This window comes from Typopeltis vanoorti, chromosome 17, assembly GCF_054136105.1.
Source record: "Typopeltis vanoorti isolate ZY-2024b chromosome 17, IOZ_Tvanoo_1.0, whole genome shotgun sequence".
NCBI classification, from domain to species: Eukaryota; Metazoa; Arthropoda; class Arachnida; order Uropygi; family Thelyphonidae; genus Typopeltis; species Typopeltis vanoorti.
This window is the reverse complement of record NC_143565.1, coordinates 110,221,763-110,293,851: the sequence shown is the minus strand read 5'-3', so window position 1 is coordinate 110,293,851 and position 72,089 is coordinate 110,221,763. Positions and strand designations below refer to the sequence as shown.

The window sequence follows — 72,089 nt, the reverse complement described above, 5'->3', positions numbered from 1 at the left end:
ATAAACTGAGTATAACAAAAACAAAATTATTTGAATTATTCAATTCAATTGAAATTGGGATATATTATTTCCAAATTTGTTTACAGTTAATAAAATATAACTAAATGCTGGTTCTTTTTAATTCGACTAGTATCTCCATGTAAACATTACAATATTGCAATTTTCAGGGATTTTTATTCTTTATTTAAGGTGAAAGAAGTGGTATATTATAATGACAATTGGGTTGTGATGGATTATGCTCTTTGTCGCGGCATACAAACTTGGCTGTAATTGCATTTTTAAGCTAAATTAGAGCTGCTGTTATGCAGTAGAAATGTATTTTAATTCTTAAACAATATTAAATCCTAGATGTATATGAAAAATCGCAGCCTTCAAATGCTAATTTCTCTACGACTATAATCTCTCATGCACATATAATAAAGAGTGATGAGGAATTGATTTTTATTTACTCTCTTTTTTGTAAAATCAGTAAAGTTTTGATTAACACAATAGTACACAATAGTTTACATAAACATTTAGAAAATAAATCATATATACACAGATTGGTTTAAATTAAAGTATCCCTATTCAGACAATCAGTAGAGAGAAACAGTAAACGAAATATCTTCAAATTTGAGTGGGAATCTTGACCAAATTATGAGGAAGAGATTTTTACAATGCAAATTAGTAAGACATGACCAAAGAGGAAATATGGCGCTGTGAGCGATTACAGATAATGAATAAAGGCGATATAAAAATGTGCGAGACTGAAGTACAGCCATTCGATTTGAGGGATCGGTTTAACTTTACATGAATGTGCCTTGCTTGTGGAGGATTTCTATAGGAATAAGGAAAAATGCTGCAGCTGCAGAAGCAGCACTTCGCAAGTACAGAGGCCAAAGACTTTGCGAAAAGGCTCAATGATATCAAATGCAGTGCTACGCATGATTCGTCAATTTTAAGAGATAGGCAATTTAATTATCCAACCAGGAAGAAGATGCAGATCTGAAATTTCACAAGTTGTTGAGCAGTCAAATGAGGATGCTTTTGGTCCTTGCTCTTCACGGACCAACAGCAGTAGGTTTGCTACACAAGCGAAGAGTTGCAAACGGGAGATGCCAGCGTCCAAGAAACTTTTGTGGTGACATTTCTTTCACGCATGGAGGTGGACGAGGATTGGCCCTGGAACATCCTATGGAGTGATGAAGTGCATTTTTGTTTGTGGAAAAACAAAACGCAAAGCTGGGTTACAGAGAATCCCTGTGCATTTCAATAAGCTCTCTTACATTCGCTAAATGTGACAATATGGAGAGGAGTTACTGTCAAGTCCGTTATCGGGCATTTTTGATTAGAAGAAATCCATCCAGCGGGATATGTGACTTGCGAGATCATGGCTACGCGTTATTGGGACGTGCCGAGAACGTTTGCAATCCTGCAATTGCAGCGAAGGGGATACCTGAACAAAGCATTCCATGTAAGATGGAGCACCTCCCTATATAGGACTTGAAGTTCAACGATTATTGCGTCGATATTTCACACAGTCATCGAAATTCTTGTGAATTTTGGCTTTGAGGGTTACGTCAAAAGCATCGTGTATCAAGATAATGCTTCTCCAGGCAGATTTCGAAGACCAAATCGCACATCATGCGTAAACCTTTCGACAGATTAGTTGCCTTCCCCTGTAGACTGTGACTGCATGTCATTCACAGAGCGCCATATTTCCCCTATTGGTGATTTTTGAACTATTTATTTATTGTCAAAATATCTTCCTCATGATCTGGGTTAGAGTACCCACCAAGTTTGAGGGTAATTCCTCTAAGTTTCTTTCTCTCTCTACGGATTGCTATGAATAGGAACACTTTAATTTTGAAACACCCTGCATATACTCACATATGAAATGAATACATTAGAAAAGCAACGCGAGTTGGTGTCTAAAGCAGAGAACTCAGATTGCCTAAATCCTTAGCTTGTTAATAGTAATAATGTACTATATGTTTACTACTATTAACTAGTGGAACTTCCATAAAAAATATATCTTCACATTTATTTAAAATGATCTAACTTTTTGAGAAATGAAAGGCTGAAAAGGTGGTCATCTTATAGGGCATGAACAAAAACCATTGCGGTTTGAATTTAATATTTGACAATTTTTCTATGTAAAGAAATCCTGCTATCCTGCTGTCCTGCTATCCTGCCCCAAATCTGCCTGTCTCACAAGGCTCACATTACAGACCATATACGAGAAATTGGTTAATCAACCTATAGTACATTAGTAGCGTGTAATGGGTAGTGGGATGGGAAATGAGAAATTTGTTTACATATGGTTTAAAAGCCTGTGTTTTCTATTCTTTGGGAAGCGCACATAAGGTGGAATACTGTCCCACAATACAGCAGTAGGAGAACGAAAAGAATCTTCCGTGGGTTTCAAGGTGCACTGTGAAAGGATGTTAGGTGACAGCTGTACGTTTTATTATTGATGCTATTAAACATGGGGAATTATTGATGCTATTTCAGATGAACATTTGCCATGGAAATATTTATAGAATACACAAGTTGCAGAAACCAAACGCCTGTGCAAAAGTGGGAGAATTGAGTTGGTAAGAGATGGGTCATTTATCAATCTGATGCTCTGAATTGATTCAAGCATTTTGAGGGAGCTTTTGAAGAGCCCCACTCCAAATGTGAGGTGTATGAAACGAAAGGGAGGAGTGCAATTTGTTGTCCTCTGCAAAAACATATATTGGTGGCTGGTAATCCAACTGCAGAAGTCCTGAGACGAACCGAACGATGGAAGTTCTCTCTTTCCTTACACTTTAGATAGGAATGAGGTGTGTGAGATAGGGCTTTTTTTGTGGCAGGGATTTGTCATTGTTGTTTCAAACATAATTAAGTGAACGCCATTATAATATCCGAAGTTACGTTTTTCTTAGTAGAAACAAAAACAGCAACTAATGGCAAATGACAACATTCAATTGAATTGGTTGGCACAATAATAAATCACAGCCACTGACTTCTGAGTGCTACTGTCCCAGCACACACCATGCCTGTCCTTCTGGGTAGTTTGAAACCAATGGAAAGTTAAGAGTTTGACCCGCTGCGTCATCATCTGTCCGTCTATTCAAAGGGCTCAAAGGTGTCCGCCCACCCGGGCTATTAACGCGAATGTGATACAATGTTTACGAGTCAAAAACAGTGCCCTCTTCGTGAAGCATTGGTATTTGCATTTAATTTTAGAAATCACGCGAAACCAGAAAACAATTAGAGGAGTCTTTAACAGGAATAAATTCAAAAATATAATATCGGTGGTATTGCTATTCCGTAGGTGTGCACCGCACATCTTGAATATACGGCCATGATCATGGCCCTGCTCAGTATAGTAGGAATCAGTAATTCAATTGCTTTTAACACCATCCCGACATGCTTCTTGATCGCACTGTCCTCCAAATAAAGAGATCAAAATGATTTTCCTAAACTTTGATTGTTTTTGCCCTTTTTTAACATCAAAGGATACCCATATTGCTTTTCGGTAGTCGTTTCAAGTTAGACTGTTTTCAGTCTTAAACCTTTTCTATCTAATTAAATCCAAAAACCTGAGATTCCCTCTCCCCATTCAAGAAATATGTTTCGGCACTTGTTGGTGCCTCATCAGGAGATGGCTAGGGAGGAGGAAACATTCTTAAAGAAATTCTTGTCTACTCTCGTGTTATTTAAAGTTTATCCTTTTACTCAATGGAAGTGTTTTCATTCTGAGTAATAAACGGTAAATTATGTAAATTATTTTCTATAATTGACAAATAAAGACGAGACATTTTCATTGACAAAACAAAATGTAAAATTTCAGGAGGATGAAAGATATATGTTTTAAATTATCTTCATTATGGTTTTTTCTTCCAATAAGGGTATTCGGAACTTGGTAGAGAGTATTTCAAACGATGACAAGCGATTTTTTTTCTCCAAGTGAATTGCAATCTACGGTCCTGCTCTGTTTTTTAGTAATTAACACTACTAAAATGTGCGGCCTACGACATCACTCTTGTGCTGCTGTTATCCCAAGCCGTTTCCACTTCCAATAACATATATATATATATATATATATATATATATATATATATATATATATATAAGATGTCCCACTTCCACAGAAGAAGACCTTCAAACAGAGCTTAACTTCCTGAAAAACACCTTCTTAAATAATGGATATTCGTCTCGTAACAACACTAAACGTTTGAGATCACGCCAACCTCCTCGACGAGAAGATGATTCCAACCCTATCACTCATATACAGCTACCATTTATCAGCTCTCCTACCCCCAAACTAGCTAAGATTTTGAAGAAATTCAACATAAAGACCGACTATACTACGCTGCCAAAACTTCGTTCTTTTCTGAGTCGACCAAAACCAAAACACAAACAAATGCATTTTCCTGGTGTTTATAAAGTTTTGTGCGGCTGTGGCCGACCTTATTTTGGCCAGACAGATAAATCTGTTTCACTTCATCTTGAGGAACATAGACGCGACATCTCTTACAGTAGAACACGAGCGAGCGCCCTTTCCAGTCATGTCCTCTTCTCGGCAAACTCTAACCTTGAAGAACAGCCACATCAAGTTGACTGGGAACGCACTACTAATTTATATATATGCAAGGATGAATTCGAAAGAAGAATTATCGAATCAAAAGAAATAGTTCTGGACCCTTCACATTTGAACAACAATCTAAGCTACAATTTGTCTGATTCCCATAGCGCAGTGATCCAGTACTGGCGCTCTAAAATTAGCTGTCGCACACATTCAACTCATGCCAACGGTAGCACGCCACCTTTTCAAATATAACTGTTACTATTCTGCTTTTTATTAAGCTGGAAAGTCCATGTTTTTTACCTTGTTATTTTTATATCTTATATATATATATATATATATATATATATATATATATACCTATAAAATCATTCACAATATAGGATGATGCACAATATATAAGACAAATGTTTACAATATGGAATGATATGTACTATAACAAAAACAATCATGATATGGGATGAAGAAGATGATGCAACCATTTACGATATGGAATGATATAGCATATCATAAAAACACATTTATTAAACGTGTTGGCATATTAAACACATTAAATACATTTAACATAGATTATTGGATACATAATTATTTGATACGTGTTTTTTTAATATGCAATTAATATATATTCTTATGCCATGTATGCAATATATGTAAATGTTTAAGTAAATTAATTATTTATTCACCTTTCAGAAGGAAAATTCATCATATGGAATGACAAACAATATAAGAAAAACATTCAGAACATGGATTGATATAAAATATGAGACACATTTTTACAATGCGGGATGACAAACACTCACAGCTTGTGATCAATACAATGTAAGAAAAACGTTCAAAATATTAACCTTATGAAGCAAACTTTTACAGTGTTGGAGTGATATATAACATAAGACAGACATTTACAATTTTGTATGATACACAATATAAAACAAAAATTCACTATATGGGATGATATACTACATTAGAAAACCATTTACAATAAGGGATGATGTTGCATTTAATACAAATATTTTGAATATGACTTGACAAACAATATAATATAATACAAGGATTCACAATATGGGATAATATATCACATAAGATAAACATTAATAATATGGGATGATGTATAATAAATATTAATAATATGACAAAATACGCAATATTGGAAATACTAATATGAGAAGCATTCACAATATGGATTAATATATCACAATGTATAAATATTAATGATACAACAAACATTCAAACATGTATGCATATCAGCATACATACAAGTACTTGGACATAAGTTATACGCTCTACATTGTAATCTTAGGAACAATGAAACTTTACAATTTAATAAATTTACAATTCTGTACTAAACATCTGAACAATTCGGTACAACAATTTTGTATCACTTTACTTTCACTTCTTATTAATTCCCAGAGAAGTGGCATATATATTTTATAATATTTAGGCAATAGTACTATAAGGTCTAACATTACGCTTTTCACTGTTAATATCTTTATAATTTGCAAAACGTGGAATTTATATAACAGAATAACAACAATCACAATAATCATTTGCAAATATAGTTCACAGTTACATAAAGTAGATGATATGATTATATTTGCATTTTACATTTTATTATATATATTTTCCTTTTTTTGAAGTTTGACACCGTGTTATCATTATGATGAGTCTATTTACATTTAGACTAATCATAATAATGATAACACGGTGTCAAACTTCAAAAAATTTTCTACAGAGAAGAAAATTCTGTACACAGTTTCCAGAGTACCTTATTTTTTTTACATTTTTTCTTTGAATATAAATACACACAATTTTTTATATCAGTATCATCATTTGTTATTATACACCGTGCTGACATATATATTACAATAATTTGCGGTCTAAGATTATGAGGATTAGTTGAATGAGGCGGACTAATCCCACCTCGAAGCAAGGGTTAGCTTTTATGAAGAGAATGGGATTAGCCTTCACTGTTTGTGCTGTTTGGTACTCTTTATGGATGGAATGTAGGCGTTGGATGCTGGTGATTTGTAATGTTTATATAAGTGTTAAGGCTATGATAATTGTGTTGGTATAGTTTCCAGAGTTCGTGTTTTAATGTTCTGCAGTTGTCTATGTGTTTTAAATTTTTTTGGTAGGTTGTTGAGTAGTGCGGGTATCGGATGTGATCTCACTTCCTTAGTAGCTTATGTAGTGTTTCAGATTTTTAATGCTCAGGATTCTGTGTATCACCATAAGCGGTTCGGATATGGCTAAGGTCTCCAAATCACTGTTGACAGAATTTTCCTATGCAATGTTCCTAATTTTGTTAGGTGGCTATTTGATGTGTTTGCGTAGACTGTTATACTGAGTAGAGATGCGCAAATTCCGTGATATAGGAGTTTTTTTTTATGTTACATTGAATAATGTCTTTTACTTGGAAGAGTTTTGTTTCGATGATACGGAGTTTGGTATGTAGGCATTTTATATGTTTTGTCCATTTAAGGTGGCAATCTATGTAGAGACCAAAGGTATTTTGCATGTGTTACGGGTTTGATTTCGGGACGTTGGCAGGTATTTTTGTTGTTAATGCAGCGGTATGTGTGACAGTGTAGTGTTAGTGGTGTTGACGCATGATTCTCGGATTATGTATTATTAACATCTGTGTCTTGGTCTCGTTGATTGCAATTGATGCTAGTAGCACGGTGTCATCTGCGTACTAAAATATTTGACTTCGTGTGGCCAAGTTATGAACATCGTTGATGTATATGTTGAATAGAGTAGGTGATAATATGGCGCCATGTTCGCGGCTGTAATATATGCCTATTTTTGTTACTCGTGTTTTATTTGAGAGATACTTCCTGAACTAGGTATGCAGTGTTCCTCATATTCCGATTGAGTACAGTACAGGTTGGTCAGTAGTATGTCATGTTCAAGTGTATCAAAAGCTTTGGTTAAGTCAAGCAGCATAAGGACAGCGAACTTGTTTTTATCGAGGGCTTTGTTTATGACGTCGGCGATGTCTTCTAATAAAGTGATGGTGCTTTTTGTTTTCTGAAAGCCGTATTGGTTTTGTGAGATGATGTTGTACTTCTGTAAATAGACCTGTAGTCTGGTGTGCGTTATTTTTTCTAGAATTTTTGAGATGACTGGTAGGTTAGCTATTGGTCTGCAGTTCTGAGTATCGTTTCTTTTACCATGTTTGTAAATTAAATTTGTGTAGTTATTACAATTTTCTGTTGTTTTGGAATAATACCAGTGTCGAATATTATGTTCTCGAGTCTCAAAAGTATTGGATTTATTTGTTCAAAGTGTGTTTAAAGGGCTATGAGTCTTATTTTGTCCATTCCTGGAGTGGTCTTTGGTTTAATCTGTAACAGTGCTTCCTTCAGTTCCTGTTTTGTTACAAGTGGAAAATACTTTGCTGTTGACTTTGTGTTGGTAATTTTTTGTTGATCATTGATAGATTATCTTTTTTGAATTTTGTGACATTTTTGTGATATAAGTAGTACAGTAACCAGGGTTCCTGTGGCACGTGTCTAACTTGCGCCCCTGTAACCGAAAAATGACAAAAAGTTTGAAACATTTAAATGTAACAAGTTAAATTTTACTAAATGCAATATGTTAAATATTTACCATTAACCCCATCAAAATGAGTTGCACTGTATTGCAGAATTTGTGTCTAAAGCGGCGTATTGCCGAAATTTAAAAATACAATATAAAACAGCGGACTTTTATATATATTTATTTATTTTTATTTTGTACATGTTTTTTATGTTTTACGTTTTGCACCCCAAAGCTAGTTGCGCCCGTAGCGGGCGCCTCTTTTCGCCACTGGATATAAGATAAATATTAATAATATGGGACGATGTATATAATATAGTATATTACAATCATTTACAATATTAATAATAATAATAATAATAATAATAATAATAATAATAATAATAATAATAATAATAATAATAATAATAATAATAATACACGCCCCACACACGCACACACACACAAACCTATGACAAACCCCGTCTAAAAAACCATCACTACAAGAACACAAAGAAACAAACACACCATGTCTAAATCCAACCCTATTTGCACAAAAAAAGAAGAAAAAAAAAGTTAAACTGCAATACCAGTCGAAGTCTTCCAAGCACGTACCAACAAGCAGTAAAATCAACACTTGGCTTGTGACCAGTATAGGAACATAACCATGAAACCACCACCATCTATCATCTATTATCTTCCTCAGATAAGCTCTGCTAAGCTTCGAGGAAGAAAATTATTAACTTGCAAGTATCTGTTATTCACAATTGTAATGTGTTATAAATATTATATATATATAATTCTTACAGCAGCTATGTATGCAATTTATCTGAGACATAAAAATAAAATAATAATAAATAAATAAAATAAAATAAAATAAAATAAATAAATAAATAAATAAATTATTATTATTATTATTATTATTATTATTATTATTATTATTATTATTATTATGTATATTTATATGTATACGCTTATCCTCAGATAAGCTTACATATAAACTTCGAGGATGAAAGCAAAGAAATTAGTTCTCATCCGAGATGTATCATATGTAACCAAATGCATGTAATGTACGTATCATATGAAAACCAATGTATGTAACGTATCTATAATATGTAAACCAATGTACGTAATATAAGTAACACATGTAAACAAAAGTAAGTAATGTATCATATGTAATCAAATGTATGTAATGTAACAAATGTATGCAATGTAATAAAAATAACTGTAACAAATGTATGCAATGTAATAAAAAAAAAATTCTATATTCCAAAATTCTGTATAATCTTTATTGTAAATATTAGAAGAACATGTGTTGTAAATACATAATATAAAGGCAAAAGAGTATTTTTAAAAAATTTAATTGAAATCCAATGTAGAAAATGCAGCACTTTGTGCTGAATTCTCTAAAATTATAAGTTGCAATGTCACTCGAGATGTTTATTGTATGTGTAAATATTTTAGCAAATCAATAAAAATATTATCATATCAAAAAAAAAATATATGGTATGTTGTAAAATATCTGTAGTGAATACATAATATGTATACAATATCCAATCATTTTAGCACAGAAGTTGTTAACAATAGAATCTCACCTTAAGATTCATTGCTTATATAAACTTACATGCATATATATAGATGCATACAACTTATGCATTACATTCTTGTAAACAGATATGTCAATATGTATATAATGTAAATAGTAGTTATAAATAATAAATTTTGTGTGAAAAAATAATAAAAATAAAAGTAATAATAATAATAATAATAATAATAGTTTGAAAAGAGGGCGCTGTGTAGACATACGAACGGTTGCATGGTTGTATTGCTGGTCCAGTTTTTATACTTTAATGTGGTTCAAACTCCTGGTGTTAATTTAAAAGTGTCACAAAGTGACTCTTCTTGTCACGCTGAAGACATTGATATATAATTCATCGAAATCGGCCAAGTTAAACCCATATTTTGAGAGTGCTGAGGGTTGAGCAGAGTAGACCCTGTTGTCACTAACGAGCATTGAACAAAGGACGTCACCATCTTTATAGTTGTTCAAGAGAAGAAAGGTGAACCATGAAGTGCAACAAGTGCCTGAAGGAATTACCGTCCGACGGAAGTCATATAACCTGCAGGAAATGCCTTAGGAATCTTCACTTTACATGTTCCGGACTTTCAGAAACAACATGGCAACGCAAATCCAATGCCAAGCGAGAGGAATGGAAATGCCTATACTACAGAGAGAGAGAGAGAGAACAAAGAAACGCCACCACCCACGACGCAACTGATTACGCCTGAGACAGAATCGGGCAATGAACTGAACAGACAAAAAAAGACCTGTGAGTCTTATAATTTGAGTTCCGTAAATTTATTACTAGAAAAAGGTTTAGAAAATATAAAAGCCAGTGTGGAAGATCTTGTCCAACTATTTGATAAACAGAATAAACAAATAACCAAAAAAATTAGCGAATATGAAGAGTTTGTTAAATTTAATCATTCAAAAGTCGAAGAAGCTTAATGCACTAACTGAGAGGCAGCATAAATTGATAAAAGACACATCGGAACTCCGTCAAGAATTCCCTGAAACTACAACACGAAGTTTTAAACCAACAACAACATAAAGAAGACCTTCTCATAAACGGTCTTCCAGAAACCGAATCAACAGAAAATCTCAGAGACGTAGTTTTAAAGTTAGGCCATGCAATCGACATCCCCCTAGAGCATAATGATATTCAGACCATAAATCGGATTCCCAGGAAGAACAAAAAACAAGGCTTGCCACGACCCGCACCGGTAATAATCCGTCTGACAAGCAAGGCTACAAGAGACAATCTCATAAAAGCCAGCAGACTGAAAAAACCGGTTGTCAAGGATTTAAATGCATCGCAAGACAATACGCCAATCTTTCTATCTGAGTATTTAACACCTTTCAATCAGAATCTTTTAAACCAAGCAAGAAAAGAAAAAACAGAAAAAAGTATCAATTTTTATGGATCAAAGACGGTAAAATATTCTTGAGAAAGTCACAGACTTCAAAGTCTATACATATAAAAAGCTCGGAAGATATAGATAGGTTGCCAGAGTGAAACCAAAGACTCCAACTTAGTTCAATAAGAAGATCTCAACACAACAAAAATGAATGTGAACCATCAGATAGATGTAATTACACCAGAATACATCAGTAATTGTACTTTCGAATCGCTTGAAGCATGGAAACGACACACAGTAGAAGCGAGAGGTCTCCCAATCTTGCATATTAACATCAGAAGCATCCGAAAACATTGGTGATTGTTACAGGCTTATCTGAGGAATTACACTGATATTATTGATATATGGATTCTAACAGAAGTATCCATAACTAATGAAGAAGCGACTGCTTTCCAAATTCCAGGCTTCCAACAACATTGATCATGCCGCCAAACAAAAAGAGACGGTGGAATATTAATATTTATCAAACATAAATTAATAGCAAAAGAAACGGCCAATCAGTTTGAGCATGCTGAAACCCTTTGCCTCGAAATCACTAATATCACCAATAGACAGCACCCCATAATACTAAATGCAATTTACAGGCCACCAAACCTAAACATGATAAAATTCTTGCACGAACTCAATTGCTGGCTTTCACGCCATGAAATATGCTCAACCGAATACCTAATGATTATTGGCGATATAAACATAAATATTGCAAACGAAAACCAGAACAACACTGTACAATACCTAGACACGCTATCCATGTATAATCTAATACCAACAATAACATCATGTACTGAGAAGAAATATTCGGAAATACTATCGCCTCCTGCCTAGATCATATAAACGTCCCAGCACCACCAAACAGTTACACTGCATCAGTCATAAAGTGCAAAGTAGCAGACCATTACTTCTCCGCACTAACCCTGCACATCAAGACAATACCATGCAATGTCCCACAGAAGAAAAGCGACAAAAAACAATAATCGACGAAGAAGTAGTCAACCACGAAATACGAAAAACAGACCGGGAACACCTGGCATCAGATTCAGCAGATATCTTATACAACAACATTAAACTCACACTGGAGGAAATATATAAGAAAGCTACAAAGAAAGACAGAATTCGATCAAAAACAACACAAAACTTAATCCTAGAAATACACCGAAAGGACGCTTTATGGAAAGAATTAAAGCGATATCCAAATAACACAGCTTTAAAAACTGAATATGAGATAATAAGGAATCGTCTTACAACACAAATCAGAAATGGAAAAAGAAGCTACTACAGAGGCAAATTAAACTCTGCACAAAACAACATGAAACAAACCTGGCATCTGATCAATGAGATGCTAGATTGTGTTCCCAACACCACCGCCTCTGAAACCATAAAACACAGCTTCATGAAAGACGCAAAACCTATCCAACAACTAGCAAATGACTTTATCCAATACTTTGCAGACTCCATCCAAGAACTGCACAGAAATATTCCCCCAATCACAAAACGTGATACTCCACTTGGACCACAATCAAAACAGACATTATAGTTCCCAACCATAAAAGAAGCAGAACTTCGCTCAGCAATACATCAAATCAAACCAAACAAACGCGTATCGGATCAAACCGAAGCAGAGAGCTACCAGTAACCTGTGGAGTACCACAGGAAGCTGTACTCTCTTCAACTCTATTCAACATTTACCGCACGATATTAATCAGCTACCACTCAATGGTAAGATATTTCAATACGCAGATGATACAGCAATAATATCCACCTACAATAACGCAAGCATAGCCCAAACAAATATGCAACATGACATAAATCTGATCATAGACTGGCTCACGAAAAACTCCATACACCTAAACTCAGAAAAGACAAAATTGATGATATTCAGAAATCCACTGACGCGACCAGTTGATAACAAATATATAACCATCGAACATCCACTTTCCAACATAAAAAAAACGCACAGAACAGCAAAACCACTACAATCACTCAGGTTGAAACGATACGATACCTTGGAATTTACTTCGAAGCAGATATGAACTAGAATAGCCACATAAACCATCTTCTTCACAACAGACTCCGAACAATAAGTGGCAAACTCTACAGGTTAAAAGACATAGTTCCCATACGCCTAAAAGCACTAATATACAAAGCAGTATGCCAAAATATATTAATATACGCTATAACAACGTATGCTTTCAGTGCACCCTAGAAATTGAATAAATTAATGTTGTTACAATACAAAATGATAAAACTGATCTTTTGGGAACAAAGAGAAAATAACGACCTTATATACATTGCAATGTCAGAACACAAAATACTGACAGCAAGACATTTATGTCACTATGCAGCTTTGCTAAAACATTATTTCGATGCCATCTACAGGACAGTCAGAAATACATACTGTATAAGAAGATCTCAGACAACTAATTATATCACATTTAAATACAATAATCACTACGGAAAGGCCACGCGAAACGTCTACATCCCAGACATGATAAACAAATTACCTTCTGAATACAGAAACCTTACAAACTGCAATAGCCTGTAAAGAGCTCTAAGGACATACTACGAACAAGAAAGACGCACCCAAAATACCATGCAAACTTAATGAAACACAATATATTCGCTCAGGCTTCCAGTTCAGCGACGCATCAATACATTCCAAATTATTGTGTGTGTGCGTGCGTGCGTGCGTGCGTGCGTGAGTGCGTGCGCGCGTGTGAATTTATCAAATCATAGATTTCGTAGCTTTCCAACACTGAAAAAAAAACAAAAAAAAACAATACATAATAACCACTGGTGTCATTCTCAGAGGATAAGCTTACATATAAGCTTCGTGGATGAAAGCAGAGAAATTAATTCTCATCCAAGAAGTATCACATGTAAACCAATGTATGTAATGTAAGTATCATATGTAAAGAAATGTAAGTAAGGTATCATATGTAATCAAATGTATGTAATGTATGTAATAACTGTAACAAAAGTATGCAATGCAGGGGTTTCCAACCTTTTTGTTTCCTAGAGCTCATTGTAAAATACCGATAGGGCGACGGGCACCATCAATTTTTTAAGCAATTTTTTTGAATTCGTTTGTTAAATGAATACAAAGTTTACATTATAATCAAATGTTTTATTACTTAAAAGTTTACATTATATAAAAATTTAAATATATATATGTAAGTTAGTGTGATCTTTGGTGGCATTTCATTGGCCAGTACTTCATAATTAGGAGAATATGATGATATTCCAGTTCTTAAACTGGAATGAACAACTTCGAATGCGCGTCTACTTTACATTGTATGCGTTTAATACTCGTCATGTGTCATTAACGCATGCGTCATATAGCATGCCATGAATTGTTGCGTGATTATTTCAAACTATACGGCACACGGTTGAACAGCGGCGGGCACACACAAATTGGTTGACGGGCGCCATGGGCCCACGGGCATAGGGTTCGGAACCCCTCCAATATAGAGTGATTATATCCATTGATATTGTATATACAGAGTGTAAAATTGTAAAGAAACATCTGTAATAATCATCATTATGAATATTATAATAATATATATTGTAAACAGTTATTGTTATTATTATTATTTAAAAAAACTTTACGTAATAGAAAGTATTTGTTATGCATAATTGCCTTCATATAATGTATGTAATTTATCTGAGAAATAATAAAAATGCTAAAATAAAAATAAATAAATAACTAAAAATTATTATTATTATTATTATTATTTGATAGATTGATTTCATAGCTTCCAAACACAGCAAATAAACCAATGAATAATAACTGGTGTCATCCTCAGAAGCTCACAAATACGTTTCGAGGATGAAAGCTGAGAAAATACATCTCATCTCATCCAAGATAAAAAAAAAACATTATAGAAACATAACCACGAAACCACCGTCATCTATTATTTTGCTCAGATAAGCTCTGCAAAGCTTCGAGGAAGTAATTAGAAATGCCTCCCAAAGAAAACAAACAGAGAAAATTATTACCGTTATTATTATTATGTGATAATATTTCTATGTAACAAGAAAAAATAATGTAATAAAACATTATTATTATTAAAAAAGTATATCAATAATGAGCTTACATTATATGATAGCGAGAATTAGGAAATATAATATTTTAATTGCATATGTGTAAATATTGTGTATAATCACTTTCTCAAACTTTGAAGGAAAAAAAAAGAAATAAACTACAACATGTAATATTATTTAACTTGTGTAACTCTGTAACTATATAATTGTAAATTATTACTGTGATTAGTTTTAAAAATAGCAAAAACTATGTTATCGTCAATACCACGAGATCTCATTATATGTAGCACTTAGTGTTGCATCTTGTACATAATACTGAATCTTAATAATATACTGAATGTTACTCAAGATGATTATTGTATATGTGTAAATATTTCAGAGATCAATAAAAAATATTATTATTATTATTACGTGACACCTTCACTATATATAGGATATTGGATAATATATCACATAAGATAAATATTAATAAATATAAATAATAGGAGATGATGTAGAATATATGAAAAACATTCGCAGTATGAGATGATATATCACATAAGACAAATATTAATAATATGTGATGATATATTGTATATGACAAACATTCAGAATATGGGACGATATACCCTATAAGATAAACATTCACCAGTGACAGTGGAAAGATAAACCATATTAAAGAAACATTTCGAATATAGGCTGATAAAATACACAAGGCAGATTTTACGACAATACATATAATTACATGTGTATACGCAGGCTGATCCCCATTGTGAATACTAGAAAAATACATAAGCGTTAGGGTAGGTACAATATATGGTTATTAACTTGTCTATATATCGATGATTTTTAAATAGTAGAGATTCATTTAATACATAATTATACATAAGTATATACTGTATATGATAATTATGTATTCACCTATAAGACAAACGTGCACATTATGCGATGATACAGAATAAAAGTAAAAAAATGACAACTTTTATCATATGGCATTATATATTAATTACATAATATCCTTCCATCATATACAATTACATAATTGAATGATATGACATATCTTTCCAGTATCGAATGGTATAAAATATAAGACAAACATTCAGAGTATACGATTCTGCACAATATATAAGACAAATATTTACACAATCTGATGATATACCGTATAAGACAAACATTCGTAATATGGAATGGCATACTATATAAGACAACTATTTACAGTATGGAATGATATAACATATCATACAAACATATGGTATGATACACAAGAAAGGATTTCAGATAAAAATAGACTCACATCTGCGTAATGAATACTGTGCATAAGCATGATTTGCAGTACTTAGCGAATCAGTAACTTAAGTTTTTAGAAATGTGTAATTTTTTAAATTATTAGTTTAATTCAGATGTCATTAATTAAGAAGTACTGATCTTAAAATTAATATTAATATAAATTAATATCAACATTAATAATATAAACTTAGTATTGAATAGTTACTAATTATATTTTCAGAAGCATACATGATTCCTTATAACACGGAAGTGCAATGAAGGGTAAAAAAAAGTGAATGCTCTTCAGAGTCCAAATGCTCTTCAGGTTTTGAATTCTAGCTTTTGTTGAACTCAGTGTATTTGAACGATATACATTATGATGGTCAACAATACAAAACGTGAACAATAAACTTCGTTTTATTTCAACTATTTAGAGAAATAACTGATTTGCTTCCCATTATAACAATACATTTCCAACGTTATTAGTGTTGCTTGTAAAAGATCGAGATGACCGATAAAATTAATTTCGTACAATACAAATTATATTTTTAATCTCTCTCTCTCTCTCTCTCTCTCTCTCTCTCTCTCTATCTATCTAGTTATTGAATTTCTTCAAATGCATTTATTATGTACGTCGGCCCAGAGAACTGCTTTGGCAATCTCTTGAACTTTGATGGAGTAGAGCTTTTCTGTAGGGTTATTGTCAATTTTCTGTAGAGCAGCGGCAATTGCTGGACAATAATAGATATGGGCAGGTGTTCGTTCGACCTCTGGACAGCTCTTGCATGTTTCATAACTTCTAGTACCGTCCGGATGAATTTTCACCCCTTTAAAATGTTCCATCCTGAGCCTGATGATGATTGTGGTTATTTCTATATTTTCATTTATTTCGCTGATTTCATTTTTCTTCTTCTTGATAGTTTGTTTTACCAATCTTATTTTTGCGACAGAATTTCCATCAGTTAGTGATGGTGGGTATAATTTTTGAGGTGAGTATCTTGCTTCTTTGACTAGTCTGTCTACTCTCTCATTGCCTTCAATATTTACATGATCTGGTATCCATTGTACACGTCTTATTTTTCAAATTTAAAGTTGTTCATGAATTTCCTGTATAAGTTTTGTTTTTCCATTTTTAATGCTTCAAGTGCAAGTTTAAGTTGCTGTAGATGATTAATTCCTTCTGTACTATTTATTGCTGGATTAGAGAGATAGAACTAAGAGCTGCTTGTATAGCTGTTAATTCACAAGTGAAGCTTGAAGCTATTTTGCCAGCTGTGGTTTTGATTTGCACTTCTTTGCCTCAAGGTACAGTTAGAAAAACCCCTGCACCTCCTTGGTTGAGAGCTTCATCAGATGATCCATCTGTGTAAGCAATGATATGGTTTGGATTATTTAAGTGGTGTATAGTGTCAAGTCCTTTTCTTTTATTTACATGCTGTGAATACTTTTTTGAACATGGTTCTAGGAGATTTAAGTTAATCATTGTGCTTTTTGGTAGTTTATCGTGAAAAGAATGGCTCTTTGCTTATTTGAGTGGACAGGTGCTCGATCTGTTTTCTGATTTCTTGATCATATTGTAAAGTAGATGATCTCTTTAGTCTAGATTTACCGGTCCAGGCATCGAAATCGAAAGTCCTGAGTAAAATGTGATCCTGTTGTTGGCTGCTGATTCTGTTAGTGAAGTTAACTGTGGAGAGTTTTCTGTCTTCTAGTATATGAAGCCCACATTCTTGTTAAGCATTTAAGTTATTTGTGGATGAGACTGCACCTATAAAAACTTTTGCTGTTCTCGATTGTACTCTGCCAAGCTTTGCAATTAATTGTAGCCTAACTTTAAACACTTTAATTTATCAATTAATATAATTTTAAATATGGAAACCATGAAAGTCAAATGAACAATAGCTATGCTTCACGAGCTTCATTTATATGAGAAGCACAAAGGGCGGTTCGTGGTGAGATTAGACTATCATTGGAAAATGCTAAAGTGAGACAAGGATAATTTAAATTTTGATACGGCTTTTAAATAGATCAATATAATATGCACAGAAATCGGAAAAAATTAATCACTTGGGAAATTATGATTTTTCCGGACTGAACCAAAGAAAGGCTGAAATATTTCGTTTTGCTTATTTATACACAAGTTCCAATCTCCTTCGACTATAATCCTACAATCCACGAAACCTTTGGCAGAAAACGGGACATTCAGTAGATCGTCAACACTGTTTCCCATTGTAAATATGGGCGAAAATTTTGTTATAAATTACTTGTCTATATCGGTGTCCTAAACCGTCAATTGAAGCACGCAAAGCAGGTAAACCTAAAAAAAAAAAAAAACGGCAACTCATGACAACTGATAATATTGAATTGGACTGGTTGACACAATAACCAGAGCCACTGATTTCTAGGTGCTGTTGTCTCAGCGCACACCCTGCTTCGATTTTGGGGTGATTTAAAACCAATGGAACGCTAAGTATTTAACCCGCTGCGGCATCTATACGTCTCTTCAAAGGACTCAAAGGTGTATGTAATTGTGGCCTCGCACCCCTGTAAACGTGAATGTGATACGATGTAATACGTATAAAATTGTCCTCTTCATGAAGTATTAATATATTGGGTTTAATTTTAGAAATCAAGAGAAGCCATATATAGATCTGTCAGGGACTATATATATATATAGTCCCTGACAGATCCAGCATGGAACCTTTCCAAACCACTTCAGGCTTCCAATAAGCAGGGAGGTGGTGCCACACCGAGCAGTGAAATTCATCTCCTACTTAAAGACAATCACAAACATCCATGCTGACGACGGGATTCGAAGTCGCAACAGGCTGTTTGGAGACCGCATTCGCTAAGTGATATGTGGTCTCAAAGAAATTATTCCCAGGCGTGTGCTTATTATTGCCGTTCAAGGCCAAGAAACGTCTGAAAATAACCTGCCAAATGTGGGTACATTCTCAGCGAGTATATGAGGATTTTTTTTATAATTAGGTAACTGAAACTGCCCAAGGAAAAACAAAGAACTTCACATAAGCTTGTGGCGACATCTGTTATCAAGATTTCGTACGACTATTAGTGTCAACACTCATAGAACGGCATAAGCGCCTTTGTATCAACAAGCATAAAAAATGTATTATATAGAATGATTATTCAGAAGAGAAAATAATAGATATTATACTCTTGTTCATATTAACAGCTATATATTTTTGAAAAATACTAGAAATATGTAAAGTAACGTTTTAAACAGAATAAAAAACTATAATTAAAAATGAAACACATACGTCTCAGGGATTGGATAAATGCATTAATATTGATATAAATATAAATATTCTGTGGGGTATATTTTTATAGACTCTATCTCCTATTCGGCAGCTCAGTGATCGACCATAAAACTCACACTACCACAGAAAAAAAATTATTAAAACGTAAGGCGAAGATATGGTCCATACTCTGTTGAAACGCTGGTTCCTTGATAGCTCGGGATCACCAGCGAATGAAGGCTTGCGAAACTGATAGGGCTCCTTTAGCCCTAACTAAGTGAAAAATTAGTTTAAAAGAGCTCTGTCTGCACCACTTGGAGAAATAAAACGTGTTAGCGTATTTAAAATTTCATTTCTCAAGCATCTCCTTTTACTAAGTTACACCCTCTTTTTGTCTCAAAGTATTATTTGGATTTATCTGTATGCACTAAATACGTGAAGCAATGCAATAAAAAATCGAGGTTTTCTTCATTTTCAAAAGGATGTCTTGATTAAAATAATAGAATAGGACGAATGTTACTTTTATAGCCATCTGTCAAGAGTATCTCTCATAAAAATCTGAAATCTTTGTTTGATCCACACAACTTTTTTGCGGATATAATTTCAGCCATTTTGAAATTTTAGCGCACTTTTTTCATAGAAGAAACTTTTCACTAAAAGTGATTTAGGGCGTATGTATTTTACTATATGTATAAATTAAACACACAAATAACAAGGCTCGGAATTTAACTTAAGGCCTGCAGGGTAGAATACAAATGGGGAAAATGGTTTAAAACATCGAAAGCAGCTGGCAGCAATCATGAACCAAAAACTGGATTGTCTGAATTTCAAATTAGAAAACAAAATGACAATTTGAAGCATTGAAATGGCAGTAAAGTATCAGAAAGTGGACAAACTGGAAATAACTCGTTATTTAAAATCCTTAAAAACTGCATTGGAAAATTCTGTGGATCCATAGATTAAAAAGGGTCGGTATTCCAGGAATAATCTAAACCTGCATCCTCTGCTTCCCTCATAACATATATAAAAGAATTATTTCTGTTAATATATATTGTGTATGAGAATCTTGACTTACTAAATGTCGTAAACCTGTCATACAATAGTTCTAGGAGGTGGACAAATTACGTATATACAGTATTATGAAGTATATATATATATATATATATATATATCTGTTTTGTCATGTCCTGGCCCTGACAAAACAGATTGAAGCAGGCTTCCAGAAGAAATTTAAATCTGGAGCCACTTTCATCGACCTAACATCCGTTTATGACACAGTCTGGTTAAGGGCTTCCTCCTCAAGTAAGGAAATATTATAAAGTGCAAAAAACTTTCCAGCTTTTTGAATCCATTCTCTCCGACATAAAGATCCGGATCCATATTGGCGGAAAAAAGAGCAGGCCCAGATTCCTTCACAACGGACTTCCACAGGGGTCTGTGTTATCCCTTTTACTCTTTAACATCTAGGTGTACAACTTATCACATACCAGCTCAAACAAGTATATGTACGTACGCTGATGACCTAGCGATCCTTCATCAATCTACCTCCTTTACCAAACTGGAATGAACCTTGAACACAGACCTGAACATCCTGGAAGAATACTTCAAGCAGTGGTACTTGAAGCCAAATCCAACTAAAACCGTGTCTATAGTATTTCACCTGAACAGTGCAGAAGCGAATCGACACCTGAACCTTTCTTTCTGTGGAAAAATGGTAGAACGAGCCTCACGCGAAATACCTTGGAGTGATCCTGGACAGACACCTAACCTATAAAAGGCACATCACCAACCTGTCCAACAAAATTAAAACGAGAAACAATATCATTTGAAGGCTTGCTGGAACAACCTGGGATTGTGGTGCAGAAGTCTTAAGGTCGTCTGCACTAGCCCTCGCATTCTTTGCAGCAGAATATTGTGCCCCTGTCTTGGAAAAAAGTACACACACTAACATTATAGACACCAAGCTGAACTCTACCATGCGCACAATTAGTAGGACAGGGAGAAGCACTCCTCTCTCCTGGCTTCCTGTACTATCTAACATTGCTCCACCAAACATACGGAGAAGACAAGCTTCGATTAAAGAATTTAATAAAGCAATGAGCAACCTACGCCTGCCCCTGCACCAGACTCTCATAAATCCACCTGGTCTTCGCCTAAAATCTAGAAAGCCTCTCTGGTCCATGGACGAACACTCTTCAGCTGCTCTGCCATCAACACCTGATACGTGGAGAGAATGCTGGCCCAACAATCTTCCAATGAACGGCTTCCTGGTAGAAGATCCCTGTGCTCCGCAGCCTTGTTCTCTACCTAGGAAGATTTGGTCATCTATCAACAGGATAGATGTTGAAAACTAACCAGGGCAGATGTGGCTACTTACTACATAAATGGGGCTGTTAGACCACCCTTATTGTGATTGTTCTCCCGTGACTCAGACGATTACCCATCTCGTGAACGACTGCCCAAGGCGCCAATTCACGGTGGTGACCTAGAAAAACTGGTTAGGAGATTATTTGAGATTATTGTTCATTTATTTATTTGTGTTTGGTTTTCTTTACATTCCCTGCATACCAATCGCTATGGAAGTAAATGAGAGGTGAATGCTTTTAAGGGATTCAACTCAAAGATTTATTCAAAAGAATTTATTTTGGTTTTAACCACGCTACGGACCCAGATGTCAAGGTTATCATGGATGCGAAGTGCATATTAAAATTGTGATACCATTCATGTTACATTAAAATATATGATGGATACGAAGAGTATGAGAGATTATATATCGAATAAGGATTTATAAAATATTTATTAAACGGATTTATTTTCACAAGTTCACTTTGATTACAACAGGAAAAATTATTGCTGAAGTATGGATTACATAATAGTTAACAGAGTACGGTCTCCTTGGAATAATTTTAATTTTTAAAATTAAAATTTTAAAATTTTAAAAATAACTTTAAATTTTAAAGAGTTATTCGGTTAATATAATTAGTAATAATATCATTATATCACAGTAAGCATTATAAATAGGAAAACGTACGCGGTTTTTGCACATTTATAGAAATATACGTTATACGAGGATATTTCTATATAACTACCTATATTTATATGCTTGTATAATTTTCTATATTTATACATCTATAATGTATATTAATTTTATTTATACAATCATTGCTTTCTACGTGAATTAAACATAGATCGAAGATGTGCATTCAGATCATATAGAGTACTGTTTTCCACTGATGAGTCAGTTCGAATTAATTCAATAACACCAAAGATAAATCCAAAGACTTTATATTCCTTTCATCTGCTTCTTCTTGTTTCCTCTTCTAATTAGTTTACCACTGCATATAATTTCCCCAAAGAAAACGAGCGTTGATATGGCCAAGCAGACGAACCACAAGAGAAAGATTCCTCTCATTTCTTCCATGTGAAGCGGCTTCTCTCCTTGCGTTGCACTCTCTACACACATCGTATCTTTCCACATTACGTCATTCAAGTATTTATTGAATATTCCTGTCTCTCTCGCTATTCGTGTACTGAAAATACAAAGTGCACACGTTTTCATTAAGTCACGGAATTAAGAACACGTTGCAATGAAGTTTTCTTTAATTAAATACAACTCATCCGACCTTAAGATAAATAAAAGAATAAAGAAAATAATTAAATAGATATATCCTAGTTATTGCTATGCAAGGAAGGCTCGTGCATAGGCACTGCGTAACTGCAGCACCCCTAATTTTTTCTGGATATATAAATATATTTATTAATTTATTTATATTTGCTTGTAATATTTAATTTTATCATCAACAATCCTATACAATTCTCTTATTTTGTATAAAAAATAATAAAAATCCATCTTGTAGCACTGAGGAGGACGAAGGACGCTAGCAACACTGTTTACCACAGTGTCATATTGCTACGCGCGCAAGCATATGCACGTCATAGTGAGATGCGAGCTATTAGCGAAATGCGGCACTTTCCCGCGCAGTTCCATTGTTGTTTATATGCAGTTTGCGCCAGTAGTAGAGTGTTCGTAGTGCTTATCGTGTTTACTCCGTCTCTTTAAATATTTGGAACATTACAATTAAAAACATAACATTTGTTATAGTTTTTATTTTAGAACATTATTGGAGTTATGATAATGGATTTTATTTTTAATAATTTTGAATTATACCAAACTATATAATTTTATCGATAATAAACAATATTTTTTCATGATTAATTTTTTTAAAAAATTTTTACCATAAATTTGATATTTTATCCAAACACGTCTACACTGCACTTACAGTATGTATGTATATTTCGAAAGTTGCAGCACCCCCACGATTTCAAGTCACGAGTCTCCACTGTTGTGTATAATTATTAAAGGTAGGTAATCGTGACATGGGAATTATGTTTGTGTTTGGATCCAATAGTCTATTTGGAGATGAAGAAAATGAAGATAAAAGTTATTTTTATCTCGTAGGATCCCACTAAGCGCCTACACTGGGCCTCCTAGTGTACACACTCAGCGATCGTAACTACAATACTGAAAAATCTCACTATAGGAGGATTTCTCAATACTGTAGTTGCATCACAGGTCTAGAATAGCTCCAAAAGTTTTTAGTTAAACATAAATATTTTATTTAATAATAAAATGTTTGGTTTAGCAGGCATTAAGATCTTAAAATCGATTGTAATTTCGTTTTAAGTTGGCTTTTAGATGTGCATTAAATAGATAATTAAATTCTTACAATTTGTGAATCTCCTTGACGATGGTCTTGTTTAATGTTCTTCTCACTGTCATGCCCATAGTATGAGGAAAGAACGTCTCCTTGGCGAAATAAAAAGTGCCTCCTGTGAGTGTTTCGCATTCCCTTGAAACTGCCGCTGCTATTGTCATAAAATCGCTGACAATGACAGCCTCTCCGTGCAATACCCGCTGTAGCCATTTTTTGGTGTAGAGTTCGTTTTCTGGCAATTTATAACCGTGTTTTTTCACTCGATCCGACAACGCCTTCAGATCTTTATCTTGGGAAGTCTGGAAATATAAAAATGCAATTACAATTAGATTTGAAAATTCTAGGAATTAGTTAAGTGTTTGGGGCATTCATAGAATTTCAATTATTTTCTATAGAACAAAATGAGAACATATTACATGAATTTATATGATATCCGGAGTAGTACGAAATTTTTGAATAAAGAATAATAATTTTACTTTCATGGTACTATATTTAAGTTTTGATATTCTGTCAGTCTTCTTAGCTCAGTTAGTTTCGACGGCGCCCTTGAATAGGTTAGGCCTATATTTCATTTTCGAGCCTAGGACGTGAAGAAATTTTATTGAAGAAAAATATACCAATTCTCCAGACCAGGTTCTAAAGTATGAAGGGCAATAACGAGCTTACTAAAGATGTGGATGCCACTGTTGGCCAAACTTTTGAAAAAAAAAAAAAATTGCCAACAATCCAAACATGTTTTTTTTCTACAGTGGAAGAAGCTGTTCTCGGCAAGGACCTAACTTTGCAGTCTCTCCTAGGAAAGTACCTAAAGAAATTTTGTTAGAAAAATTTGAACAAGCTACTTCTATCTTATTTCCATAAGAGACTTTACTGGCTCAGTTCAAATCAGCGCTCGTCATAAATGCAGCGAAACCTCCTATCGATAATCTTTCACCATTATAATAAGCTGTTCTCAGTAACCTTAGAAACAATTCTAACATAGTGATCCTGTCTGCAGACAAAGAAAACGCTATTTATCCTTCAATGAGATTATTACGATTACAAAATTAGACAGCTTCTTAATACTAACACTTACTCCAGTATGGATCACGACCTTACTAGATAGCTTCAAAATCGCACCAATAACCTTCCTAAAGCTACGAGTTTAACATAGAAACTAGAGTAACTCTGCGATTTCTTAATCCTTTTCCTCCACGTCTATGCGGGACTCCCAAAATTCATAAAGTTGACACATCTCCACGTCCAGGTAGGAGACAGATTCTCCGAACCTTCTTGCCAAACATCTAGCTAAACTATTTAAGGGCCTAATAGGACAATCCCATCCTTTGTCAAATATTTTGAGCATTTCGTTTCAAGTATTAGCAATATTATCTCGATGAACATGGCATTTTAGCAAGCTTTGATATACTTAATTCGTTTACCCATGTTGCTACAGATGGTACTTGCACTGTTACAAGGAAAAATCTCTAAGAAGGTTATGGCACTCCTCAAACACTGTATTTCATCTGGATATTTTAAATGTAAAAGCACAATATATAAACCGAACTCTGGTCTGGCAATGGACAGTCCACTTTCGCCAGTTTTAGCAAATTTTTATATGGAATCATTGCAAAAATGTCTTAGAAGAATACCATCATAAACCAAATCATCATCAACATGGAAACGTTACGTTGATGATATAAAGAATTCTTAGTCAGGAACCATGAACTACTTTAACTTATATCTACATGCATTTTCCCCTTCATTATAGACCTCAAAAAGTGGGTGTATTATTTCCACACTAGGAGCAAGAGCCCTCCGATTCATTACCGACAAGAATAAAGTAACCAAAGAACTTCAACATTTAAGAAACACTTTTATTCAAAATGGCAGTAATGACCACACCATCTTCAGACTACTCAACCAACACGAGACCAGAGCAATTTCTAATGAAGAAGAAAAAAGAGGATTCATCACGCTCCCCTATATTATCTCTGTTTCCATAAAACTGGCAAAAATACTTAAAGAATATAAAATCAAAGTAGTATTTACCTCCATTATTAAGATGAAATCAATACTCCGTTCTACAAAACGTCGACATAGCCCAATTCAATATCCGGGTAGTTATCAGTTATTGTGCGATTGTCGGTCATCGTACTATAGACAGACAGAAAAATCAATTAAAACGTACAGAAGAATATATTGAATACCGTATGGGGTGGCCTCTGCTTTGTCATTAAATGTGCTCTTTCCAGCTGACCCATAAGACATTTTGCAAATGAGACATGAAATGTTATGGGATAAATCGGAACTATGGCACCGTTGCTATGACAAAACGGACAGTAAAATCTGGGAGCCTTTGGAAATGGCATTATCCTGAACATCTAAATATTAGCTTGTCTGAGTACACCTTGCTTTCATTAGTCAGGCGAATGCATAAACAACACACAATGTACTGAACAATGCAACATTCAATTAGAAATATTTTAAAACAGCATCAGTCTTTTCTATAACTATATAAGGGTTATCATCTTTGTTAGTCTTTACTGTTTTGTCTTAGTTTGTACGTTTACACTTGACGAAATTCTTTGCAATTAGGATAAAACGTTAGTGTTGTTAATTAAAATAAATGTTATCAAATTATTCCGGTGTTCTGCTTCATAAACGTTTAGTTATATACATAGTTATCTTAGTTAGCTATATGTGTGTGTGTGTGTGTGTGTGTGTGTGTGTGTGTGTGTGTGTGTGTGTGTGTGTGTGTGTGTGTGTGTGTGTGTGTGTGTGTGATTAATTTTTTTACTTGGGGATACTGTATATTAGGGTTACCGAGTAATTTTATAACCTTGGTTATTTAACTCCTAATCCCAAGTATGCAAACAATTAAGTTTGCTCTCAAACATAGTTCAAGTCTAAAGATGGTACAACACCAGGGCAACTCATTGTAAAAGATTAGGAATTAAATAACCAAGCTTATAAAATTACTTGGTAACCCTAATATACAGTATCACCAAGTAAAAAAATTATTTGCATCTATATTCCCTCCAGAGATTTTTATTAAATATAAAAACACCTTGTAGTAACTTGTATAGGTAAAGTTGATATGAATATGTATTAGTAAAACCTTGGTATTGGTACTTAGGGTCTAGCACTGAGGAGACTTCAAAAAAGGTTGAAACCGGTCTGGGTAGTGGCCCCACCCATAATGTATTGCAGTAGTGAGATGTGCTTTACATTATATACATTATGGGAAAATACTAAGAATAGTGATCAGAGCTTTACCCACCTTTTGCAATGAGTTGTCCTGATGTTGTACCATCTTTAGACTTGAACTACGTTTCAGGCGCAAACTTAACTGTTTGCTTACTTGGGATTAGGAGTAAAAATAACCAAGCTTATAAAATTACTTGGTAACCCTAATATATATATATACATACATGCACGTGTGTGTGTGTGTGTGAGCGGGCGCGTGAAGTACTCTTTGTTAGTAAGCATCAAATTCAATCGTACGTCACTTTAGCTTAATTTCGAGATGACAAGTGCCATCATATTTTCATATCGTAAGAGATTCGCTGACGTTTAGGATTTTACCTTTTTTACTTTGACTGTGTATCATACACATCGCTATAATTATCTCTTTCCTATTCATATTGTCTGCCATCAGCAGTAGCGTTACTTCTGCTTAGTGAATGTACACTATTGCGTTAGTAAACGAATGGCTGCACAGTCTCAAAGTGCTTTTTGTGTTCTTATGGTGGTGAAGGAACTGTCAACAAGCAGTTATAGATCTTTAAACTATTCCAAGACTTTGTTTATATCACAGTAAACGAAGTGATCCAAGTACAGTCAAATTAAATAGACTTCAATTATAATGTATTAAAATAGAAGATTTGTTTTACACAACGCAAGGTATTTTTGAAATGATGATGACATTAAGAGAAAGAAGATTAATAAAGAAAATAATCTGATATGTTAATCTGATGAAATTATCTTCAAAATGGAAAGGAAGGACCGATCTTCGTATTTGTTGTCACAAGTTCAGCAAAGGTTATTGTAGATTACTCCTGAGTTAGAAGGAAGAGAGTTTCAGATGTAAATTCTGTGGGTTTTTGGAGCGGACTGTCTCCACGCTAAATGCGGGAACAGGGCACAAACATTTCACACTTCGAGATCACTCCCCACTTTCTACAAGCAATTGTAATGTCATTCCCCTATTGGACACTTTCAGAAAGAAATGTAATGATTCAGAATCAAGCCCATTTAGCTGACTGATAACACAGATGTTATTGCGATTACCACAAATGCTGAAGTATTTCTCAATAGAAGCAGCAACTTCTAGATGGAAAAGACAAAGACGAGATCATTTGGTGAGATGAAAAGGAAAAACAAACGTTATATGCGAAGTAACGAAAGTCTCCGAGCCTTACGTTATTATTAGAATAATATTTGTAGAGAGACAGCAGTTGACAATGAAAATTCAACACCAACAGTGAAACTGTTGAACACGAACATGGAATATTTCAGTGGCACGTTCAAACAACTTAGGGAAAAAGACACCCAAGAATCAAAGTAAACAAATAAATAAATAAAATAAAATAAATTTACCTCCAGAAGATATACGTCCTAATGCAAATAAATATATAAATAAACAAAAAATGGCCTATCATTGCTTGAATGTTCCGTATCTATCGAAAACGAAGGATAATTTTAAAGACTTCCCACCTCACCTTCCAAACAGACGAAAAAGAGAGAGAGAGAAATTGGTTTCCAGTCCCACATTACATTAGGATGTGGGGGGGACAGACATGAGAATCATTTTGTTCACTTATTCTTAAAAAAGAGAGTATTGCAGGGCATCTACATTCTGTGGACTGGAAATTTTAACGAAAGATTCATGAGTTTCTTATCCGTGTATGTCCCTAATATCCAGTAACGATATAAATTCTTGGCAGCACTGGAGCCTTTTATGTAATATAGCATCTTAAACGGGACTGGAACTGCATCGAAGTCACTCGCATGAACATATGGAAAGTGCCAGCAGTTCATGTAGCAACAGCTGTGGAGAACTGCAACTCTACTTGACAACTTCGACATAACAGACACCTCAAGAACGAGAATCCATGCAAAGTATGTACCACGAGTTGAAAAGTGTCGTCTGCGTTTATATCTCTAGTAATCTAGAGCCACGCGGTATGACCGTAAGACATATTGTGGTAAGTTACTCAATAATAAACCAAAAATGGTTTTGTTGAACATTCAATTACTAGTGGTCATGGAAATATCCAAATTACCTTGGAAACTTCTGTCAAACTTCAACGAGGATTGGCAGCTGTGATGGGATAAATGGAACAACGTCCACTGAGACTGGGATGGATGGGACACCTTTAAGTAACTCGCTATAGAATTGTTTGAGAAATGTGACACAGAAAGGTCATATGAACAAAAGAGAAAACGATCAGCATTTTTTTACAAACAGAGCATGTGAGGAGAGAACCATCTGTTGAATGAAGGTTAAACACTGAAGACGGCTCAAGACCGTTCTGCAACTTTTTTAAACATTATTCATCAGCTATAGAAAACTTTTTACCTTGAGTATACTATACGTTAACGATACCGAGTAATTTTATAAATTTGGTTTTAATATTTTTTCCCAAGTAAGCAAAGACAAGTAAATCAAGTTTACGCCTGAACATAGTTCAGGTCTGAGACAACTCGTGGTAAAGGTGGAGTAATGGAAGTGTAGTGTCTGTTTGCTTACTTGTGAAAAATGATTAAAACCAAGTTTATAAAATTACTTGGTATATCTAACTTACAGTGTACCCAAAGTAAAAAATTTCTACATCTATCTCTCATCCTGAGATTTTTATTTATTAAGATCAAAACACCTTGTGGCAACTTGTTTAGGTAAAATTTATAAGCTAGGCATTGCTTCAACCTTGGCATCTCTGGGTCTGGCTCCACTGATGAGACCTCAATAAAGGTCGAAACCGTCTGGGTAGTGCCCCTTTCCTTTAATGCATAGCTCATTGCGGATGTGCTTTGCAATAAGGGAGATACTAAGGGAAAGTGATCAGAGCTTACTCCACCTTTACCACGAGTTGCCTCAGACCTGAACTATGTTCAAGTGCAAACTTCACTTACTTGTCTGTTTTACTTGTTACTAGGATATTTGAAGCCTTCTTCTCAGCACACGTATTGGTAAAATATTATCCAAAGGTCAGTTAGGCTTACAAAGAACGAATAGAAAGCAAGAAAAACTCAACACTCAACACCTGGATTTTCCTTCCTCTATTAATTCTACCAATTCATCTAGAACTTGCCAATTCAGGTCTTCCTATTTCATATCTTTTCAACCTCTGGACGTGTACATGAATCAATGGGTACGAATTCAGAGGTGAAAAGAAAGGACCGAAAGAAACTACACTGAATAACTCAACTGAGGCAATTTCATTGACAAATATAGATTATAGAATATTTACCAAGTTCATTCTTGAGATGCTGCACGAAAACTTTAAAAATATGTTGCAGTGCTAACACGTACAGAGTTACTGACAAGTCAATGAAGCTCAGTCTCTTCCCAATCAGATATATCACTCTCCGAAAAAAAAAAATTACATAACTTCTTAATCTCGCTTTTTGGAACAATAGGAAGCATGAGATACACAAGGCATTTCTTTATTAATCCAACTCAATCGAGGAATTTCTCTTCCTGTGTTAAAGAATTTCTATTTCGTTAACACGGTTTGAACAGTACAGAAAATAGTGTTTTCAAACCATACATACCACATTTTTTTACTTAAATTATTTCTTGGAGTCTTCTCCCATCAAAATTTTGGAACAATGCCATGCCGATCACTTTTCAGCAGTGAGGGTGATACCTCTTTATACACACATGCAAGGTTTATAACAGATGAGATTCATGTACTTAGTTTCATTGCGAAACAGACACTTGCATTTATTTGATTTCTTCGGACCATATTACGCTGTACTTGGGAATAATCACAGATATTCTGTTCGTGTATCAAAAACAGTGGTTGGTAATCAATTCTGTCAACTCTAGCTGGGTGGATTGTTCAAATTGCATTATCGTCTAGCCCGATGCGACCCATACTGTGATCAGGACATTGAATCCATAGGATTACTTTTACCATGGTGTTTCATTTTAGAATTTATTCCTGCTTCTCCACCAGCACAGTGTAACTGACGGATTTAGGTAAAGTGCTTGTAATCCAAACGTCGACGTTCATCAAGGAAGTCTTATTGCAGTTTTCTTCTTCTGTGAGGAAAAATCAAACACGTGTAATTTTCTTCATAGATGTGCTGACATCTGGAAAGAACAACAGAAACATAAATTCATCGACCAGAAAATACAGCACTAACCAGCCCCTGAATTATAAACCTTAATGCAGATATACGTAAATGTCACTTACATAGCGCATATACAAAATACTTGATCACGTTCGTCACCACGTGTAGGTACCTATTTAAGAATGCATGCTGGTCAGTAGTCGTCAATAGTGTTGATCACAATATGAAAAAGAAAGGATATTTCGGAGTTTGATAAAGGTCTTAATGTGAGTGCCCATCTGGCTGGTGCCACCATCTTGAAAACAATAGAGCACTAGTTTCTCAAAGGACGAGATATCTCGGCTGTTTAATCAGTGGAAGAATAACAAACGTTGCTTGTCTAAAAGGCGTAACTCTGGTCCTATTGACCGAAGCATTTAATGAAGGCTGTTTCCGCCAAGTGTTTCACAGAACTGTGCTCAAGGAGTTGAAGAGGGATGTCGACACCAACATTCCTATACGGAAACCATTGATTTCCGAGAAGAACCAGAAGGTTCGTCTACAGTGGTGTCAGGAACAGGTTGGACACTGGAAGACCGTAAAAAATGTTGAAAAAACGCTCGCGGGGGCTTGCGCGAGCCCCTTGTTCTTCTTGTTTAATAATCTTGTTGAACTAGAAAATACCACCGTGGAGTGTATACATGCTACTATAATTGCTACTTTAAATTCATGTGGATTTTCTGATAACTATTTAAAAAATCATTTCATCGCATTTTGTTCTGATGGAGTTAGTGTAATGTTAGGAAACAAATCAGGTGTTGCAATCAAACTTCTACAAAAATTTCCCAACGTTGTGATTTGGCATTGCGCTCATCGTTCACACTTAGCATTAGACGATTCGATAAAAAAACATAAAAGAAATAAATCATTTTGAAATATTTATGAATTAATTATAGGCTTTTTATCATCAATCACCAAAAAATCAACGAGAATTAAATACGATTGCGAAAGACCTTGGTATCGAAATTTTAAAGGTCGGCCGTGTGTTTGGACCACGACGGAAAGCTTGCAGTTTACTTTTGGTTTGTGGAGAAATTACCCAGATTTATGCAAGCATTTTGCATCGAACGATAAATATAAGGGCTTTTTAAACCGACTTCTCAATTTGGAATTTTTAAAAGATCTAGCATTAATGATTGATATCCTACAGGAATTATCATATCAGTAGCTCTACAAAGTCGCAATATAAGCATTATAAGGACTAAGTTAGGCCGTTTTTTTTTTTTTTTTTTTTTTTTTTTTTTGCTTGACGATGCGAGCCCGTTGTTAAAATTTCCATAGCTCACTACTGGGTGTGGGGCATTTTTTATTGGTAAGGAACTGGTCCCTGATATTGCTAGAAGGTTGGGTGTCATTCAGGAAATATCTGAACATCATTGCAGATCAAGTCTATCTTGCAATGTTGACTTTTTATTCAGCATGCGAACGGTTGATTCATAGACGACAATGTTACTGCCCATCGAACAAGAATTGCTCAGCAGTGGTTCAACGAGCATTACGGCGACTTCCACTATCTTCTCTGGCCATCACAAAGCCTGGATCTGAACCCCCTATTGAGAATGTATGGAATTAGAAAAAACAAATCTGAAAACAAAGTTCCCTTCTGTCAAATCTGAGCCAGCTAAAGGACTGTCTGGTGAACGCCTTGTCTAGTGCCTTGTGTAATCTATGCCAAACCGCATATGTGCTGCAATTCGGGATAAAAGAAGCCCAATTAAATAAATTTCTAATTCAATGGCCTGCATGTGTAGGACAGCACTAACTGATTAAGTCTACAGTGTTACAACTGTCTTGTAGACGTTTTTCCTCGAAATTCGTCCTCAGTGACAGGCCTTATATTTCTGTCTTCTTAGGAATTTGGCTGAGTCAATCATTCTATACCTCATTTTTCCTCTAGATCTTTTTAAGACGTTTCTGCTTTGCTAATCTTTCCTTTCCCCATTATGTTCAAGTGATCATACTATTTGAGATTAGGTCAGCTCATAATTTCCTGAATGGTAACATTGTCATGTTCCTTCCTAATATCTTCATTTTAAAGCAATTTCCCGACTATGATCAAATACTTTATTTCTAACCTGGTTTCAGTCCATACGTTAGAATCGGTTTGAAGAATATAATGCATAATTTGGTGTTTTGTCTAACTTTTCTATAACTCCATATAAATTTATTTAACTGTCTCCGCCACCAACCAGCTTTTCTTATTCTGTTATCTATTTTCACACTTAATTACCGTCTTCACTAAAGGTTGAGTCTTAAATAGTTGAAATATTTTAATTGTTCTGTAAGTTCTCCGTTCAGGATGCAGTGACGTTTTGTATGTTCATGCATATTTTCATAGTTTTTATTGCTGATTTTCATGAGAAATTTGTTAACGTTTTTATTTAATTTAGTTAGAGAATCCTAGTCACTTACACTGCGCATGTTTACAAGTACTAAATCATCTGCATAAAGCAACGCTGAAATGACAAAGTGGTTACAACTGATATTCAATACAGGAAGCAAATTACGGACACTCACACTGGATATGCGACCGGTTTTTGAAAAGTTGAACATTCAAGAAAAGTCTATAATGCGGTCACTTGGTGAGAATTGGTGTGCAACTATCACGGACTGAGCACAAAGGAATCTCCCGATGCTCATGAAATTACGGGTGGATATCATTCAAGCAAATAGTTAAATACATGATATTCAGTATTTAAGAGAAATATGGTGTGATATGAAGAGAAGTAGACTGCGTTTAAACTGGACCTTCAAAACTGCTTTTAAAAAAAGAAAAAGAAAAGGAAATTGTCTGACTGTTTAACCAAGTGGATAGTGTCGTCGTACACCGACCAACAGCTTCTGGGTAGGAAGGAATTTGTTTTATTTTTTGTGAATATATTCTTATATGGTATGCCATCGTTCAGTGTGAAACCACCATTCTGCTTAATAGAGGTCTAAAATTGCTCGAAAAACTATCCCTGTTTGGTACGTAGACCAAACATGAAGAATTAATGAAATAAAGATTCAAAAGGCTTCACTTCGGCGATGTTAAAATTATTTAAATTAATGATATTTAATTCCACATTATTTTAAAGCCGAATAAGAAAACTCTAAGATAGAAATCAAAGAGTTTCATGCCGAATATAGCAAACTATAAAAATTCGGCGAGTTCAAGCCTTGCAAACCCTTGCAAACACCTGGGTGGTACAACACCGGACAACTCTTTAAAAAGGTGGATAAAGCTACGATCTCTATTCTTAGTATTTGCCCAAATGTAAAACTCATCCCCTAGGAGATGTATGTTGTTTTACATTAAGGGAGATAGGGCACTATCACTATCCAGACCGGTTTCAACCTTTATTTAGGTCTCATCAGTGAGTAGGTAAACCAAATAATACCAAGATTATAGTGATAATAGCTTTAATACTTTATAGTTCGAGTTGTCATAAAGGTGCACCGATAAATTAATTTTGATTTCTATCTTAAAGTTTTCTTATTCGGCTTTAAAATAATGTGGGATTAAATATCCCCTTAATTTAAATAATTCAAACATGAAGATTTTTCGAGCATCTTATCTAACCATTGCTTCGCCACATTAGATAGTACCTAATGTGCTATAGATTTATAACCTATTTGGAGAACTCAGGCAGAAGTAGATAGGCAGGATTTTTCATTTCGCATATAGGCAAATGTACCATGAAAAGCTACATAATTTACAGACATAAACTATATTAGAATAAACAATAACTTTCTATTGGTTTCATAGTTGTGTTGTATCAGACATTATGAGCATCACAGTGTCGTATCATCATACGCTAAATAATAACAATAAATTCATATGATTTAGCTTGGTAAATCATCGAATACTCTTATTACTCACCGAAATATGTAAATCATAGCCTGTCCCTTTATGTATTAGGGGAATAACGGAAGGCTTATCCAGAAGATCCCTTATTGAATCGATCTTCTCTGATTGTTCTTGATTCACCATCAAAGCAGCCTTCAAATTTCCGCTGAATCCATTCATCAACACGATAACAGCTAACCACCACACAGCCAAAACTGTTCTCCCTGAGATGGTTGCTGGTTGATCTGGAAAGCCTGTAATTAATTAATATACCTTAATCATATTCATACGCTAGATACAAATACTGTATAAGGCGAATACACTATTTTTATTAATTCACTCCTTGGAATATCTTTAATGCTCAGGGATCTGCTTGCGATTCATGAAAAACTTGTTTAAAGCTAAAAAGAAGCAACCTTTCCTCACCTACATCACCAAATTATTGATATGTGCCATCTTATGGTGTGCTATATGAGTTTACATTATTAATTACTTCCTATAGGCAACTGCATAAAATGAGTCTGTTATTTGTCACAACCCAAACATTGCACATCTTATATTTCAGTCTTCCGAGGTGCTTCTGACTGCATCAATCAACTTAGGTCTTCGTCTTGCTGTGGGTCTTTTTCCTACCACCTTGACACTACCAATCATTCTATTTAAATGAACATAACACCGGAGATTAGTTCCGGTCATATTCTTGAAGAACCTCCAGTAGCTTAGTTGGCAACCACGATATATTTTGGTTGAAAAGATATGGGTTAGAATCACATCTGGGACTCGAAGAACCTTTATGCAGACTTTTTTGATTGAAGGTGAGTACAGCGATATCATATGGTGGTGAGGGGGGGGTTTCTTCCCCAAAATCGGGTATTGATCTCGCAAAATAGACTAATCAAATACTCATCTCAGCCTTTGTTGATTCGGCAGTAATTCATGTTGGAGGTTTAATGGAATATGATCAGCATTGAGGAAGGATTAAAACTAATTTTAATACTTCCAATATTTCGTATCCGTCACAGAGACATCTTCAGGGATTACAAAAAACATTTTGTAACAACACACATACAAATAAAATACAATAGTGAGTGAAACCAAAGACTTTAGTTTCACTCACTGTTGTATTGTATTTGTGTGTGTGTGTGTTGTTACAAAAAGTTTTCTGTAATCCCTGAAGATGTCTCTGTGACGGATACGAAATATTGGAAGTATTAAAATTAGCTTTAATCCTTCCTCAGTGCTGATAATGTTCCATTAAACCTCCAACATGAATTCTTCACAGCACTTAAGCCTCAACACACGGATTCGGCAGTAAATCCAAAACAACCAATCAAATGATGCATTGATTGTTCATGTGATTCTGTATTAATGCTGTTAATTCGCACTTCTAATTTTTCTCAGAAAACTCTCATACGTGCAAGACTCTAGTTCAGTGGTCGGCATCTTTTTAATATGAAGAGCGTAATACTACGGGCTCCATGACGCTCGCGGGCGCTGCGTTGTCGACTCCTCCTGATTTAAATAATTAAACTTAAAATTACAATTGGCATGAATGGTTTCGAAATGTCTTTCTATATTACTTTTTAGAAATAGCCACACTATTTTTGCATACTAAACAAATACATTTGCCATTATGATTGATAAAGCAAGCTCGCATCTGATCTGACAGATGCGAGCGCCTCTCAATACATGCTAATTATTAACATGGATATTCTTTTTGTATTCATTTTTTATTTTTATTTTTTATGGAATTTTATATTCATTCATATGTTACAAAAATACGTTAAAAGCGAGGTAAATAAAATAATGTTAAAATTTGAAATCTGATTTTTCTTGAAAAACAACTAATTATAAAATTTCTAAGCCTGAAATGAGAGAAAAAATGCCTGTCACCAACCTTCCGTACTTTTTTAAAATTTTTATATTGCGCTCTTCATATTAAAAAGGTTGCTGACCTCTGCAAGATGTGTTCTACATTTATGGAAAATACTAAGGAAAGAGGTCTGGAGCTTGCTCACCTTTACTACGAGTTGCCCATAAGGTACTACTTACTTGCATCCGCCGAAACGTTTAGTTTCTATATATTCGGCACGAAATTCTTGTAGTTTCTATATTCGGCTATGAAATAATGTTGGATTTAATATTCACTTAATTGTACCATCATGTATTTTATTGCAGTGTTTTTTCTTTATAAACGTTTTCTTGCATTTTAGCACATTCTAGTAATGAATGTATCTCTTAGATATACTACCATCTAGGCTGCAAATTGCTGTTACCCTCCTGCCATGATCAGAGCTTTAATTGCTCAATAACACCTTATCCCTACACTGTCCTCTACAGATAACGGGGAAGATGTAAAGCATTCTTGCTTCGCCCCTTTAAGCCAGTCCTTATAAAAATTACCACCGCGGTGGCGGGAGAAGGCGGATTTCAAGAGTGAGACTTATGAGTCCTTTTTAGGACTTCCAGGGTAGCGGATAGCAATGCTGTAGCCAATGAAGCTTTAACTGAGGCTCGGCTATTGCCGTTGCCCAGCCATGACTAGAGCTTTTAGCTCATAACACCCCATCCACACAGATTTTCTTCATTCAGATGACGGGATAAAGAGTCAAGGACTCAGTCCATCGCCCAGTTCTTATTAGAACTATTAGAATTACCACCGCAAGCTTCAAAGCAGTTTACGATAATTTCTCTGAGGGAGCACCAAAAATTCACTGCGGACGCCATGGCGCTCGCGGGCACTGCGTTGCCGACCTCTGCTCTAGTTTTCGATCAACTATTTCCTTCTAATCTAACATCCAACTCCATAAGTTAAAATTGGCTTAATTAGCATCCTGGTTTGCTGTTTTCACTTATTTTTCGCTTTTGTTCCATTTAAATTTATTCAGTTGATTTCGTGTACGCCAGTTATTCTTTTTTTTTTTTTTTCATTTTTAATTTCAAAGTTTATTAAAAATTGTGCGCCTAAATGGCAAATATTTTTCTTCTTCAGTCGATTCGTTATTTAGGATGAAATTAATATTTTCCATGTTCCTACTTAGTTACCGTTTTTGTTTAATTCCTAATTTTCATGCCATGGTTGTCGGAGCAGTTACTGAATTCAGTTAAAAAATCATGCAATCTGGTATGATACTGTATTTAAGAGTATAAAATCAGTTTTAATATGAAGTTTCGTGCCACTTTCCTTATAATGTGATCCATGTACACTCATGATTCAAAATATTATGATCACCTATCCAGTAGAGTATTGGACTGGGACTTGTATGACCGAGATGACCTTTTGCACCAGTCATGGCACTGATTTAACTAGACTATAGAAGGTTTCTGAGGTATACTGAACCATCTAGACAGAATACTGTTCACAGTTTGCCACCGAAATCCGGTTTTTGGATGACATGTTCCACATGACAGCACAAATATTTTAGGATTGAAATCAAAAGAATGTGCTAAGAATGATTCCATATGCTTTTCAAAACCATACTTGCCCAAAGCTAAACTCGCGACAAGAGACCTTATCATGGCGAAGAGTCCAGATATCTCAGGTCTATTTGCTAGCATGCAGGGCAATATCTGATCAGAAATAATCCAAAGATTAGCCGCGAAGATGTGTTTTATGGGGAGGAAAGGATTCAGTGTGCTGTCCATGAGAATAATATCTAAATTGCGATACTGCTACCACAGACCCCTTCTCCAATTGTACAGTCTGATAAGCCAGAAATAGGCTGGATTGGCATAATGTCTTGGCTCATGAGCATAGATCATGAATAAGAACACCTAAATTACTTAAATCTTAAACCAAGATTTAGGTAATTTAGACCTACAGTACTAACCAAGAGGTTAGTACCGTAGGCTGATGATTCTTGTTATATTTTCCCGGATTTCTCAACTATTTGTCATAAAATACAAATCTCATCGTGTGAATATAGAATATATTAACAGGATCAGATATAGGATATTTTAACTCACTTGGATAATTTAGATATTCTACTTCTCAGTTCACCATGTAACTAACTGTTATCTGCTGTTTATCTTCTTAATTTGCTATAATCAATACTTGTAATAATATTTTTAATAACAAAAAATACATATGGAGAAAAGACTATATAAACTTCTGTTACTATGAACAGCAAATACAGAAAAATAGTCAAACGAAATATTTTACTGTTACTGATACACTCAATCATGGAAAATAAAATAATTCTTTACCTTCACAAAAAAGACTGGACACTAAACACCAGAAGTACCTTGATAGGCGTTTTTTGAACATGGAAAAGGAATGCATCTCGGGGATCAGTACGCATTCAATAGTTGCGGAGAAAATACTGATGAAAATAAGAGATATAAGTAATCCAAGCCACACCTAAGAAAACAATATTTAAACATATAGTACAGCGTATATTTATTTATTTATTTATTATTATTATTTTATTACAGCATATAGTATTTATTATTCATGTATACTATTGAAACATTTATTAAACATTATATATCTACCCTATATATATAAAATGATAAGCCTTTTTATGTCACGTTTTTTGAAACGTTTTGAAACTCAGGGGCTACCCTGAGTGTCGAGTCTTCAAAATTCGAGTCATCATAATTCAAGGAGAACCGGCCTACCAGTCCAGAACTCGGGGGGGTTGGGCGCGGTAGGCACCAGGGGGGCGTATCCCCCCTAGTACATCTCTATATACATACAGTAAATAAGTGCATTTTTCCAGCTAACATGTAGAAGCGAATAAAAGCGATACATTACAAGCGATACATTACAAACAACCACTGCATGGGCACAATTTATTCAATTTTGAAGGGAAGGGGCATAGGGCTTGTATCCTTGTGTTGGTGTTTGAGAGGAATTCGTTATAATTTTTTTTTTTTTTTGGATAATTTCTCTCTAATTTTCAGTTTCGCTATGATATCTATATACACCTGTTGCGGCTCTCTGTGGATCCCTAGGTTACTGTCGTCGAATGGTAGTTTGTTGATCACAACAGATCAACATTGATGCTTAGGGTGACTTTTCCTTAGTGATTTCATACTTATGTGTTATGTAGTTTGTTAACTGTGTTCTGATTATTACTCTGTTGGTTGGACTGAAGTAGTATTTTAGCATGATTGTGAAGTGGCACAAGTGTTTGTTTTACCTTAAATATTTTGTGTTCTGTCATTGTGACCCGAATGAGTGTGGACTTTCCTCTTTTTCCCAAAATATCAGTTTTATCATTTTATTTTGCAACGATTGTAATCTGTTAAGTTTGTAGTCTTTGCAGATGATGTAATCTTAAAAATATTTTCATATAACGTCTTATAGATTAGTATTTTTATATATATCGAAGCAATATATTTTAATCAATATAGTTTGTTTGGTGTATGTCTGCGTACTGCAAGAGATTACTTTTTAAGGGAAGTTGGATAATGTTGTGTGTGTGTGTGTGCGTGCGTACGCGCTCGCTCGCTCGCGTATATTAAACAAAATAGGGAAAAGAACGGTTTCTTGTGATACCCCACAGGTTACCGGTACCTCTTTGCTGTGCGTTGATCCTATACGTGTGATGTGCTTTGTGTTTTCTATGTATGCTTTGAACCACTGGAGTAAACGACTTCAGATTCCGATATCTGCTAGTTTGTTCTACAAGATTTTGGTGTGTTAGTGTGTCAAACGCTTTTGGTAGGTCAATAAAAACAACTAATGCTATTCTGTTTTCATCGAACGCAGCGTTTAATAGGTCTGTGAAATCTTACAAGAGTATTGCTGTTCCTTTATTTTTTTTGAAACCATATTGTGTTTTTGGATGATTCGAAATTTTCCAATGTATGTGGAGAGTTCGCAATGCACGATGCGCTCCATGTTTTGGTCGATTACAGACAATTTGGCGATGGTCTGTAATTACTTAGATTGTTTATTTTTCAAAGTTTATATATGAGAGTGATTAACTTACTCTTTAGTGTTTCAGGCATGTGCCCGTTTCGAAGATTTTATTTAACAGTCTTAATATAATATGACATAGGTTAGTTGATTATCTTTTGATGTTTTTTGAAAAGGTTTGGTGGCGTCTATTCCTGTCCCTTCTTAGGGTTAATTCGATGAATTGCAAGTGACAGTTCTTCTTTTGTTACTGTGAAGAATCGCGTTCATGGGTTGCGCTTGGTCCTAGTGGTCCTATTTCCATGTGTGAAGGGCGAAATTTTCCAGCAGTTTTTAGATAAAGTTCACAAAGTGCTCATTAAAGCGGTTTGCCAACTGTTTGAGGGATTTGTACTCGCAAGCAAAACTGGGTTTCGTCGTTTACGAGGAAGTGGCTTTGTGTGTATTGTCCAGCATTTCATTGATAAGGTGACACGTTTCCGTGATGTCGATATAATGGTTTGTTTTTGCGGTTCTAATCTGTGTTGTTAAATAATTCCGTTTTCTTGTGTAATCAGCCTGTAAAGCGCCCTTTTAATTGTTTTCATAGGCACCTCTTCTTTGTTTGGCATTCGTAATAATAGTAATGATAAAAAATAATACTACGGCTGCATTATTATTATATGAATCAGTTTTACATATCCATGTAAGAGTTGCCATCAAACATTTTTCTCGTCTATATTTTATAGAACATAAAATATTGCTGTAAGAAACATACAGTTTTAAAGAATAAATTTCTTTATTTAAATAAAATAATTATATAAAGAATATGAGATTGTGTTTTGCTTAATTGTAATATATTAGCACGCCATTCAGATATGTATACAGATTCTCCTTCTGCGTAGTCAAGAAAATCATTTGGTTTCTGAATTCGAGGTATTACAGAAATAAAAATGATTTCCATCAAACTAGAAAAGTAAGTTATCTTATGTAATGGTAAACTTTTGAGTCCAAAGTGTAACATTTGGGCTACAAACTTTTTCTCTCTGTATGAATCGTTTTTACTACTGTATATGCAGGGGTGAATCGTGCATAGACACTGCAGAACTGCAGCACCCCCAATTTTTCTCGATATATAAATATATTTATTAATTTATTTATATTTGCTTGTAATATTTAATTTTATCATCAACAATCCTATACAATTCTCTTATTTTGTATAAAAAATAAATAAAAATCCATCTCGTTGCACTTAGCAGCACTGTGTTTACCACTGTGTCACAGCAGCTACGTGCGAAAGCATATGCACGTCATAGTGAGATGCGAGCTATTAGCGTAATGCGGCACTGTCCGTCGCACAGTTCCACTGTTGTTTATATGCAGTTTGCTCCAGAAGTAGAGTGTTCGTAGTGCTTATCGTGTTTACTCCGTCTCTTTAAATATTTGGCCATTACAATTAAAGGATTTAATTGTAATGTCAAAAAATTGTAAATCCAATCCTTTAATTACAATTAAAAGAATGGATTTTATTTTTAAGTAATTTTGAATTATACTAAAATGTATAATTTTAACGATAATAAACAATATTTTTTCATGTTTAATTTTTTTAAAATTTTTATATTTAATATCAAAATATCATAATTTTGATATTTTATCCAAACACGTGTACACTGTATTTACAGTGTGTATGTATATTTCGAAAGTTGCGGGACCCCTACGATTTCAAGCCACGAGCTGCCATTGTATATACGTAATGGATAGTTCCACCTGAGTTGGTAGTTTATCTGCTCTCCAACCAACATGAATATTAAAACTTCACCGTAGGTATGGATATTTCTGAAAGTTTGAAATTACTTGGAAAAAGTTCCCTGTTGATCTCTAGATTAGAAGGATTCCGGAATATCAACCACTACCCCATCAGCTCATCCAGATTACTAATGCTGTAAGTTTACAATCTTTTGTGGGTAAGGTTTACCTAAAAGGACATACAGTGAATATTAAAATAATTAATAAATATACATATTTAATAAATAACTCTTACCGGCCAATCAAAGGTTAGCAAACTTTTGAAAAGATTTGATTGTTCTGCATTGGACATTCCTGCTAAAATAGCTACTTTGTTTTCAAACAAGACGGGGGTGTATATGACTTTTTCATTTCTTTTCTCGTTAAAGGCAAAAGGTGCAGGAGCTATATCGCATTCCTAGAAAACAAAACAGCAGAGTGTAATTAACATGTATTAGGCATCCAAACTATAATTTTAAAAAATAACTTGGTCAATAGAATCATCATGAACATTTAAATCCATTTTATTCGATAAGTAATAACTTTATTAGGTATTATTTCATCAATGGAGGAAAAGTCTAAGAAAAACTTCGTTGAGTTCTTCAAGAGATTCAAACTCAGATCTTTCCAACGAAGCAAATATATGCCCTTTTGATATGCTGTACGAAAACATCCTTCTTAAGAGAACGACAATAAACAAACAAGTATTAAGTGTATTTAAGATTGAGAAAAATAATAAACTTTTAGTCCTTTCACGGTGGTAATGTACTATATAGGTTTTCAACATTTCGTGGGGACACATAAAACACATAAATATATAAACAATAATAAATAAATGCATAATCTTAATTTTGTATTGCATAGTTTGTGTGTGTGTGTGTGTGTGTGTGTGTGTGTGTGTGTGTGTGTGTGTGTGTGTGTGTGTGTGTGTGTGTGTGTGTGTGTGTGTGTGTGTGTGTGTGTGTGTGTGTGTGTGTGAAGGAAATGAAGGAAGCCGTAAAGAGGATGAAGAATGGAAAATCAGTAGGCCCTGACAGGATCCCTGTGGAGGCATGGAAGGCACTAGGGGAGGAGGGAATTGACCTGCTGTGGGACCTGTTAATAAAATTTTGTCAACAGGAAAATATACCCGAGGAATGGAGGGAAAGTACTTTTCTTCCCATCTACAAGAGTAAAGAGGATGCCCAAGACTGTAAGAATTACAGAATAATAAAGTTGATGTCCCACACAATGAAGATCCTAGAGAGGGTTCTTGATGGAAGACTGAGGAAAGAGGTGGAGATTGCAAAGGAGCAATGTGACTTCATGCCTGGTCGATAGACGATAGATGCTATCTTTGGGTTACGACAGATGATAAAAAAGTTTCGACAGAAGCAACAGGAGCTACATCTGGTTTTTATTGATCTGGAGAAGGCTTATGATAGAGTGCCAAGGCAAGAAGTCTGGAGGTGTTTGAGGGAGAAGAAGGTACCAGAGAAATATGTCAGGTTGGTGCAGGAGATGTAGAGAAATGTGAAGACAAAAGTTCGAACCTGCCTGGAAGAGACAGAAAGTTTTCCAGTGACAGTTGGCTTGCATCAAGGGTCAGTGTTAAGTCCGTTCCTGTTTAACATCGTGATGGAGGTGGTGACGGAGGAGATGAGAGAAGACGCGTCTTGGACTATGTTGTATGCAGATGACATCTTGCTGTGTTCAGAATCAAGAGAAGAAGTGGCAGATAAACTGGAAAGTTGGAGGAAAGTACTGGAAGAGAGAGGTATGAGACTTAGCAGACGTAAGACAGAGTATATGTGTTGCAAAGTGGATGGCAGCCAGGAGACAGATCTAGAGCTGGAAGAAAATGTCATCAGGAAGGTCAGTGACTTTAGATACTTAAGTTCAACAAAGAAAGAGGATGGTGAGGCTGAGAAGGAAGTGAGATTCAGGATACAAGCAGGATGGAGAAACTGGAGACAGATGGTTGGAGTGCTATGCGATAAGAGGGTACCGATCAGTCTTAAAGGTAAAATTTACAGGAGAGTAGTGAGACCAGCTATGACATATGCTATGGAAACCGTGGCCTGAGGAAAAATAACATCAGCATGGAGGTAGCGGAGAATGCTTAGGTGGATGTGCGGTGTGACCACAAAGGATTCTCTGAAAAATGATTATGTAAGTGGAACGGTAAGTTACGAACTTAGGAGCAAAGATACAGGTGGCAAGGTTGAGATGGTTTGGTCATGTGATGAGGAGGGAAGAAGAGTATGTGGGAAGAAAGGTCATGCAGGTGGATGTGCAGGGGAAGAAGACGGCCAAAGAAGAGATGGTGGTGGAGGAGGACTTGAGAATGAAGAACTTGGATCTGGCTACAGCCAAAGACAGGAGATTGTGGAGGAGAATCACCAAAAACAGCGGCCCTACTTAATTGGGAAAAGCTGCAGAAGAAAAAGAAGAAGAATATATTTATTGTAAATAAATTCTAGAAAAATGCCAATAACCTACCTAAGGTATCGATATATTCGTACATGACTCATGCACTTTTGTATTTTCGCATTTACAATTTCGCAGTATTCTTTTAAATGGGAGATGCAGTTAGAAAATCCTGAAGAAGAAAATGAGATGTTAGAATTTTGTCTATGGTCTACAGTACTTATTATGGTCAATCGTAGATGAAAGTATTGTTACTGACTTTTATGGAAGTTAGATGGGAGGTTACTGGCGATGAGCGTATGTCTTTTACAAAATTGTAAAGTAGCTCACATGTAAATACATTTAAATGATTTTAAAATCTTCCAGTTTGGGAAATTACGAAAAGTAAGTTGTGAAAAGTAAATGATGGTGAAATGGAGGAAAAGAAAGTCATGCTTTTCAAAATTAGTAAATTGGCAAAACTGCAGCTACTTTATTTTTGGTATTTCTTTTTGGGTCCTGTTATATACTGGTAAAAAAAGAAAAAAGCTTGAGACTGACTTTGCTTTGTGTTGCAAAAATACAATGCTAGATGAAACAACAATATTCTAGAGAACTAACTGGTGACACAGACAAGGTTACTCCAGTCAATCATATACAGATCGTGGAGTTACCATCTATCGAATTTACTAGTGTATTACTGTATCATTATTATTATTATTATTATTATTATTATTATTATTATTATTATTATTATTATTATTATTATTATTATTATTATTGGTGTGTGTGCGCGCGCCGTGTATGCATACGAAAAGGCGCACGGCAATATCGATGCTCCCGGTTTTTATAGTTTTAAAGTGGTTTCAACTCCTGTTTTTAATTTGAAAGTGTTCCCAAGTAACTCTACTTGTCACACCGAAGACAGTGATATAAAATTCACCGAAATCGGCTAAAAAGAAACCAAATTTTGAAGTGCTGAGGAGTGAACAGAAAGAACCGTGGTCAACAACGAGCGAAGAACAAAGGACGTCGCCATCTTTACAATCACATTACAGTTGCTCAAGGGAAGGTGAGTCATGAAGTGTATCAAATACCTGGAGGATTTATCGTCCGACGGAAATCAAATAACCTGTGCGAAATGCAGTAGGATTCTACACTTTACATGTGCTGGCCTTTCAGAAACAACCATACAACGTAAATCCAATGCAACACGCGAGGAATGGAAATGCCTATTCTGGGAAGAACAAAGAAACGCACCTAAGGCAGCCACCTACGACGCAGCCAATTATACCGGAGGCAAAATCAGACGACGAACTGAACAGAGAAAAATATGCAGGTGAGTCCTATAATTTCAACTCTTTAAATATACTAATAGAAAACGATCAAGAGACTATAAAAGCTAGCTTAGTAGATCTTGTGCAAGAATTCTTTGACAAACAGAACGAACAAATAACAAAAAAGTGTAGCGAATATGAAGATTTGGTCAAACGTAATAATTTAGCAGTGATAGAAGTGTTGCAAATGGTAAAAGACATGAAAATCAGCATTAACGTATTAAATGAAAGGCAACACAATTTGATGAAAGAGACATCCGCACTCCGTCAATTACTTGAATCCCTAAAACTACAATACGAACGTTTAAATCAACAACAATATAAAGAAGACGGTCTTCCTGAAACAGCACTTACAGAAAACCTCTGAAATGTAGTTTTAAAATTAGGTCATGCAATTGATATCCCCCTACAGCTTAACGACATTCAGACCGTAAATCGGATTCCTAGGAAGAGCAAAAAACAAGGCTTGCCACGACCTGCACCATTCATAGTTCGTCTTAAAACCAAGTCCACGAGTGACAATCTCATAAGAGCCAGTCGACAGAAAAAACCAGTTGCCAAGGACTTGAACGCATTGCAAGACAATACACCAATCTTCCTATCCGAATATTTAACACCATTCAACCATAATCTGTACCAAGCAAGAAAAGCAAAAACAGGTAAAAAATACCGATATTTATGGATCAGAGATGCCAAGATATTCTTGAGGAAGTCAAAACCTTCAAAGACGAAACAAATCAAAAGCTCAGAAGACATAGAAAGGCTTCCACTGTGAAAAAAAAAGTCTCCTAATTAGTTCAAAAAGAAGACCACAACAAACATGAATGTGAACCACCAAGACAGATGCAATAACACCAGAATATATCGGCAATTTCACTTTGATCAGACCTTTCAGATCATTCATTTGACCTCTCAAACATCAGCCTACTTCCAACACATCAATCAGATCAATAAAAAAGTATCTAACCGGAGTCATCCTCAGATAAGCTTATTAAAAAGCCTGATGCAAGCAGAGACATTACATCTCAACCGAGATCAACAGAAAGCAAAAAAAGAATTATTTATTACATTGAAGTGCTGTAGTTACAGTGCTTAAATACATTAAAAGCAAAAAATGTAAATATGTATAACTTTTTGTTATGCTATAAATGCTATTAAAAATATAATCTTATCCAATTGCAAGCTATAAATTACCATTTATAATAACTATTATTAACACATTATACAAAAAAAGGAAAATTTGTATGGAATTAATTGTTTAAAAAAACAACTAGAACAACATGTTTTGTAAATGTATAATATGCAATCATAATTTTAATAATAAAAATCATTGGAAAAAAATTATTATTATTATTTCTGATAAATGTGAAATAAATTCCAATGTATAAAATTATCTTAAATATTTTACTAACATTTTATATTAATATTTAATATTAATTGTGGTTGGAATAATTTAGTGTAAAATTTTAATAACATTTTATGTACTCCGTAAACATAAATGAAGTAATGATAAAAAAAATTATGCATATTTATGCATAACTTTGTCCATTAAAAAAAATAAAAAATTATTATTAAGAGAGAGAGACCTCCAGGGATTCAGAGACTCATCAAGGGAAGCCACACACGCGCACACACACACACACACACACACACTAGCTATCATACTTATTCTCTTATTCTTGAATTCATTCGCACTGCTTGCACTCACAACATCCAACGGCAATCCACTCCAATCACGCATCACCCTCTTCGGAGAAAAAATATAGCCCTCACCCCTTCTTAGCGGCATTCATTCTCAGCTTACAAGCATGCCTTCTTGTCCTTTCCCCACCCTCCATAAATTGAAAAATTCCATCAATCGAAATCTTGTATGACCCTTTCAGAAGTTTGTAAGTCTCAATCATATCACCCTTCTTTCTCCTGTTTGCTAGTGTCTGGAGTCCACAAATTCTCAATCTGTCTTCATACTCAGAATTTCACAATCCCCATATCATTTTAACTCTCTCCTTTGTAATCTCTCCAATATATCAGAATCACAACGGGAACCAGGAAACCAGACTTGCGCACAATAGTCCAAGCGAGGTCTTATCAAGGCCTTGTAAAGAGGCAAAATAACATCCTCATCTTTACCTGTGAACGTTGGTTTCAGCATTGCAATTATCTTTTGAGTTGTATTTGCAATCTTTGCCACATGACCCTTGAACTTCAACTTCCTATCTATTAACACTCCAAGATCCCTAGCCTCATCAGTTTCTTCTAGCCTAATCCCACCAATATAACACGACATTGGATATCTAATCATGCCAAAGACTTTACATTTACTGACTAAATTATTATTATCATGTACATTTATTAAATTATCGCCGTCCTGGTTAGTCGAATGGTTAATGGATTCGCTCTTCAACCAACAAGCCGCTTTTAGAAATCCCGCCATTGGCCTGGATATTTGGGACTGCATTTGAGGGGGAGGATAAATTTTACTCGGTGTTAGACCACTGTTCGCTTATTAGAAACCAAAAAATTTGACAAATGTTCCATATTTTTGGCAGGGTTTCCTGATTATTCAAAAATAAATGAAGTATAAAAATGATAAAAAAAAAACTTCTTTAATCTCCAGCGGTATTGATGATCTTATAGATTTGTAACATTTATAACGTTTCTTAAAGATAACGTTTTCTGAATGAAGGCATAAAAATATATAATAACTTCCTTATATCTCAAAGGAATTAATATGATACGATCATCAACCATTGCTTAATCTGATAACCTTTGAATGAAGGAGGTGATTTTTCAGTTTGTTTATATGATCTTCTAAAAAATGAGTTAAAGTCACCATGAAGAGTCACTCTAAAAAGTTCTTAAACTTGTAACACTTAGTCTACTTTCTTTCTTACATTTCTTGCCATCAATCCTATCATTCCTGTCCACCTGTTGTTTCTTACCACTCCCCACTCACGATCAGCTGGTGCAATGACGGTATACCTAAAAAAAAAGGGAAAAAATAACAGTCGAAAAGAAAATGAAGATTAAAATTTTTTGTTTTATGATCTCAACCTTTTTATGAATGGTGTTCGATGATACACATTTTTAGTCATAGTATGTTATTTATAAATGTATCGACATCGAATACACTTAAAAGGCAACTGAAACGTATTTTCAGTTGCCTTTTAAGCAATTTTCAGCAAAAGGCAAATTCTTTCGTTCGAACAATTCTAGTTGATATTATGATTGTGGAAAAAAAAGAAAAAATCTTCACGAAATCGTAAAATAAATTTATACTTTTTGAGTTTCATAATAGGAAAGTGTGATTTACTTTAGGTCATGCTAGAACTTTGCATGAGTTGAAGAAGAGAACGAAAGAAGAAACATTAATATTGAATTCAAATATATGTAGTAACTTCAAATATATCTAGTAAAATATATGAAGTGTGCGTATATTTTACTGGACGCACACTATGCGTGATGGTAGACGGCTCCCTATCCTCTCACCATTCAACTAATGCTGGGGTCCCAAAAGGTTCAGTTCTCTCACCGACTCTCTTCCTTCTATATATCAATGACCTTCACTTGACCCCAACCCAATACACAGTTTTGCAGATGACAGCACATTGCACTCTTCCCATTCATTTGATAAACCTTACTCTACACAACTCACCTCAACCCCCAGAACATCAACCACCACTGCCCTTAATTGCGACCTCCAAGTCATCTGCCAATGGGGTTCAGATAACCTCGTCAACTTCAATGCTAGAAAAATCCAGTTCTGTCTTATTTCTCATAAAAAAGAAGCATTTCCCACTAGGTATTGTTTTTGATAACACTCAAATTCCCAAACAAGATGAGATTTCTCTTCTTGGAATTACCTTGACATCAAGCCTCTCCTGGCAGAAACACATCACAACCATTGCATCCTCAGCTTCCAAAAAACTGGATTTTCTCTTTCTCTTTCGCTGAAGACGCTACTTCACCTCTAAACAGCTGTTAACATTATATAAATCACAAATCTGCCCAGCTCTCGAATACTGCTCTCACATCTAGAGTGGAGCTCCTAAACGCTCGTTCAAAATGCTTGACTCAATACAGAGGAGAGCAATTAGACTAATAAAATTCTCTCACCAACTCGCTTCCCTCACTTTCATATGGACGCTTGGTCTCTGCAATCCGTATATTCTATAAATATTTCCATGGGAAATGTTCATCTGGAACAGCATCAATAATTCCCCCACTCTGTACTAAGCCCATTGGAACACGTACAGCTACCGCCCAACATCCTTTCACAGTACACCTCGAAACCCACAGAACAAGTTTCTTTTCCTCCTCCTTCATCCCTGCTACTGCAATACTGTGGAACAGTCTTCCCACTGACGTATTTCCCAAGGAATACAACATACAGGCGTTCAAATCAAATGTAAACAAGTTTCTTTATTCCCAACCCACGACCTATATATGGTACTAACGTACTGTAGGTTGACTAGCCAACCTCTCGTATATGGGCCCAACATTATTTTATCATGAACTCGCAGTGTTCATGATAAAATATTATAAAAGAATGCTAGAAGAGCACTTTCGTAATGATGAAAAGTCATCATTACGAAAGTTACTTAGTTTAACTCTTTCACTAGTTAAAAGAATAAAATTTAGCGCTTTCTTAGCGGAATGGGGCCAACAATAGATCAATGCACCCTTCGATCAGCCCTGGGTTCGATTTTCGTCTTCATGAGAAGAATCTTTATTGGGATTTTTTATGTGAAATGTTAGTCAATCTCATACGGATGTAGTAGGTTTTTTTTTCCCCTCTCCAGGAAACTCAGTTTTTTATATCGCATAGATATATCGGTGATGAATGCACACGTATATTATAGATAAATAATACTGTTGTTGTTGATGATGATGGTAGCCGATAGATGGCGATGTGTGCAGTTAAATGATTTACATGTAGTAGGGAAGACGGTGAGATATGTGTGTAGAGTTAACCCCCACGATGAATCCTTGAAGGTGTCACGTAATAACAGTAATAGTAATAATAATATATTATATGAGAGCCCCTAAATTAATTTCCTCTTCCGTAGTCAGCTTGATTATTATCGCATTAAAGAGAAGAGCTGATAGCTTAACAGAATCGGGACTTGCCAGAATGATGCTAACACTTTCGTGGAAACATTTAGAATTCTAGAAAAAAGTATATTTGTTCATTTTAAAATAATATTCCCTAACATTACTCTTTCTGTAATTTAAATGACATGTTTTTTTTTGTGAAGTCGTTCCTTCCTTGGTTTGCCAAGTTGTTTATGCTGTAGTATATCGTGAGTATACTACAGTGGGAAGATGAATCTCGTTTCCAGTGTGAAACTACCCCCTGCTGCCTATAGGAGGTCTGAAAATTTTCCGTCTGTGGTCTCTACAGCAGGCACCACAGATGAAAAAGTCTACAAATGTGAAATACTGATCACTCGAAAGTCCTTCTCTCTTGGCGATCTCCTTTGTTCACCGCAATGCACAGGTTTGTAATTCTTATACCTAACCAATTAAACTGGATATTGCTTATGGCCAAATAGGAACGGTATTTCTCTACTCGTTAAAATTATTTTGTTAATCTGCAAATCTGCACGATATTAATGCACAATTTAGTTACAACCCTTTGTGGATGGACACAGTGTTTAATCGACGATGATGTGTACGAAGGCGTCTCTAGGCTTGTCGATAAACATGCAAAATGTGTCCTTTTTTGTTTGTTTTTTGTTTATTGTTGTAATGTGAATTCTTCACGCGAGGAACGGTAAACCTATTCTAATAAATTAATAAATCTTTAGTGCCGTAGGTGGACCAATGCCTAAATAAACCAGAAAACTTGTTCAAGAGACCAAAGTAGCGGGTTGGGCACACATTGAGTGACGAGATTCATCTATCGTCTAAAGACATTCACAATATCCATGCCTGCAGTGGGATTTCAAGCCAATGTCACATACAGAGTGGGTATGCTATCCACTCGATCAACCGACTTGATTTGCCAAGTGTTTGACCGATCCATTCTTCAAATAACAGGCTCAGGGGTCGAATCCTTTCCCCTAGGCGTGGATTCCTGCAATGGTCTTTAGTTGGCGAAGTAAAATACAAGAAATATAATAAAATTAATAAAAATAGAAAAACATCCTTTGCTCACCCACGATACGAATGTACACATACTATAGATTTACACAAACGTTTCGTAGATGGAAACCGCATAAAAATGGTAAGCATAGTTCTTTAACGTGCGTTGTATTTCCAGGCTAATTTTTTTTTCTGTGCATCTAACTTCACTTAAACTTACTGTAAAATCTAAATATTATTTTTTAACATGGAGTCGCAAGTAACATCCATAAGTAAAGCTTATTTCATTTTTATTGCGATCTATTCATACCGAAGTCATATCATGAAAAACGCCATCCCTAAAGTGCTTACTTTGAAAATAACCAAAGGATGCTTTGGTAATAAAAGTAATTTTTAATGTGATTCATACGCGAAGTAATATCATGAATATCAGATTATTAAAACAACATTGACAAAAATACAAACCTAGTCATCTCCGAAAACTACAATTTAACTGCTTATTGATATAAATACTATAAGCAGCGAACAGTTATCAATCCCCACCCCAATATGACACCCCTCTTAATACACTCACCTGAAATCCATTGCTCGAGCTATATAAATCATAAGATGACTCATCGCTCCACCAAGTTTTGTCACCGTATTATTAGGAGCAATTTCTGTAGTGACCCATTGCATCAACTGGAATGAGATATAAATATAAAAGTGTAAATTTTTTAAGAATTTTCCACTCAAGAAATAAAACTTGATAATTAAAACAATTTAAGAGGGCGATATCGGCAATATTGTGTTTACTGTACATTATTATATTATTGTCTAATTTAGATTTATTAACTACACATCCATAAACCTAAAACACAACAATGCATTAAGGGTGTGGGGGGGAAGGTATGAGAACTTCTTATAAAAGGTTCTCATTGGGTACCAGATTAAATTAGAGAAATATGGCTATAGGAGGAATATCGCTATTGAGGAATAGGAGCATCAAGCCAGTGCAACTGCATCCGGGTGAAATGGCTGAGAGAATGGAACTGACGGAGTTTGAAACGTTGTGATAGGACGCCATACTGCGCATATCTGTTCGGCAAATTGTTTACAAATTGGCTATCCCAGGTGTCAACCATCAGCGGTACAATACTGACAGGGAAGTGTCGGAAATCAATTGCAAATGTAATTCGCAGTGGACGACCCACCACACTCACCGAACGTGCCCTTACGGTGCTACGAAGGAAAATCCGTAAAAATCGCAAATAGTCTGCCGATACGCTGAACGAGGAGTTCAGAGCTTCAAGTGAACTTTCTCGGTGAGTCCCTTACTCCCTGCCGTTTTGAATAAAACTTTGAATCATGTTTTCTTTATCTCCTCGCCAACCTTATTCTTTTTTTTTCTTTTTTAATTTATTGTTTTATTTGACGTCAAAATATTAAAATGCCTTAAACTTCAATCAGTCATTAAAAATAATCCTGTTCATAATATTATTAGATAATAAGATATTTTAAGTGTTTTTACTTACCGGAGCTGCACAGGCTCTCAAGAAGAATTTGCCATTTGGATTGTATAGCATTCTCTTCCACTAATTAGGTCCTTTCCCTCTTTCTCCTAAACTGCAAAATAAATAAAGAAAGGTTTACACACAAATGATATTTTGCACTGCAATGTTAAACAGCTAGTCAAACAGTTTGTCTTCAAAGCGACAGACACACCAACAGTAGCAGGAATCAGAATAATTTTGCTTTGAAGAACCAGACGATTGGAAAAATATACAAAATAAGTTGTGGTTAAAGCAATTTTCAAGCGGAGACGTGAATTATTGACTACTATTTTATCAATATCCTGTGACTAACAAGAACGACAAAAACTGACCTCATAACTTACTTTAGACCAAAAAAGATATGTTTTGGTACGCACAGTTATTTGCTTCGCATACTGCTAGAGGAAATGAATTATATCTTAGAGTTTCTTGGAACAGGAAGAAATCTATTTCTCTCCTTTTATACAGTTTTCACTAAAAAATAAAATCGGGGACATTATCCTGCTGTCAAAGAAAAGCGATGAAGAGGCTCATGATGTTAGATGATCGAACTGACGTTCCAAATATATTTCTTTCTCATTGAATATCAATCTACAAATGATGAATCGGTGTATTGTTCTCGATGTGTAGTTTGTTTAATCTAAAACATTATTAAGCAATAACAATATTTTCTTTACAATACTTTAGAAGTTTTATTTTTATTGGTTTATATCTGTTTTGTCAATATCCTTTATAATACATTTTTTTTTCACCTTGTCAGAGGATATTTAAAAATATTACAAGTTACGTAGATTTGTGTCTCACTGACTGGAAACTGTTTTTGTTGATCTAAGTGGATTCATTTTATATCATAATTGCAGTTACTTAGGACAAGGAAGTTAAGAGAACATAAGTTAAATTCACTAATACCAATAATATAAATTTTGACACGAATATATTTGTAAAAAAATTAAAGAATTTTCATAAATGAATGATTTGTATCATTTATCACAACAGTACATGTAAATGATAAATGTATGTATAAATGAAAGACATCCTAGGAGCTGATAAATCTTATAATTATTATTTTTACGGCTATTTTGCTGCTTTTGTTTAGGAGTGTCCCTTTTTAATGTCATTGGCTTAGGGCCTAGCAGAAGTTGTATTTTAGAGAGACGAATATATATGTAGCATAGTAGAAGAAAATTCTCACATATCTTTTTCTTAGATGTTGTTGCCTGTCTCCTTTCAGCAATATGCATACTTATGCTGTTATGGTGTTGAAAGGGGAGCGGGGGGTTGGCAATGTGGGAGAATTAATTTGAAAAAACCCGTTTTTTTTATATAATATATACATATTATTTTTAAGGGTAGGCGGAGGGCTTTTTTTGTAGGGTGGGAAAAGATGAAAAAAGGGACTGAAAATAGAAACTGTTTTTAGAGGAAAGGCCAACTTTTCCCATAAACCCTACCCTAAAAGACAGTTCTATTTTCAGCCCCTTTTTCATCTTTTCCCACCCTACAAAAAAAGCCCTCCGCCTACCCTTAAAAATAATATGTATATATTATATAAAAAACGGGTTTTTTCAAATTAATTCCCCCACATTGCCTAAGCCTCCCCCCACTCCACTTTCAACACCATAACATCAGAAGTATGCACACCTCAGAAAGAAGACAGGCAACAACATCCAAGAAAAGGTATGGGCGAAGTAAAGGTATAACTTCTCTGTCTGTTGCTGACACTTTGAACCACACTATGGCCTTCTTATACTAAGTCTGTCTTACATCAAGTTCACGTTAAAGGTGTAATTTTCCAGAAATTTATCTAACCCTCCTTAATCGATTCCGATACGCTCCACACAGTTTGTGTAATTTATTATAAATACAAACACCGAATATAAGATCATTCACTTGGCCTTGATGGCAAAATGTCATATGTGACTTCAACTATTAAGTCTCCAAGTGAAGAAGAAGACGTTCGAGTGTTTGTGTCAGCTAATTTTCTAAGAAACTAAATTGATGTGGTCATTTTAGACAATTTTCTGATTTGACGTTTTAACGTGGGAGATGTTAATCGTTTGTTGAGGGCTTCATGTGTTAATCGAAAGAAGATACTGACAAAAGGGACTGCAAAAAAAAAGGGTTTGAATGTCATCTAGAAATTAATGTAGGATATTTGCTATTGCACAGCTCTTAATTATGGCATAACTATTGAAGAAAGAAAAATGCGCAAAAAATACTAAGAAAGACAAAATTGTTAAGGAAGTAAATTCTTTACTTAAGGGGAAAAAATCTAACGTCTTTTAATTTCCAATGAATGTAGGAAACTCCATTTTGCTCCAAAATCTAGCAAAATGGAGTTTCCCACGTAACTAGTTTCCCACTTAGCCAATTACAGAATACATCAACACTATTAGTGATTTTTTAAAAGTGGTACCAGGGGAGGAGTCCAGCAGACAAGTGCCGCCATCACGACCATATATTATTGTCTAAAATACAGTCAATTCTGAGGTTGAATTTCTGCAGTTTACGGAATAAAAATTCCGAGTTTTCAGGAGAAAAATCCTCCTTGCCATGACAGAGATCAACCAACTCGAAGAAAGGCTTAAAAAACTCATGCAGTCGGTGACTAGAATCAAACAACTCATTTTTTTCTCAAAAATAGTCCCAAAAATATCCTCAACCAGTTTGTGATCTTTCACATGCTCTTCCACGAGTCACTCGAGTTAAGTTTCTGTTTACAGCCAGAAATTCAACTCGACAGATGATTGGTTTGAGCAAATTTAGCTTATCGATAGACCAAGTCAATCGGTGGAGAGTGGATTACCTCCCCCCTCACTGGATGCTTCGCACATGTTTCATGATTTAAGTCCAGGTATCAAGTATCAAGTCTCTTCAGTATCAAGATAATTCTTCATCGTTTGAGCTCTATGGTCACGCATGAAAAGAAAATATGGGCCAGCCACATCCTTGCACATGTTCTGTACATCTGAGCAGTTACGATATCCTTCTCAAAACAAGAAGAGGAAGGTGGCCGTTGACTATTATTCCGTCCCACACGGGAACGATGCCTCTTTCTAATTGTCTCTTCCTATGATGTTAGTGGAACGGTATTGTATTCCTCGTTCTTTCTCTCAAGGTAAAACAATGTCTAGAATCCGTTTCTAAATTAAAACGAGCTCATCAGAGAACAGAACTATAATACAATCTTCAGGGCTCCACTTTCGACAAGCTCCGTGGTAGTTTGTAGTTCATAGAATAAAAATCATTATCTTTATTGCATAGAGTCCACTTGAATTGATCATTATTAATACAGGGCCGAATGAAAGTGTTTTCTCCTGTTGTCTTATGAATCTCGAGACACGACTAGTTACAGGACATCACCCTACTGTTACATGTCTTACTAGTATAGCCACACAGCGGTCTTTTCTAGTTGACTTAGCTCTCGAGGCGACCTTGACCATCCCTTTTATAATGATGTCCCCCTGAAATGCGACCATAGTGACAAGTCGACACTTCGTGGCAAATTAAATCCAAATGCCACTGCTCGCCCGCTACTGTTCGACTTCAAATCTTCCATCGAGTACAATCTTATATAATCGTCTAAACCAGGGATTGGCAACCTTTTCAGACTCGCGGGCCACATTCAACTTTTATTTTTAATAATCGGGCCGCATGCTTTTATTTAAGAGAAAATAGTGAGTGAAAAAAAAATACTTAAGTTATCAATTTTTATTATATCAATCTTAAAAGACACAGAAATATTTAAAGTACGAGATATGAAACAAGCATTAAAATGAAACTCAATTAAAAATTATTATCACGTAAAAACAAGTAATACAGTGTATCCATCACAATATGTACGTATATCTTCTTGCTCAATGTGACTTTTGTGACTGTTTCCCCTTAGCCAGATTATCTAAATCCCCATTATAACCTGGGGTGCCAATTCGAATCTAAGCATGCAAATCTTCATAAGTCAATCGAGAAGAAATTTTATTTTTTCTAAACCTCATGGCAGAAAATGCTTATTCGCAAATGTAAGTGCTTCCAAATGCGACTATCATCTTTGCGAAACTGATTAATCCTTCACATTTTTTTTTTTCGTGAGCATCGATCAATGTCGATATTAAAAGCGTTCAAACATAATCGCATTTCGATGCTATGTTTTATGAAAATCCACAAATCTTGTTGAAAATTCCGTTTGTAAATCTTCAATAATATCAGCAAAAGTTTCCTTTTGTTGGTATTTCCAAGTTTCACGAAAGATATCACCACGTATAGGTATGAAATTATTTTTAATTTATTATTCATATTATAAAATGTATTATTTAAATAATTCAACATACAGGACACATGCCATGTAAGTATGGTCAACCTTTTATGGGCTGCCAAAAATGCACGTTTGGACCGCATGCGGCCAGCGGGCCGCCGGTTACCGACCCCTGGTCTAAACGATAGTGATGACCTGCTAGTCTGAAGATATTGAAGATGTAATTAACCAACTGAGCAAGACGAAAAAGATACAATATTATGGGATGAATAAATTCATCCCATAATAATTGCTGTATTGAAGTCGCATATTACTGCGAGTAACAATAATAATAATAGAGCCTGCGTAGGCTGGGCTTTTCCTCCGAAATAGACAAATCAGACCCATGAAAAGACATGAAGCAGTTATTGGACAAGAAAAGAAACCATATTTTTCTATAATTATTCTCTATTAAAGTATCATTGCTATCTCACTCTGCATCGTTCAGTATTTCTTCTAAATGGATCACTTTTATCGTAAACATTTTCGAAAAGTTAAAATTTTCGGTGAATTGTTTTTTCTATGAATTGCATTTTCGACGAATTGTCGTTCAATGACTTGTTCATTCGATGAATTGCCTTTTCGATGAATTGTCTTTCGATTAACTGTTTTTTCGATGTACTCTTCGATTACCGTTTATACCAGTTCCATTATATCGAAGCACTGTATGGAAAAGAAAAAGAAGGATTTTATACAGATTACGGCCGGATTCCAGATTAAAATTCGGTTTGAACTTCGGCTACCGAAGCAACTAAAGTTATTTTTATTTATTTATTTGTGCATTCTATCTAGTTTTTCCATTTTGCAACATGATTATCTCTAGTTACCGAAAGAAAAAGTTCCTTCCAAGAGTGTCAAATGATGTCCTCTTCGCCATGAGAACGCGTATGAAGGAGCGGACGGATAGACAAAATGGATTCGATAGGTGCTCGTAATTTTGCAAAATGCATATAAATCTTATTCGGTGAGTTGACTGATGTCACCTCATGATCAGTTTATGCTAAAAGATGAAAAACATTTAGTAAAATATTCGATCATAAATACTCGACTAAACCCGAATGTGTACCGGCACCGAAACTTAAACTGCACAGAAATAAAGTGGTTCGTTGTTTAGAGCGATCTTATCTACTTCAGTGCAAATTTCCTTTCTTCCTATGGTTTTTAACAGGCCCTCAAATATCCATAACCTTCCAGGAATCCTTGGATTTACAAATAGTTATTTCACGAAAGGGTGGTTAGATCTTCCTCCGTATTCTCTAGCTAACTCACCTTCGTTTGAAAAGTCCTTACGAAGCTTCCTTTTAAGTCACAGATGAGATTGATTTTGCCGAGGGGGGGGGGGGACTACTTGGTAATTCAACTTTGGGTCGGTTATTTCGATTCATGAAAGCAGTTGAGGGTAGGAGGTGAGTGTGTTACGTCTGTAAATTGTGTTTTGAATGAATTTCGTGTTATGTGGGAAGGTGGAAACCCTACTTCCATATGGAACGGGACCACTTACTTTTTAGTTGATAAAAAAACCATTAAGAGGTTCTCCTCACCTACGATACGAACTTATGCCGTTTTAGTCAAAGAAGATAATCGTTACCAGTAGGATAACGGAGAAATATTGAAACGACAAATTATTCTGTTATTTTATTATATCGTTCCTTTTCATGTATTTTAATTTATAACCATAAAAGAAAGACCGCATGTAAAAAAAAAAATCCATTACACTTTGGTTGTTGAAAAGACCCAAACAACTCATAGTATGGTCGTTGGGCTGTGTTAACCGGAAAGGTAGGATTTTTCATCTTACAAAACAGAATGAACGCACCATTAACAACATAATACACTGGTGTCATAGTCTCTATCATCATCATTAAATTCTTGATACATACCCTCATGAGTATACAAGATAATTATGATAGTTCTACATGAAAAATTTATACCATTACGAACTTCCAATCAATAATTTTCCTCCAAATAACCTGTTGCTTTTCAAGACTCCATTATTATAGATCTTATATTCCTGTCTCTTTTAAGACACGTTTTACTGTATCAATTTCCCCCCCCCCCCCCTACACACATCCTGGTTTTCCTCGGGATCTTTTTCTCGCCAACCTGGCAAAGAACACTTGTTTTTTCTAATAATTTCTCTCCCATTCTGTTTAAGTGACCATACCACCTGCGTTCCTGGATACTGACAATGTCAAGGTCTTTCCTAATACCCTCGATTTTAATATGATATTGCCATTGACACCATCTGTTCACGCCCTAATCTTTCTCAGGACTTTCATATCTGTGACCTTTAGTCTTTTAACAAGTGTTTTATTTCTAACCCAGCGCTCAGATCCATAAGTTAAAACTGGTTTGAACACGGTCTTGTATACAGCTCATTTAGTGTTCCGACTAATTTCTCTCTTATTCCATATGAATGTATTCAATTGACTTCCTATCATACCAGCTTTACTAATTCTGTTGTCTATTTCCATATTTAATTTACCATCTTCACTAAATATTGTGCCTAAATAGCTAAACTGTTTTACTTCCGCTATTTATAGAATTAATCGCTGCAAATTTAAAAACACTAAAACGCAAACCAAAACATTTTCATTTTTCAAACATTCCAAGCAACAAGACCGTTCCATAAACAAATTTTTAGATGAAGAAAAAGTAGGTTTAGCGTTGCAAAAAAACATAACAGTAAGAACATCGTGAGAGAAACAGATTAATATCAGATCCCTGCATAGAAAGTTTAACTTTAACTATTATTAAAAGTTAAAGGTTATTATTACTATTAAATGTTATTATAACTATTAAATGTTATTATAATTAGCATTTTTAGATGTAGTTAAGAAACTCAAAATATTCTAAAATTTTGTTCAAATGAACCATAATTCATAAACAAAGATTAACAACAGCAGAAATGAAGTTTATGAAGAAAAGTGCAAAGTATACTCTATTTGATCACAAAAGAAACGAAGAAATTATGAAAGAATTAAACCAGGAATCGGTAATAGAAAAAATTAAAAAATATAAACATAAATGGATGGAACACGTTCAAAGAATGAAAACAGAAAGATTACCAAAACAAGCCTTAAAGTAGAAGCCATTAGGAAAAGGAAAACTAGGACATCCTTTTAAACGATTCAACGATGATTTAGAAGTCATCCTTGAGTCTAAAAATCTAAAAATATTTAGAAATATTGTATCAGGAACTTTCACAAGAATTGTCAACTGATCAGTTCTTCTAGGACTCAATTTTAAACTTCGAAATATTTAAAATGTTTGAATTTTAAGTTAGAGTTAACTGATTGCCTTTTCTGTTTGTAATTATTCTACAATCGAAAACAATATCATTAGAAATATGAACAAATGTATTCAATGAAAAACGATAATGAACAAAAACGTCTTCAGTAAAAACTTATTGTGGGTTTTTCATTGGCCTTCGATTAGCTTGGGAATACCATGGAGGTGTAAAAAATAAGTAAGTAAATAAATAAAATAATAATTTGTATCCACGACACAAATTATTATATTATAAAATTTTATATTATAACATATTATATTATAAAATATAATGTAATTTTATTATAAATATTATATATTATAAAATATTATAATATAATTATATTATAAAATATATATTATAAAATATTATATTATTATAAAAGAGATTAGACCTGAACTTTCTTTGAAAGAGTCCTGCTTATAATATTTTTCAATAAATTAGACGTTTAAATGTTTTACTTACTGGAACTGAAGACTCTCAAGTAATATTTTCCGTTTGGAGTGCCTTTCCCTTGGTCTCTGAAATGCAAAAGAAACACAATGCAAAATACCTCCTCATCGGTTAAACAGCTAATGAAATAGTTCAACTTCTAAGCAGCAACAAGAAACAGGATTCTGCTTTGAAGAACCAGAGACAGCATTAGAAAAATATACACAAAAGAAAGGCGTTTTAGTTACTTTTCATTTCTGGAGATTTAATCAGCGCCTTTAGGTGAGAACTAAGATGATTAAAACGGCTAACATAACTTACACCACCAAGAGACAGTTTCAATCGGACACGATGATCTGCTTTGCATATTGTTAGAAGTAATGAATTTTATCTTAAATAGTTTCTAAGAACTGAATGGAATCTATTTCTTTCCTTTATATGGTTTTCATTGAAAACAAAAATCAGTGATGTAATCGTATCGTCAAGGAAAAATGATGAACGTGCATGATGTTCGATGATCGATTTCGTGTTTCACCTTCTTTGTGCATTCCATTTCCATTAGTTCGCAACGATCAATATGTAAACGATGAGACGTAACATTGCTTTTGATGTGGAGTTGTACTAATCTAAAACTATTATTAAATAGTAATATAAGATAAAAGTTTCAAAGCACTTGGCAGTGCTTTAAAACTTTTATCTCTTATTGCTTTAACCGTTTATCTTCGTCCGCCCTTTTTGAATTCATTACAGTTTTATTCATTCCTGTTTACTGTGTTGAACGATATGAAAATATATCAAAACTTGTGTTATTGCGAGACTTGATATCACTGAGTGGAAGCTGTTTTGGTTTCCCCCACGTGGATTTTTTTATGTGTATATTCGCGATTTGGTTTATAAGAGAGAAGAAAAGGGCATCATGATATCGATTGGAGCAAACTGTTTTCGTCATCCGTTTATATGGTTCTCTCAATAAAACCAAGCACTTTTACTAAACAATATCCCTAAAAAAATCGGTAGATAGATTATCATACCAGACACAAACTTTTCAGTTAATAGTCGCCAAAAGTTTTTCAAAACACAGAACAGGCGTGCCACACTTCAGCGTCACCTTGGACTTTGATTGTTTATATTGTAACAATTTCTCTGAGATTTTTTAAAATTTATTTGTATTTTGTTTTCGTCATCTTTATGTTTATGTATCCTAAAGAATCAACAAACATCTTTGGTGAAAGGAAAATATTTGATGTTTTTTAACAGCCAATTAAAATCAAATTATTTTAATAGCAGCTACGTTAGTTATCAAGGAACTCACCTATTCCATTAAGATTTCCATTTCTGTCGAAAACTACGATAATGAATGGCTGCGATGAAAACTCAATGCAGATTCCGTTTGATACATTTTCAATGTATACAGAGACTCCTGTTGAAATACAGCAACGCCATTCTTATAAATGAACGTTTACTGTTTACTTGGAACACCGTAGACAAAATTACTATTCTAACCAAAAAAAGAACGACAAAAAATGACTAAAAGTGGACTTCAGTCACATAAGAGATTGCTTGAGTTTTCATTTATTCAGAAAAAGAAACTCCCTCCCTTGATACAACATTATGAATGTGCACAAAAACATACTTTGAGGTGAGAGCAGATGAACATTACATGCAATATTATTACTATTATTATTATTATCAGCGTATGAGGATGGTCTGAAAAGTTCTCTGCCTAACAATGCAAAACGAATTTATAATTTTAAAATGTTTTTATTTTTCAACATAATCTCCTTTAAGACTAATACATTTATTGCAGCGCCATTATCCCATCCCTGCAGTGGTTCTCAGTAATATCTGCAAAATACCCCTCTACAGCTGCAGTCACCTCTTGATTCGAAGAAAAAGCTGTCCAGCGAGGAAGAATTTTCATTTTGGGAACAGATAGAAGTTAGACGGAGCCAAATATGGGGAATAGGGTGGAAGTAGCAACAGTTCATAGTGCAGATCCCTTAATTTTCCCATTGCCAAAACACCTTTGTGGGCAGGTGCGCTGTCTTGAAGAAAGATGATTTTTTCCTTCTGCAAACCAAGTCTTTTCTCACGAATTTGTTCATCTAGTCTGGTTAAAAGATCGGAATAATATTCCTCGGTTATTTTTTTACCCTTATCAAAATAATTAATAAACAAAATTCCTTTAGCATCATAAACACCGAAGCCATGACCTTGTCTTCTTTGGTGCTGAACAACCGGCTTTTGTCCACTGTTTTGACTGCTGTTTGGATTTCTGGTGTGTAATAGTGAATCCAAGTCTCATCCATAGTAATAAATCAACGCACAAAATCAGTTTTATTCTTGTTAAAACACTCCAAGCACTGTTCAGAAAAAAGCTATTTTTCATTTGCAATTCTTCGTGCATAATATATCCTACACGTTCTTTTGAAATGCCTATAGTCTCAGCAATTTCACGCATTTTGACTCATCGGACATTTAATACCTTATCGTGCACTTGATCAATGATTTCTGGTGTTGGTACACTTTTTGGACGTCCTTCACGTGGATCATCTTCAATCATCTCAATTGTCGATAACGAAGGAGAAGAGTGCCCATAAACTTTTATGAATTTCGAATGAATTTTTGTTAGCGTTAAATCTTCTTTTACAAAGAATTTGATAACCGCGCGATACTCAATTTTATCCATTTCAAGGGATACAGACAATACTTTTTCTTTATACAACTGTATAAAACAAACTACTTGATAGAATGATTTGCAATTTCACATGGATGCATATGACAGATGTACCAACTTAGAAAAAAAAAATCGTGCCGGTGGTGTTCCATCTATGATCGAGGCCGAGAACTTTTCAGACCACCCTTATATAAAGATATAACATTTATGACGCCATACGAGTAGGTATGACCATCTTATTAAACTAATTTAATGCTATTGGCATTTTCTTTGGTTTAATCTGCGTGTTGAAAAACTAGTTTCTGGGATCAAAAATCCTTTTATATTGTATGACCTGCTAACTCTCCTTCCGTTTTAAATTCTTATAAAAGTTCTTGTGTCCTAGAGAAGATTCGAAACAAGGTTTTTATGAACGAAAGGGCATTTTTGTTACTGAGGTTCTCGTAAAATTCCTTATTATTTTCCAGCCAGTATGCGAAACTCTAAGATCGAAAACTACGATCTAAGAGTTCATGTCGAAGAACTATCGGCGAATCCAAGCGTATGTGACCACTTGATAGTACAACACCAAGGAAACTCGAAGCAAAGGTGGAGCAAGATTCCTCACTGTCCTTGATATTTTCTCATTACTTTAGTAATGGAATTGTCTGACTGGCTGGCTGGTTTGTATACTCGCTATCCAACTAAGAGGCTCCGGGTTCGCATCACGCCTTGGGCGTGGATGTTCGTGATTATCTTCAGGTGGAAGATGAATTTCAGTGCCAGGCCTGATGTGGCTTGAAAATTTTCAAGGTTTGGTCTCAAGAACAGGTTTTTAGATACATATAAAATTCAATGAAATACAATAATAAATAAATTAATTAATTACTCAAATAGAAAACAAAGGTCTTAACTCGTCCACTATACTAATGTTCTATAGGTTTACAACTTTCGTAGGAGGAAGTTACATGAAAGGGAAAAAAAGTCTAGTCACAGGTTGAATTTACTGTAACGTAAAAATATCTAAAAAACGTTTGTTGAAATTATTATTCTTTGAACAAATGCTTAGAGTCTTTCTACAACAGTTTCTGTCTACAACAGTAACTGTTGTAGACAGAAAACTAACGCATAACAGTAACTGTTGTTTTATTTAAGTGTGAAAACGGACAACAGAAATGTTCTTTTAAATTCTCTGTAATACGTAAGCTTCTAAATATTATTTGCATATGTCGTACAATCAGCTAAGAAGTTTTAGAACACTTTACATCTGATTATCGAACCGCTGCATGCTATTCTAGAAATAATGGTTAAAAGTGTTATCTACAGTCTATTTAATAGCATGCATTTCGATGTATCCAGATTGCTGACTGCTTTCTGTTATCTCAAACGTATACTTTTCTATGTTAGAAAATTGATGTGAGATATGTTCAGTTTCAAACTTGTCGAATATCAATAAGTTGGCGAAATCAACGTTGGTTGACAACAAGTTGAGGTTGATTCGTTTTATGACAATTGAAGTAAAATATAAGGTATTGCAGTTAAGTGTTGTACTCAGATGTAAACCGTTACGATTTTGTCATATCAATTTTTCTGTGCGTGCAGGATAATGTAAAATACTACCACTTTTTCCCTATTGGTAAGTAAAATCTGACGTCAGTAAATTATTTTCTGGCATATTCAGAAAGAAAGACAATCAATGTGCGTCAGTTAATGTAGACTATCTAGAATTTCTGTTTTAAGTTTCAAGTTGTATATTAATTTAATTGTGAATGAATACGAGCAACCTACCTCGTAACAACCAAATTTGAAAACTCAATATAAACAGAGAATTGAATTCTCTATTTAGATAAGAATTAATTCATCCCTGAAGAATGTATTGATTCTTGTAGCCAGAATGACACACTTCGCATTAATGGTGGTTAATGTCGCAACCCTGACGGTATTTTTTCTTAGTTTTTTTTCCGCTTTATAATGGTTCTATTTAATTTTTTTGTTATCATAAAGTTTTTGCTAAGGTATTCTGGTTCATTGCCATGTTCATTCCATTTTCAGAAGATCATGATGGTAGCTATTTCCTCTATAATTCAGTCTTTTAACTCTAGTAGTCAAATCTCTTTTCATTTTATCATCATCATCATTACACTAATTACGGGTGTAGACCATATTGGTCTGTTCCGGTCTCATTATCCATCCAACATCCTTTTTTGAGGTCCATCCACCCTGCCTTCTCTTTCCAATTGACTTATATTTAATATTTGTTTAGGATGTCGAGTGTTGGCCATTCGGTTTACATGTTCAATCCATTCTTGTTTATAATTGTTTAGTTTTTCTTTCATTGATTTTGTTTTTAGTTCTTTTAAAATGTCTTCGTTCCTTTTTTTGATCTAATAACGTGTATTTTGCAGTTCTTCTCATAAATCTCATTCCACTTGTTTTTATTCTTTGTTTATCTTGTTTGTTTATTGTCCAAATTTCACTGTCATATAATAATGTGAGCACTGCTAAAGTATTGTGGTCTATTTATCAGGCCTATAATCTGTAAACATTTTGAAGTTTTTAATTTTATGTCTTTTTTTCCTTTATACGATATTTCACATCCAAGATAACTGAAAGTATTTATCTGTTCTATTATTAATAACTATTTTGCTTCTAACTGGAGTTTGTCCACAAAATACCATTGTTTTAGTTTTATCTAGAAATTTTCATTCCAAACTGTTCTACTATAATGTTTAAATTATATATTGCTCTTTGTCTTCCTTATCTGATATTATTACCTGATCATCTGCAAATAAAAGCGTATTTATTTTGTTATTCCGGAAAATTTTCTATACCTGGATTGTTTAAGGTGTTCCACTGTATTAATATTTCATTAAATGTAAATATTGAAAAGTGTTGGAGACAGAGGGCATCCCTGTCTTACTACTTGGTTTATAGATTGTTTTTCAGACGACGTTTCATTCATTTTTATTTTTATTTCATTATATATATTCAATATTGCATGTAGTTTATCTGTTACGTAATGTAACTTGGGGGAAAATAATAATAAAATATGGAGTGAGGACGGGAGCACGTGATAGTGAGGAAATACTCACTCTGAAGTGTTTTTTTTTTTTTTTTTTGCTTTGTTGCGGGGGAATAGGACTTTTCGTAGTAATGACACGAATGTACTCAACCGTTTCTTAAGCTTAAGACGTTCTCAAACCTTCAGTAAACATTTTCAATATTGGTAGCTTCTTCATTCCCCATAAAGCATCGCTTGATAAATTTATCAGCAGGTATATTAATCTGATAAATTCATTAAAATTTTCAAATGCACATTTCAAATGCACAAATTATAATTTGCATTTGAAACATTCATCTGCAACATAAGACATCGTCCTTATCTGAAAAGCAAGTGAATGTATTTTTTTACATAATAAAACAGCGTCACGTTTTACTTGACTTCTTGCCAGGGACAAAAATGTGACTTCTATATTTCTATTAAGTTGGTTGTGCTTGGTCTATGATCCAGATATAGTCCGACCACAGAAGGGAGAGCTCTCGTTTGAAGACTGCTAACAAGAGTCAATTCATGTTCAAGGGGCGAAAGAAATAAAGCGATGAACGAAATGGTTATCAACACGCGAAATCACGTGCTTTATACGTAAAAATTTCCAACTATTATACAAGAAAAATAGTTACTTTAAAAACTAGTTACTTAATTTTCCTACGTGTAATAATAAACAACCCATCCCACAATACGGATTGATTACCCTATTATTGGAATGGATTCTCCTTCTGTTGACATGCGCAGAAGTGTCGAAGGGTCTCGATCTGTGGGCGTACTATAACATGGCAAAGTACATTTATGTCATCGATATATCGAAATAGTTTCGCCACTAATTCTAATCATTGTGCATTCGAACCTAATTTATAATGTCAGTTTGGCTCATCCAACTTACAAATATAATCATGAAAAGTATCTTGGTTTTTAGATTTCTTTTAAGTTGAATAACACGAAATGTTATATGCCTCTCATGCTCTAGTTAAATTTTTATTTTGAACATATAATAAGGAATCTGTGTGTGAGTAATCAATCAATCAAGCATAAAGTTCCCTTTGCTTACACAGTATACCTTCAGAGACGACGCCTGTAATTTTGATTTTAAAATACTATCAAAGGAGTTCCAGAATTTATGCTATGGTTTATGTATAGAAAATTAATCATACTGAAACAATCCAAAAATTAATAGGTAAATGTCACATAGATTTATTTTTTAAATGAAATTCCTCGCTTGAAGCTTTGCACTTTATTCGATAGACACACCTCACAAATATTTTACGAAATGTACGATCCGTGTGTGAGTTTGGTACGAATACTTTATGCAAGCCTTCGCAGTTCAATTGGCAGTGAAAATGTAATGTCCTTTGTTTGTTACATTTTCACTGCCCTTTAGGCTGCGAAGAACCTTATAACGGTTTTTCGATCGAAAGAGAATTAGCAGATCTATTACTGGGCTAAGAGCTATTATCTCCAGGAGGCGCCTGTTTTTTTTTTCCACAGAGAAACTGGCCAAAAGAATACATAACGATCAATGGGCATAATACACTGGTCTCATACCTTTAGGAGCTTGTGCTCTAAATTCAAACGAACTCAATATAAGCCAACCATTTTAATCATTGCCACTCATAACAGAAAAAATTACAAAACGGCATTATAACACACATCCTTACTTCTTCCATCCAAAAGTAATTCTTATAAGGACTGGCTTAAAGGGGCGAAGCAAGAATGCTTTTCATATTCCCCGTTATCAGCAGTGGCACGACAGAATTACTTTTGGATTGAATGAATCAATCCAAAAGTAATTCTGTCGTAAAATTCTGTTTTAAAATACTATCAAATCAAAGGAGTTCCAGAATTTATGCTATGGTTTATGTATAGAAAATTAATCAAACTGAAACAATCCAAGATTACTTTTGGATTGAATGAATCAATCCAAAAGTAATAATTCTGTAACATTAACATTAACATTTCTGGCTAGATGGGTGAAGCAAAATTGCTTTTCATATTCCCCTTTGTCTTTTAATGGTAGGACTTTAAATGGAATGTTTGTGAGCTTTAAATTCTGTCGAGCCACTGCTGTCTTAAGAATTAAAACATGTATGATTCTAAATGGTGTCTTTGCATTTCTACTAAGCTTTTGTTAATTATCAAAATAATAATAAACTTCATTATTAATTCAATAACATTATTCGATTCCCTTATTTTATTTAATAAATAAGATATTTTAAAACTATATATATATATATATATATATATATATATATATATATATATATATATATATACTTTAAAAATTATATTTCGAGCACAATATAAATCTATTTCATATATTTCTGGAATTTACAGCTAAAACAGATACACTTCTTTACATTAAAGTATTTTCAGTTGATATCAATAGGAAAAGGAGCAAAATACTTTTCTGTCGAATTTTCATGAAGGGATAGGTGGTAGAGTGAAAGCTTTCGAATATCCTCCAAGATCTCAGAATTTCAGGTCTTTGAATTTTTAATCACCGTATTTATTTTCACTGGAATGCGTAAAAAAATCAAGTGTCATCGCAAACCGCTAGCATTGGAGAAAATGTGGAAGACAATAAAGCCAAACAAGAAAGACAATATATTTCACCTAACTTGTCCCTTACAGTTTGTTGAACTGGGAAGAGAGATGTGGCTCACGATGAAAGGAGGATAGTTTCAGTTTCTCTGCGATTTTTTTTTGTCGAAAGCAAAAATTGTAAATATGTATAACTTATTTTTATTGTATAAGTGCTGTAAAAATGTAATATTTTTCAACCGCAACTATAAATTACCAACTACAGCAACTCTTATTAATACATTATACAGAAAAAAAGAAAAGGAAGATTTGTTTGAATTTCATTGTTACAAAAAATAAATAAATAAATAAAAAATAAACAGAACTATATGTGTTGTAAACTCAAATTATATATTCATAATTTTAATAATAAAAAAGGATTGATTTTTTTTTAATAGAAATCTAACGTTGGAAATGAACCATAATATGCAGTACTCAGTTGCTGTACTCGTAATTTTTAAAATACATGATGAAATATCACTTAAGACGATTATTGTGAATATGTAATTATTTTTGAGATCAATAACATTATTATTATTATTATTATTATTATTATTATTATTATTATTATTATTATTATTATTATTATTATTATTATTGGGAATGGAAAGAATACAGTCATCCCTCGAGTTACGTCCGGGTTCCGTACCATCCGGCAGGACTTAAGTCGAGTCGGACGTAAGTGGATACATTAAATCAACAGAGTTATAGGGGTTAGGGACTTAGCCGTAATAAGTACACTGTCATTTTAATTTTTAAACCTTATTACAAAACTGCATTGTGTGTTACTGCCACTATAAAATAGTAGAATAATCATCCAAATCTTCCTCCACAATCACATCTTCATTACCTTCCCTGTGTGAACGATCAGGCTGTGGCTCTTCTGGTGTAAACTTTGTTTTTTATTGATGAAAATGTCCAATGTGTTTTGTTTATTGCACTTCTTCTTTTCATCATAACAAGCAAACGCATCATGTACTTTCCTTTCTATTATTAAGTAGCGTTCAACATTGGGGTCCATTTCTTCAACCTTTTTGAGAACATAGCTAACTACAAAGAACATTTCTGCAAGACCCTCCACTGTAAATTGTTTAACTACCTCGTCCTGTTTCTCTTTCCCCCTCTTCCTTTTCTCGTTTTTCCTCTTCTGCAACAGTTGTTCCTCCAGTTCGACCAATTCTTCGTTGGTCAACTCTTCAAGGGAACTTTCTATGAGTTGAATTATGTCGTCATCATTCATTTCGAGATTCAGATTGTTCGTTAGGCCCACTATTACAAACTTTCAAAATCATGCACAAACCTTCTTAATGTCTTTTTCGATATGCCACTCATACATTGAGAGGTCACTTCATCCCAAGCCAGCAATATTTTAA

The 72,089-nt window shown here is 34.5% G+C and overlaps 1 protein-coding gene across 1 annotated transcript; it reads right to left on the bottom strand.

The window, feature by feature from the left end:
• Nucleotides 1–35,466: 35,466 nt before the first annotated feature.
• LOC150097773 (putative glutamate receptor) lies at nt 35,467–54,464 on the bottom strand. Its single transcript, XM_090406987.1, has 6 exons — nt 54,414–54,464; nt 53,474–53,580; nt 49,707–49,794; nt 43,344–43,505; nt 39,664–39,817; nt 35,467–35,711 (listed from the first exon to the last, which is right to left on the bottom strand). The coding sequence occupies exons 1-6, from the start codon at nt 54,462–54,464 to the stop codon at nt 35,467–35,469; spliced, it is 807 nt and encodes a 268-aa protein (XP_090263113.1).
• Between the last annotated feature and the right edge of the window lie 17,625 nt (nt 54,465–72,089).

Coding starts and splice junctions, on each gene's coding strand:
- LOC150097773 (XM_090406987.1), bottom strand. CDS start 54,464: ATGCTATACAATCCAAATGGCAAATTCTTCTTGAGAGCCTGTGCAGCT. Junction 49,795..53,473: donor GCTCGAGCAATGGATTTCAG/GTGAGTGTATTA, acceptor CTTTTTTTTTAG/GTATACCGTCATTGCACCAG. Junction 35,712..39,663: donor GTCCAGTCTTTTTTGTGAAG/GTAAAGAATTAT, acceptor AATTAATTACAG/GCTTTCCAGATCAACCAGCA.